The sequence below is a fragment of the Triturus cristatus genome, chromosome 6 (genome assembly GCF_964204655.1).
Source record: "Triturus cristatus chromosome 6, aTriCri1.1, whole genome shotgun sequence".
In the NCBI taxonomy this organism is placed as follows: domain Eukaryota; kingdom Metazoa; phylum Chordata; class Amphibia; order Caudata; family Salamandridae; genus Triturus; species Triturus cristatus.
Window position 1 is genome coordinate 855800325 of NC_140589.1, and position 72089 is coordinate 855872413.

The following is a 72089-nucleotide window of genomic DNA, read 5'->3' on the forward strand; positions in this document are numbered from 1 at the left end:
AATCCAAAAAAATGGTATGATGCAGCAGACAGACACAAAAAGTGATCCTTCCAGCTCCAAATCCAAATGAAAGTGAACAACACATGCACAAAGCACGTGGGAGGAGCCTGCTGGACAGGAACAGGAAGTTGTAGACTCAGGGGCACTTCCTTCCTCTTGAAAAAAAAGTGTTAAAAAAATTAAAGGACTCTTTCTTACACAAAGACTACAGCAAGATCACAATCTGAGGAGTTTTCTGAGCAAAATGATCATTTTAGAGAAGGTTTTATGAAGCTCGCGAGATATTCTTTGCCAGATTGCAGTTTTTCCATGTTCGGGATCGCGATCTTACCAAAACAGCCGCCGGAAGTCAGCTCGCGCGCACCAATGACGTGTTCGGGGTCGCACACTCTCGCGGGCTTGGGCAGCCATAGTACAAATCTCGTGGCGCTCGCAAACAGACAGAAAAGCAAGTTGGCGATCGCAGAATCAAGGTAAGACGTTACCGCGCGCGCGAGAATGAATATTGAGCGCGCGAGGAAGCAAATTTACTACGCTACGCGCTAGATTGCGTAGCGATCTGCAACTTCGCGCTCTACGCGAAGCGCGAAGTTACCTAAACTTCGCAAGCTCCGCGAACAGAGCGTAGTTAAACGCCCAGGCTTAAATAATATGTGCACTGATGTAGAATAGCATATAGGTTTAAGGGAATTGTCCAGCTGTGAAGAGGCAAACAGCATGTACTTTTTGGGGAATTTCCACCCAACACATGTTACGATCTCTGCATGTCCCACAATAGAAAGTCCCAGAATCATCCACTCATATCATTTTTTTTATTGCAACTTTTCTCACTTTTGACATCTTTAACAGCTGAAAGTTAACTCTTTGGTTTCAACTTCTCCCATTGTGCAGTTTTCCGATGCATTTCAGTGAGAAGATATGAACGTTACTTTGTTACTTTGTTACTTTATATGGCCCACGAAGGCCAGAGTAATCTCCCACGAACTGTCTCGTTTAGTTTTAAGTTGCTTTCAGAAGTCATCTCAATTTGTTCCACTTAAATAGTACATCATTGAGATAATCATGGTTTGATTTTGGTATTTTGTCATGTGTACTTTTAAAGCACAAACCCATGAACAAATGTACTAGAAAGGAAATAGATTTTTCAAACTTTTTAAGGCCTACTTCCTACACACTGTGGGGCTTATTTATGAGCCGTTTGCGCCACCGATGCATCACTTTTTGTGATGCACCAGCAGCGTGAACAATGAGCCACACTGCACCCTATTTACAAAGTGACGCATCTAAGCAGATGTGTCACTTTGTGAAGCCCTGCGCTACATTATACCTGCATCAGGTATAACGTATGCAGGGTGGGTGTTCCCCCGCAGAAAGCCTCGTAGAAGTGGTGCAGTGAAATCTATCAGAATTCACCACCCCACTTCAAGGATGCCACTGAGTCAACATCTTACGCCTTATTCACAGCAGGTGCAAGACTGATGAAGGCGCATTTAACATGGGACTTTTCCATGTGTAATGACCAATTGCTGGAGTTGCATCACTTTTGTGACACACTCCAGCAATCCATCATTACTGAGCCTACAGATATGTCAGGAATATGGATGTATCTGTAACTCCCTGAGACATGGAGCGCCGTACAGTAAATATGGTACACCCATGGTGTTGCAAGGAGGGTGCACTGAAAAGTGTTGCATCGCTATTTTCACGCATCGATGCAACACTTTCAATAAATGAGGAAGTAAGTAAGTAATTTTATTATGCATAATTAATTAAAATCATTGCATATAGTGATCATTCAAAGCAAACACAATTTCCTGGTAATATAACATCTGTACATTTGAATTAAAAGAAATACTTTCTAAAAATCAGGAAATATTATACAATATAAAAAGAGAAAAGATTAATATTCATAAAACGTGCAATATAGGAGGAATTTGCCGATCAACCGGAGGATAATTGCTGTTTCTTTAAACCATTAGCGAATCTTATTGGATATTTAATCTTTTTTCTGTGATATCCAAAAATTTTGTCAGGCAACAGTTTAATTGAGTAACAATCGGATTAAAACATAGAAGTATTGCTTGTCTGCAAGTCCTCACACCATGCTGTATAAAAAACGGTTTTAACAAGGATACCCTTATATCTTTAAATTTTTCGCATAAACAGATGATGTGGGTAATGTTCTCATCACCTAGTCCGCATAATCCACATTCACTGTTTTGACCGGTTCGTTTCCATGGCGGCAATAATGCTTTTATCGGACCAACCCCCAATCTTATCTTCAAGAATTTTTGTTTGGTATGGATCTTTATTCCTAAGTTTAGATAGGTTTGAGGGTTGCCATTTTTATAATTGTTTAAAACTGTCCATCCATGAGTTCGTCTTGACAATATTTCCTTATCTAATGTGAGGGAGATGCTTTTTGTTGCTTTTGTCGCTAGTTTTTTAAAGACATTGTGGGATACTGAAGTATTCCATAGGTTCTCTAAGCCCAATTTGAGATATTTATTAGATGGGGATTTCAATAAATGAGGCCCTCTGTATTAAACGTACTGTCTAACAGGTGCCATAAAAAAATCCCAATAAATATATAAATCAGGATTGGATGAGCTAATCATGCCTTAGATGGGACACTTTCAGATAGCTAGAGATGTATTCTATTCAATGCAGTAGTTTGTTAGGGATTGCACAATGCATTAGGATGATGTTAGCAATGCAGACACCTACCGACCTCTGTTGATAAGATAATATGTGCCCACTATTGTTGTCCTTGTATGCCCTGTCTGCTGGGCCCCTCACTTCCATCTTGACCAATCCACCCACCTCCTGCATATCTAGTAATTTTGGCCTCGGGTTAAAATTGCACAATATTTTGGGTTCTGCACTACTGCTAAGGGGTAGATTGTCAAGGAACGGGCAGGACTCCATTTGAAGGGGGTATCTCTCACTGTTAATGGTGGTGTTGGAATTCTTTTGCTTGCTAATGGTGCATAACTCTTTCACCAATCAATAAATCAATCAATCAGGGTTCTTATAGAGCACGGCTAATCACCCGTTAGGGCCTCAAGGCGCTGGGAGTGGTGGGGAGGTGTCTGCAAAACTGTCGAAGAGCCAGGTCTTGAGGTCCTTCCTGAATTGTGGCAGTGAAAGTGATTGTCTGAGATGTAGAGTTAGGGAGTTCCAGGTCTTTGCAGTGAGGTAGGAGAAGGATCTTCCTCCGGCTGAGGTCTTGTGGATACATGGTATAGTGGCCGGGGCCAGTTGGGTAGAGCGGAGATGTCTGGTGGGTGTGTAGAAGGAGAGGTGGTGGTTGAGTTACGCAGTTCAGGTGTTGTAGAGGGCTTTGTAGGCATGTGTGAGGAGCGTAAAGGTGATTCTTTTTGTTGATCAGGAGCCAATGAAGGTCTCTCAGGTGACTAGAGATGTGGCTGCAGCGGGGGTTGTCTATGACACAGCAGAGAAGGTTAGAGCATGTTTTGTCCTTTGTAATGTGTTCACTCTGCCAGAAAAGGAATACGACCCCTATGCACTACAGAGGGAGTGCAGGGTCCTGCAGTCACAGTGGACAGCTCTCTGTTTGCCTGCTGGCCAGCTTTTGAATTCAGCATACTCATGCTACCTCTGTGACTACATAGCAGTGTCCAGCTGTATTGTACTGTAGTATGCCAAAGCACTGATCTGTGTGTTAGACTTGATGTGTACCACCATCTGTTTGGAGTGGCTTGAAGCAGTTCACTGGGTGGCAGTGTAGTTGCTTAAATGCAGTCGCCAAGTGACGTCAGTTGAGAAAGATGATTTTACCTTACTTCAGAATAGGATTTTATGAATCCCTCTAGCTGTCTTTAGAAATTACCACTGCAGTGTCACATTGCTCATCACTGAAGCACAAAATATTATTTGTAAATTAAAACTACTCTGCTGGGGTTAACGGTTGGTAAAATTACCACCACTGGTACATGGATTACTTATGCTGGGGACTGTAGTCCAGAAAATAAATTCGATTGGAAATGTATTATCCCTACATCAAGTCTGATTCTGAGTTAGCTTGAGGAAGGGGCACCATGGAAAGAGATGCCTCTGTTTAAAGTAGCTTCAGTGTGGTCCAGTGTGGTCGGCAAGCACAAGCTGTGCTCTGGAGACACTATCGCTCACTGCAATTTATAACTCATGTCGCTGGTCATATCATTGATTTATCGTTATGTTATCAGTCTGCAGTGCATTTTAGTCCAAGTGATAATGTGTTTAGGTGCTAAAAATATTGGTAGCAGCATGAAATGATGTAATCAAAAAGTAGTTAAATTATTAAGAGTCGCATGGCGATTAAAGTCAGCCTGCTGTGTTTTAGGCGAGTGATAATTTACCACCTGCTGGAAATCATATATGCTAAGGCCCTAGCAAGAGAAAGTGTGGTCCTTAGCAGCTTGGATTAAAGATGTAGGACTGTAACTCTCTGGCCTTTTGCCATTTTTGTCATTGTCTTGCATTATTTTCTAGAACCGTTTTTACCTTGTCAGGCGCATCGAGCAGCTGTCCGTTATAGCAATACATATTTAACTTGTGTATGAACAATGCGATTTGTATCCTACCTGCAGCTGGCGATCCTGTTGATACTGAGAGGGCACTGGGCCCTTCTTGCCATCACTCTCCGGATGATAGACCTTTGTTGTTGCCTGAGAGGTAAAAGGAAGTTAGCATCAAATAAAATTTTGAGTTTACAGTATAACCTTTAGACTACACAATAAGAGTCCAAACTAATATGTAGGATTAAACAGGATTATTACAAATTTAACACCAGACTGATAAATGAGTCTCAGAAACATATTGTAGAAATACAAAATCACCAATGCAAATCCGAATCATCAGATTAAATTAAGCTTTAATAATTAGAAGCATACAAGAAATTTAGAAGTGGTGACGAAAAAGATAAGATAGAGAATCTGATGATTAAATTGCAGGGTTTGATTCTCCTGTCGATACATGAGGATATCTAAAAGTAATCTAATTAATACTATCTTAATCTATGGATCGGGGTAACTCTAATTAAATTAGGGGAGCAAGAAATGTGTTAGCATAGTGGAGACGTCAGTAAAAGATCTCCAAATGGAAGAAAAGAGTAGCATAAAGCCATACAATGGGAAATATAGCAAGAGGTCTGTAACTCTCTGTCCTAGGGGTATCTGCTGCCTAATGAACAATGCACACATCAATTAACACACAAAATCTACAGCCTTGCCTCCAGTACAATTCCACATTCTCACTGTGGAAATTGGCTACATCCTTCTTTTTTCCCACTTTCCAGTTGAAAAATCAGGGCGACCTTGAGCGTCTATTTCAGCCATGTGAGTCAATCTCCTACTTCATTAACACGTCTTCTTCTTGCCAAAGGTTTCCTCCTGTACCTCGCCATACTACAGCACACAATGTGCCCTTCACTAACTAACAAAGCGTTGAAACAGCACCTGCAGAGGAGAGAAAATGCGAATTGAGCAAAACTTGAAGTTCGAACATTTAAGCCCAAAAGCTGAAGGCCTTTGATCAAGCTAACTTAAGTAAAACAAAATGTGCACCTGACATATATATATATAAATTCCCCCGTTATAGTTAGTTCAGATAACTGTAACTCGCGCGACCGCAATCCACTGCTGATGACGTCACATATTACATCACTCATGACATGGTCAGTGACATCACTCATGACATCACTGATGACATCATCCTTGTGATAGAGTGGCGGTCGCGCGAGTTATAGTTATCTGAACTAACTATAAAGGAGGGAATTTCAATGGTTTTTTACGAGTGAAATGTCCAGCTAACTACAACATGTGTGAAACCTATGGTTTTTTAAGTGAATTTGCAAGGTTTTTTAAATGCTAATTCCTAACTATAACGTGTGTGAAACCTATGTTTTTTTAAGTGAATTTGTAAGGTTTTTTAAATGCTAATTTATGTATGTATTATTATATTTTTTATATATTTATTTTACAATAAACTACCTATGTATATAGTTATAGATTGACTGTATCCTGTAATATGGAATGGCTCAGCTCTTTTTTTGTGAATTTGGATAAAGTTGAACAGCATAGTTAATATCTTCCATAAACTTATAAACAGTTTTTTTTTTAGGGTATTTCACCGTGCGTGCACCGTGCGCGCACCGTGCGCGCACTGGCTCCGTGTGTGCATGTGCTCCGTGCGTGCTCCGTGCATGCTCCGTGTGCGCGTGCGTGCTCCATGCGTGCTCCGTGCATGCTCTGTGTGCGCATGCGTGCGTGCTCCGTGCACGCACGGCAAGTCATGTGATTACGAAACAACACTTTTCATTGGTTCATAGCAGTTTCAGTTCCAGAATCTTCAAACACCACACCCACTCCCCTCATTATTTCTTCTTATTTCCTGGGAGAAGGAGCTGAACAGCTTTTCCACTATGTGAGAATGGCAGAACAGCAAACTTCTACAGAGAGTGAAGAGGAGACATTTGTGCCACCAAGCCAGAGGAAACAAAAGGACTCATTCATATGGAAGTTCTTTACTTTTCCAGAGGGGCAGAAGAAGGTGTATGCCCCAAAAGTCACATGCACTGTTTGTGGAGTTGTCCTATCTAGAGGAGATCCAAAAAAAAAATACTCCTTTAGTATTTATTCTATGATGAGGCATTTCCAAAAAGTGCATCCTGTGGCTTATGCTCGTGAATCTACAAGAGCCACAAGAGACAACCCTCCAGGAGCTCAGCCGAGCACATCACCTGCGGCCGCAGATTCACCTGCTTCAAGACCTCTGGATATCCACCCTCTGTTCCAGAAGGTTCATATACGGTGCAATGTGTGCAATGTTGTTCTCTGTTATGGTGAGAGCAGCATCAACTTAATAGAGAACAAAATACAGCAGCACACATGCTCCACCCCATCATTTTTCCCATTTTTTTTTTGTTCCTGTTGAACAGTTTTTCATTCCCTGTTTTTTTTTTGCTGCTCCAAAAAAAGCAAAAAAAATACAAAATTCTTAAAAAAAAAAAAAAAAACTGCAAAACAAAAAAGACAAAAAAAACAGTTGTTTTCAGAACTCACCAACATCTGAACACTTAAACTTGATTTTTGATTCTATTTTTTTAATGATTTTTTTGCCGCCGTGCGTGCACCCTGCGAATTTTTGAAAAAAAAAAAAAATGTTTTTTTCACCCTTCGGGGTCCTTCAGGGACCCCCTGACAAAGGCTAGGGGGTCAGGAACTCTCTACCCTGCCCCCTGTCACGTTCTCCACCTTTGTTTTTCACTGCCACACACAAAATGGCGTCCGACACTTCCTGATTTCGACCGATTCGAATGTTGACTGACATCTAACCACCAATCAGAATTACGCTCGCGCACGGCACCGTGCACGCACGGTGCGCGCACCGTGCGCGCCTATAGATATTTATGTACTTTTAACTGCAATTTTCTCAGAAACTACCGAACAGATTGACACCATATATGCAAAAGGCACATCCCTGACCTGAGGACTTTGCCAAATTTCAAGTAATTCTGTTCAGCCGTTCGGGCTGTACCTTCGACTAAAGGTCCTATGGGAAAATGCATGGGGAAAACGCGTTTTGGGACCACCCTTTTTTCTCAGCCCCCGCTTGACGAATCACCCTGAGACTTTCAAGGTAGGACCTGAGCGGAGCGCCCCATTAGTTTTGAAAATGTCACGAAGATTCGTCAACCGGCGCCAAAGTTATTCAAAATAGAATTTTCAGATGTCCTATGGGAACATATATATTATATTAGTCTAAGAGGTCTGTTTACATGTAAATCTGACCATGCAGTATACGTACTTGAGTGCTCCTGCAAACTCAAATATATTGGTAGCACGAAATTACAGGTATTTATTTACTAGGATCTTGCAACATTTACGTGCTATAGTCAATTGTGACTCTAGTTACCCTGTTGCACGACACTTCAAATTAGTCCACCACAACAATTTGAACGATCTTAAATACTATGTAATAGACACAGTACCAAAACTGCCGAGAGGCGGGAACAGGGAAAAACTTCTCAGGCAGTTAGAAACCCAATATATACTGCTACTAGACACTAAGATGCCTAATGGACTAAATACAGGGGAAGACATGCACAACTGTTTATGATCTGAGCATATGAGGGGATCACTGTTATCGCTAGCCAGTCCACTTTCCTTGTAACATTTCAGACCATATATCTGTATCTTGATTTTATCTACCATTTTCCATTGAATTGTATTTTCAGTTTCCTCTATTTCCCTTATTCTACGCTGCTAAAGGGTTGCCATTTTGCACATTTTTTGGCCTTATCAGCACTGATGCACTAGCACTTTACAATATATCAATGTTTTTGTACTGTATTAAGCAGTAGCACTTCTGAGACATTTTGATCTTGTCAATATACTGTAGGTTTTAATATTTATATTTGGAATTTCTCCCAGTTTATAACTATCCCCCATTTTTTATAAACTCCCAATATTTATTGCACTTGCACTTTCATTGGAAAGCTATACATAGCTCAGTTTTGTTATTGTACTATAACGATCATTCCATTAATTGGGGATTTACCTACTATTGAAGTGCATATAACATCAGTGTATTACACACATTACATTTTAAGCTGACATATACCCTGCTTACTGCAAGAAAAATAATATATTAGATATTATTTAGGCCAAACTTTATTTGCAACCAATGACTCATACAGCATAGCGTACTGTTCTACATGACATGGATTTTATGCTTTATTATTTTCAGGGTTCTCCAAGCTATGACTTCGTAAATGAGTTATATTTCATTTAATTGTTTTTATGGGCTTCCTCCCTCTGTATTTTTTATGCATATTATAGGGGTCAATTGTAGATTTAATAACAATGATCCCCCGTTTAATCATGTATGGAACCATATGCAGTGTACTCCACAGGGTTTTCTTAAAATTCTCACACATGTTGAAACTATCAGCTTTAAAGATGTAGAATGTAATCATGTAATTTGAACGAAAGTATTTCTTTCATGTTTACCCTGTGGACAATGTGAGTTTGCTGTTTTGTCTGCTATCAGTCCATTGGTCGAGATAGGAGGAAGTCCAACATATCATAGTATATATGATATGATAGGTTTATTGGTGGTCATGTGATCAAGGCTGTGGTAACGCGGCCGAAACGCGTCATGCCATCTGATATGGAATAAACTGATTTGCACTTTATACTCACGGCGTGCTGTGGTCTGTACCCGTTTCCAATACCTGTTGGATCGTAGGGGAACCTGCTTTCTATATATATCCTCGACAAAGCACGGCGATCTTTGTCCAACGGACCCTCCCTGCAACTCCGAGGCTGACTCTTCTATGGCCGACATCGCGCTTGCGTGATTTTCAATCACCCGGAAGGGATCAACTTTGAGCCAGCCCCCCGCATCAGAGTGACTACGTGTATTGAGGATTGTGGCGGTTTCTCACAGATAGAGGAGGTCCATAAAAGCCGGAGGACGCAAGTGGACCCAGCGACATTCTTTGAGGGTAAGCCGTATCCGGATAATACCGGTCAGAAACTGTATACTTGCGGGCGTGGGGAAAACGCTGTATATATTAATCAGGAAACTTGCTTAACAACTGGCAATTTTACCTGAGTGCTATATTCCAAACAGTCCATACCATGTCTTCATTGGCAGACACACTGAGGAACCGAGAAGCCATAGCTGATACCCTATTCGACAATCTACCTAACAACAGGTCATTACCAGGGGACACTATTAACCCTACTAATATCACCGATGTAAAAACCCACTTGAAAAAACTAGAAAAACTCCTACGCACAGAACTGAACAAATGGTGGGAGAAAAAGTCACTAGAGAAGTATAAAGAGGTGGGACGAGTGCCACGAGGACTGAGAGTGCTTATTGCCCCCTCGTTTGAAAACCCAAACCCTCTTATGCTTAAGGAATGGGCTGAAAATAAACTTGAAGCCTCAATGAACATGGTACTGATACTAATAAAATATGCAACCATCGACAGAGAAGAGATTTTAAAACAGATTGATGCCCTCAATGCAATACTGGCTACCCATGAGCAACAAGACATCATTAAGAAAGGTCGAGATGAAATTGATTCACGCCTTCAAAAATATGAAGAATCCATAAAAGCGCGCAAAATATACAAATCTGCCAGAGATAAAAAGGACTACGAGTCTGGAAGAATCTTTACTTTCTCACGCAAGTTTGACAACGCCAAGAGAAAAGCTTTGATACCTAAAACAACCATATCAGCTACAACTAGTTCAAGAAACCTTGAAGAAGTTGAATCAGACCTAAGCTCAATAGCCAGTAGCACTGACTCAGAAGAGAGCGGATCAGATACAGGACTTACATCAATTCCCAACAACATATCTCCATCTGAAGAATTAGGGTTTTTTAGTGGAAGATCGCTGCCAGACCTTGCGGCAAACAACTCAATTCATGAGAGGACAAAACGAAAGAACGAATGCAGAAAACAAAGACGTAAAGCAAAAAGGAGGAAACAACAGGGGAAAATGGAGAAATACGAAAAAGAGAAACTAGACAACGACGAAACTATGGATAACACTGTGATTAATTTGACCGACATTAACCTAACCCAAGCTGAAACCAAGATACTATCTTTGGGATTATCATTCTGCCCCAAAAGCCGTTTCAAATATGTTCAAACCCGAATAGACATTTTCAAATTCATCAGGAAACTAAAATTGTTAAAACACTTCAAATTAAATAAAGCATCGAATGTAGCTGCAAGAATAGCCACTTTGGACACACCCACCATTCGATTGGCCGCGAGTGATGTAACCAATCTCAAAACTCTATATGCCCTTGACACCAACGTGGATGAGGTTGAATGTTCAACTCAGGAACAACTACTTAACCTAGGCACCAGTGGCAATTCTTCAATCATAAGCCAATTTCGACCTAATTCCACATTCATTCCAATCATACCTAAAGACGCTTTAGATGTATTTAGGGATTGTGTTATTCAAGACCTCAAAACACTCAATAAAAGGATTTTGGCTAGGAATAAACATCAATCTTACCACAACCAGCAATATTTCACCTTAATGAAAAGATTGAAAAATGAGACTGACGTTGTTATCTCCAAAGCTGACAATGGAGGTAACATAGTTCTGTGGGCCAAAAGTCTTTATTTACTTGAAGCATATCGCCACCTAAACGATGAGCAATGCTACAGAAAGGCGAACATTAACGACATAAAGAAATTGAAAGATCAAATTCATGGTGAACTTGGACAATGGAGAAGAGTCGGCCTGATCAACAAAAATGAATACAACTATTTGAAGGTAGAGTTTCTTACTATTGCGGCCTTATACTTTGTCCCAAAAGTACATAAACAACAAACTCCTATCCCTGGCAGACCTATCATCTCTGCTCAACGCAGCTTATGTGAAAACATATCCAAATATGTAGATTTTTTTCTATGTGACTTTGTAGAAGAACTGCCATCTTACATCAAAGATACGGGACACTTTCTCTCCACCATACAGACTATAACCTGGCAAGAGGGATATTTATTCATTGTCATGGATATTTGTTCGTTGTATACAAGCATACGCCATATTGATGGCCTACAGGCAGTGAAATACTATCTAGATAAGAGAAACATAATTTTCCTCCAACATAATGCCATGCTATTACATATGATAGAACTATGTCTGTATAACAACTATTTTATGTTTAACAATGAGCTATTCCAATAGCTTCAGGGCGTGGCTATGGGGGCATGCTTCTCCCCTAGTTACGCGTGTTTACACGTTGGCTGGTGGGAGGAGCATGTCCTCAATCACACATATGGTGAAATATACAGGGCCCATGTTAAACATTGGTGGAAATTCATAGATGATATATGTATCATCTGGAATGGCTCAATTGAATCAGCCAACGAATTCATTAAAATGGTTAATGTAAATGAGTTGAATTTAAAGTTCACTGCCCAGATCAATGCAGAACGAGTGGAATTTCTAGATGTAGAATTGTATATTAGGGACAACAGGATACAAACTAAATTACATTGCAAAAGCACAGCTGGAAACTCTATACTCCATGCTCAGAGTTCCCATCCACACCACCTACTCAACAGTATTCCCTACGGAGAGTTCTTGCGCATCAGACGCATATGCAGCCTAGAGTCTGACTGTAACATCTGTCTAGCTGAGTCTTTTTCAAGATTCTTAGCAAGGGGATACAAAAGAAATGAGTTAGAACGGGCTTTGGAGAAAGCCAGAACGATTAATCGCAGTGCTTACTTTGCTACAGTTAATAAAACCACTACATATACAAAGGCAGACAACACAAGCAGTGTACCCAACAAGGAAGATTCGTTGCATTTTATTACTACATTTAGCAGTCAAGACAAAGATATAAGGAAACTTATATATAAAAACTAACCCATAGTGAAAACAGATTTGACATGTCACAAATGGTACCAGACCTACCCCAAATCACATTCCGAAGAGCACCCTCTAAGAGGGATGCCTTGGTGAAAACCAGTCCGGAGATAACCACTACTAATACCTGGTTATCTAAACGCAAGGGTTTTTTCAGATGCAGCTCTTGTCGAGCTTGCAAATTCGGCATCAACACCTCTGAATTTGTAAGTGCTTTTGATCATACCCCTATTAGTCTAAGAGGTCTGTTTACATGTAAATCTGACCATGCAGTATACGTACTTGAGTGCTCCTGCAAACTCAAATATATTGGTAGCACGAAATTACAGGTATTTACCAGGATCTTACAACATTTACGTGCTATAGTCAATTCTGACTCTAGTTACCCTGTTGCACGCCACTTCAAATTAGTCCACCACAACAATTTGAACGATCTTAAATACTATGTAATAGACACAGTACCAAAACTGCCGAGAGGCGGGAACAGGGAAAAACTTCTCAGGCAGTTAGAAACCCAATATATACTGCTACTAGACACTAAGATGCCTAATGGACTAAATACAGGGGAAGACATGCACAACTTTTTATGATCTGAGCATATGAGGGGATCACTGTTATCGCTAGCCAGTCCACTTTCCTTGTAACATTTCAGACCATATATCTGTATCTTGATTTTATCTACCATTTTCCATTGAATTGTATTTCCAGTTTCCTCTATTTCCCTTATTCTATGCTGCTAAAGGGTTGCCATTTTGCACATTTTTTGGCCTTATCAGCACTGATGCACTAGCACTTTACAATATATCAATGTTTTTGTACTGTATTAAGCACTAGCACTTCTGAGACATGTTGATCTTGTCAATATACTGTAGGTTTTAATATTTATATTTGGAATTTCTACCAGTTTATAACTATCCCCCATTTTTTATAAACTCCCAATATTTATTGCACTTGCACTTTCATTGGAAAGCTATACATAGCTCAGTTTTGTTATTGTACTATAACGATAATTCCATTAATTGGGGATTTACCTACTATTGAAGTGCATATAACATCAATGTATTACACACATTACATTTTAAGCTGACATATACCCTGCCTACTGCAAGAAAAATAATATATTAGATATTATTTGGGCCAAACTTTATTTGCAACCAATGACTCATACAGCATAGCGTACTGTTCTACATGACATGATTTTACGCTTTATTATTTTCAGGGTTCTCCAAGCTATGACTTCGTAAATGAGTTATATTTCATTTAATTGTTTTTATGGGCTTCCTCCCTCTGTATTTTTTATGCATATTATAGGGGTCAATTGTAGATTTAATAACAATGATCCCCCGTTTAATCATGTATGGAACCATATGCAGTGTACTCCACAGGGTTTTCTTAAAATTCTCACACATGTTGAAACTATCAGCTTTAAAGATGTAGAATGTAATCATGTTATTTGAATAAAAGTATTTCTTTCATGTTTACCCTGTGGACAATGCGAGTTTGCTGTTTTGTCTGCTATCAGTCCATTGGTCGAGATAGGAGGAAGTCCAACATATCATAGTATATATGATATGATAGGTTCATTGGTGGTCATGTGATCAAGGCCGTGGTAACGCAGCCGAAACGCGTCATGCCATCCGATATGGAATAAACTGATTTGCACTTTATACTCACGGCGTGCTGTGGTCTGTACCCGTTTCCAATACCTGTTGGATCGTAGGGGAACCTGCTTTCTATATATAAATATATATATATATCTATATTTCCACTTAAAAAACATAGGTTTCAGGGGCGTTATAGTTAGCTGGACATTTCCCTCGTACAAAACCCTAGAAATTCCCCCATTATAGTTAGTTCAGCTAACTATAACTTGCGTCCCTGCAATGCACTGCTGATGACGTCACATATTACATCTCATGACATGGTCAGTGACATCACTGATGACATCACTGATGAGGTCATCCAGTGAGTCTGTGTTTCTGTAAAGTTTAAATATGTTTAATATATATAGGGAAAGGCCTATGGAAGAATGACGAAGTGTATAAGTGTGTGAATGGATGATTTTGTAGGTATGTGACTGACTCTATAAGTGAGTCATTAAACGTATCTTACTACAGACTAGTGCCTAACTGTGTGAATGTCTGTATCTGTCTGTCTGTTGGTGTATAAGTGAATTTCTAAGGTTTGTTAAATGCCAATTCCTAACTGTAACGTGCATGAAACCTATGGTTTTTTCAGTGAATTTCAAAGGTTTTTTAAATGCTAATTCCTATCTATAACTTATCTCTGTAGCTATGATGTTTAATGATTTTCATTGGATTTCAAAAAATTTCTATTTCAGTGCGTCAATTCCTTTAATTATGTTTTTTTAAATATATTTGTTTCACCTTTTTTTAAACTTATTTTATCAATGAATTCTTTTAAAAATTAAAAAATATTATTTGTTTTTAATGTTTTTTTAATAAACTATATTTTCAATACTTTATTATTATTTTTTCAACATTTTTCCTTGGATCCGCTCACCCAATGCGTTAGGAACCGCGCACCCTACACGTGAGAAACCGTGCACCCAACGCGTTAGGATGCGCGACTCCTAATTTTACCATAAAAAAAAAATAGCCCCAATCACTAATTTTTATTATCCCCGGGGACCCCATCCCCCGGGGCTAATAAAAAAAACGTTGGGGACCGTGGGGGGAGCCCCAACGCCCCCACGGTCCCAGCCGGCTCCCCACGTCCTTCGGGAGCCGGCATTGCTTTCCCACATGGGGAGCTGCTGACATGCAGCTCCCCGTGTGGAAAAGCAATATCGTTTGGATTTTGAAAGAGAGAGCAGGTTTCCCTGCTCTCTCTTTCAAAATCCTAATGAAGTTTGCTATGGGAGGGCGGGAGACTCCCGCCCTCTCATAGCAAACAACAGTGTCCTGGGGGTGGGCACCCCAGGACACTGTAGGCGGCGGTCCCCAGGGCCCTCGAGGGCTCCAGGAGGGGGGCCACGCAGCCCCCCTCCCCCATTAATTTATAAATATTTTGCCTAATTATTAATGAAGCGCGGAAGCCCGCGCTTCAGGTTTTTTTTTTTCCCCTGGCCGGATCCGCGCACCTTGCGTGCATTTTGCCGTTTAAAAAAAAAAGGGGGCCCCAGGGGGTCCTTCTGGAACCCCCTAAGCAACACTAGAGAGTCATAGTATTTCTAACCTGCCCCCTTTACATCTTTCACACACTTATTTCCCTTACTTAATCAGCCTTGCTTCTACCGAGGCACAAAATGGCTGCCAACAGTTCCTGGTTTCGAATATACACAGACCCTTGACAGTCAATTAGCATTCAGCGCGTGATCGGGAGAGTGTGCGCTCCGTTCGCAGAGGGTGCGCTTAGGGTGCGCATAGGGTGCGCGGATCCTCCGAGGCCATAGATATATCTATCTTTTTACTCTCATTTTCTCAGGAACTACTGAACAGATCTACACCATTTATGCAAAAGGCATGAGTCTGAACTGAGGACTACCTCTTTGCCAAATATGGTGTAATTCCGTTCAGCAGTTCGGTCTGTAGCTGCGTCAACAGGTCCTACGGGAAATTGCATGGGGAAAACGCGTTTTGGGACCCCCCTTTTTTCTCAGCCCCCGCTTGACGAATCTCCACAAAACTCTCAGGATAGGAGCGGACCGGAGCTGGCCAAAAGTTTGGAAAATTTCACGAAGATTTGTCAACCGACGCCAGACTTACTGGGAATAGAATGTTGCAGATTTGCTATGGAAAATAGGTCCTAACTATAACTACCTACTGGCCAGTAGGTAATATATATGTATATATATTACCTACTGGCGGTCGCCAGTAGGTAGTTATAGTTAGTTATAGTTAGGACCTAGTTTCCATAGGCAAAGCATTTTTTCTTTTCCCAATAACTTTGGCGCCGGTTTATGAATCTTCGTGAATTTTTTTTAAAAAGTGGCTGGCTTCAGTCAGCCTCTGTCTTGAAAGTTTCAGGGTGAATTGTCAAGTAGGGGCTGAGAAAAAAGCGGGGTCCCAAAACGCGTTTTCCCTGTGTTAATTTCCATAGGAAACTTTAGACAAAGCTACAACCCAAACTGCTGAACGGAATTACACCTAATTTGGCAAATAGGTAGGTCTTGGTTCAGAAAGAGTCCTTTTTTTTTTAAATGGTGTAAATCCGTTCAATAGTTTCTGAGAAATTAGAAAAAGAAAATGTTCGATATCTGTCCTCAATAGGAAACTTTAGATAAAGCTACAGCCCGAACTGCTGAACGGAATTACACCAAATTTGACAAAAAGGTAGGTCTTGGTTTAGAAAGAGCCCTTTTGTTAAATGGTGTAAATCTGTTCAGTAGTTCCTGAGAAATAAGAAAAAGAAAGTTTCGATATCTAAGCACCAAAGACGGTTCACGAACCCTTCCGGGCACGAGTTTCACTCTGATTGGCTGCCAACACTCCAAACCAGGAAGTGTTGGCAGCCATCTTGTGACTCAGTAGAACTGTGTCACAAGAAAACAGTAAAACAAATATAAAAAACAAGAAAAGGGGGCAGGGTAGAAACACCCGGACCCCCTAGGCCTGCTCAGGGGTCCCACAAGGACCCCCAGGGTAAAAAAAAGCATTTTTAAAAAAAATAATTTCAGCGGAATTCGCGTTGGGGTCGCGAATACCGTCGATTCAATGAAGCAAAACAGGATTGCTTTTGCACAAGGGGAGCTGCATGTCAGCAGCTCCCCTTGTGGAAAAGCAATGCCGGTTCCCGTGTTAAATTCTCCTTAACTTCCTCCAATTCTAGCTCATCAAATTCTCTCTCTTGTTTTACGTCTTTTCTCCTTAAATTTCCTCTTTTTGACTTTTTCTGGTTTTTATTCTTTTTACAACAAATACACCCTAATCTTATCATTAATACTATAAAAATCACACATGTTAATGGAAATAATATCTTACCTAAAAAGGTACTGCCTAAATTTACTAAGAAATTTTTAATAGCTGATATCTTCCTTCCAATCTTTTCCCATACACCTTCAACCTCCAGTGGTGCAATTTCGTCATGCAATTCTGTAATATTTTTAATATAAATTTTCAAATCTTTATTTTCGTCAGGAATGTAAGTGCAACAATGTTGAACTTTCAGCATTCCACAGACTCCACCCTCTTTTGCCAACAGTATATCAAGGGCAAGTCGATTTTGCGTTACCATAGCACGCAAGGCAACCATTTCAGTGTTTACCAATAAAAATCCTCCAGCGGTGCTTGTTGACAAGCGATCCACTACTGTTGAAAGTCTTCTAATTTTGTTTGCATTCAGAGATATTCCCACTGCCGGTATCAATGCTCCAAAAATATCGCCTACAATTTCTGCCCAAGTTTCTCTCTTACTACGTGCTAAATTACTACCTAAGTTATGTACACCATCTTCTTCTCTATATTTCCTTTACCTTTCCCAGGGCTAAATTTTTGTCTTGATCCTGTATTATTCGTTTGTTCTGCTAATTGAGCTTCCTGCCTCTCTGCTACCTTCACTTGTGCCCACATAGCCTTTTCTTTCAATTTTCGCTGTTTAGCTTCAATCTCATCACTGAAATATTTAGTGTGTCTCAATTCTTCGTCTATTTTCTTATTCTGCCAGTCTACAGTATGCTGTTTTATCATCTCACTAATTTCTGGAGAAAGACCATATACGAACCTGTATACAAAATGATTTGAACACAAGTTGGTCGCACACTGCTCGTCACACCAGCAAGTTGCCCCAAAGGACTGTGGTGAATGTAGTGGCGACGGCGGGTACGCCTATGCCACGATGTGTAAAAAGAAAACAGTATATGTTGCATTTAGCCATCCCTGGACACGTGTTTCGAGGTAGTTGCCTCTCGTCAGCAGGGAGCAGGACAATGTAAAGGGGTGCCGAGTGGACTGCCAAAAAGTAATTAAAACAGGTCAAATGCCTCTCATGGCGTGCAGGTGCAGAACCAGGGCTCGTCAGCCCGTTAGCTCACGGGAGCCGTAATAATTTGAACACAAGTTGGTCGCACACTGCTCGTCACACCAGCAAGTTGCCCCAAAGGACTGTGGTGAATGTAGTGGCGACGGCGGGTACGCCTATGCCACGATGTGTAAAAAGAAAACAGTATATGTTGCATTTAGCCATCCCTGGACACGTGTTTCGAGGTAGTTGCCTCTCGTCAGCAGGGAGCAGGACAATGTAAAGGGGTGCCGAGTGGACTGCCAAAAAGTAATTAAAACAGGTCAAATGCCTCTCATGGCGCGCAGGTGCAGAACCAGGGCTCGTCAGCCCGTTAGCTCACGGGAGCCGTAATAATTTGAACACAAGTTGGTCGCACACTGCTCGTCACACCAGCAAGTTGCCCCAAAGGACTGTGGTGAATGTAGTGGCGACGGCGGGTACGCCTATTCCACAATGTGTAAAAAGAAAACAGTATATGTTGCATTTAGCCATCCCTGGACACGTGTTTCGAGGTAGTTGCCTCTCGTCAGCAGGGAGCAGGACAATGTAAAGGGGTGCCGAGTGGACTGCCAAAAAGTAATTAAAACAGGTCAAATGCCTCTCATGGCGCGCAGGTGTTTTTACCGTACGAATCGTACAAGTGCCGTACGAACTGGCAATCACGATTCGCATGGGAAAAAGACCATACGAATCGCATTGGGAATAATTCCCCACACGTCCTCGGGTCGGAAAAAGTGTCCGACACGTCCTCGTACGATTTACCGTACAAACGTGAAAAGCAAAGTCCGACCGGGGAATCACGATCCGTCCCGGGCGTCCGAATGTACAACCGTATAGTTAAAAGACCGTCCGCACCGAACTCCTATCACAACCATGGAGACGTCCAAACAGGTGCCCGGTACGTGCCGTACCCCCCCCCAGCCCCCGCATGTAAGCGCCGTACCCCCCCCCAGCCCCCGCATGTACGTGTCGAACCCCCCGTGTATGTACACCCGAGTACGTGTCGAACCCCCCGTGTATGTACACCCGAGTACGTTCGAGTCGTACCCCCCCCGTGTATGTACACCCGAGTACGTGTCGAACCCCCCGTGTATGTACACCCGAGTACGTTCGAGTCGTACCCCCCCCGTGTATGTACACCCGAGTACGTGTCGAACCCCCCGTGTATGTACACCCGAGTACGTGTCGAACCCCCGTGTATGTACACCCGAGTACGTGTCGAACCCCCCGTGTATGTACACCCGAGTACGTGTCGAACCCCCCGTGTATGTACACCCGAGTACGTGTCGAACCCCCCGTGTATGTACACCCGAGTACGTGTCGAACCCCCCGTGTATGTACACCCGAGTACGTTCGAGTCGTACCCCCCCGTGTATGTACACCCGAGTACGTGTCGAACCCCCCGTGTATGTACACCCGAGTACGTGTCGAACCCCCCGTGTATGTACACCCGAGTACGTGTCGAACCCCCCCGTGTATGTACACCCGAGTACGTGTCGAACCCCCCCGTGTATGTACACCCGAGTACGTGTCGAACCCCCCCGTGTATGTACACCCGAGTACGTGTCGAACCCCCCTGTGTACATACACGGGTGGGGGTACGACTCGAACGTACTCGGGTGTACATACACGGGGGTTCGACACGTACTCGGGTGTACATACACGGGGGGGTTCGACACGTACATGCGGGGGCTGGGGGGGTACGGCGCATACATGCAGGGGCAGGGGGGGGTACGGCGCGTACATGCGGGGGCTGGGGGGGGTACGGCACGTACATGCGGGGGCTGGGGGGGGTACGGCGCTTACCGGGCCACCTACTCTGGTCGTTTCGCGCCGTACTTCGCATTTGCGGCACTTTTTGGGTGCCGTGAAAATATTGCCGTCCGGACTGCTGTCGGTTCGAATCGTAATTCCTGGGTCGTGAAACGCTGCCTAGAAGCGTCCCGACGTCACGTCGCAGCATTCCCGGATCACATTCGTATGCATATTTTCGTCGGTCGGTGTTTTTTACGATTCGTACGGAAATGGTGTTTCCGTGCGAATCGTAATTCCATGTTTGTAATGTTTTACAACCGGGTACGAGTCGGACGGAGAATACGCTCCGACCGACGGTTTGTACCCGGTTTTTACCGGATCGTAATCGGCACCTATGTCTCTTTTCTGTGCATTTTCTTCCTTCATTTTCTCCTGCAGTTCTTACAGGAAACAAACCCTCAATCATACTTGCATTCCGCCACCTTCTCATTCGATCATCATGATTTTCATGTCCATATGAACTACCAAACATGTATCTGTACCTTCCGCCACTTCTCTGTCTTTCTCGGTCATGCATCTCATCTTCCCATTCTGTCAATGCTTCAAATTGTGTCGGTCTAGGTCTTGGTTCTAAATTCATCATTTTCCTTCTTAAATTTCTCAAAACTGCCAAATGAAATGAACCATGTTCTGGAAAAGCCAAAACTCCGTCATTCTTAGTATACTTGACCCAATTGTCTAACCAAATGCAGGTGTGATATCCATATTTCGCAACCATAAAGGATACGGGGTTTTCGGTGGAGGAAGTTATTGTCCTTCCCTAGTTACAATCGGTTTGTCCTTCTTAAACCATTTTTTAATTCTACCAAACCAGGACTTCTTCTCCTTTTCTGGGGGGTCGTAATACATCTTTTCTGCCTTTTCATGTATCTCTAGTTTCTCCTCTCGACCGTACCGCTTTTCTGTCCAATTGTAGCGCGACTCACACTAACGCACCAATCCGGAACGTCTATGTCACTCTATAATTCTCCAATCGCAGCGCCACTCACACTAACGCACCAATCAGGAGCGTCTACGTCACCCTGTGATTCTCCACTCCTAGCGCGGTGTACACTAACGCGCCAATCAGGAGCGTTCTATGTTTCGGACTGACCGTCCAATACTAGCGCGGTCATTCTGACATCAGCAGCCGCTGCCGCAGCTCCTGCTCCTGTCTACCCCTCCTTTACAAAATTCACTCGGTAAGTTTTGTTTCAAATTTACAATTCTGTTAGTAACAACACAAAAACACCACCATTGTCAGCTTCGCTAACCAAGTAATAGCAATAGACCTTTCTCACGAGAATTCCGTCTTTGCCGAGAGCAGCGCTTACCTCTGCCCTACTACGGAATCGTTACTTCCGTTGATAAAGTAGCACATCCCTCTACCTTACCCTTCTAACAAGCATTAGCTAACCATTTCTCCAGATTTAAGACACTTAGTTGGAGACCCAATGCTCCTGAGAAATAAAACTAGAGTTTCACAATTAACCCGAATGCCTTCACATTCACGCACTTTCACACGAGAAAATGTAATACATTCACACAGAATCCTGTCTTTCCCGAGAACAAAGAACAGTCTGTCCCACTACAGAATTATGACATACATTGATAAAGTAGCACTTCTCTCTACTTTATCCTTCTAACAAGCTTAGGGAGCACCTATTACCTTTCTAGTGATAAGCGTTATCAGAGTGCCATCTGGACTCCTGGTACCTAAGACCAAAACTTCATAGGTGACCTTCGCTACCATACACTTCTTTCATACAGGAGATATCTCTAATGGCAACACACGACGATGTCACTGAATCAAACCCAGACAATGCATTGTGCAACTTCACTTGTTACACGGTTCCCCTGTGTACCTATAGGGCAACAACAATTCCGTCTTTCCCGAGAGCAGCGCTTACCTCTGCTCTACTACGGAACCGTTACAAACTTCCGACTTCCTACATCCCAGAAGTCATGCAAACAATATGGAACTCGACGCAACTCAACATAGAGTGTTAATACATAAACCAACACTAATCAATAATTGATAAGCAATGTACAAGCAATAATCACCAAACCAAAACAATAACAACCATCCTCTGCTACCAGAAAAACTGTTGCAGCGTGGAATTTTAAATCCTCCCTTCATCACAGATCAAATATCACACTAGCACATTCAATCAATACATTCATTGGTGGGGCCCATAACACCAACACTCACACTTCATTGATCGGTTCTCACGGGAGAGATAAATTGTCCAAACGCTGACATGAAAGGAATACCTTTTCAACTAAAGAACTTAATTTACTTGAACCTACATTAAGTACCTTTATTAAACTCTGAACCTCGAGATATTCCATTTAGTCGATGGATCAGTTAGTTGATAATGGATATTTGGTGACACAATTCTTTAATCTACATTTAAATCTTATTCTAATTTCTCTAAATAAATCACCCGACACATTTGTTCGTTAGAATAATAATTTCAGTTATCTAATGAATTTCAATTTTAATAAGTCATAAGCCAAATCACTGAACATCATATTTACCTAATCTGGCTATTAGTCGTCCTCTAAGTCAATCAAGCCGTGGAAAAGTCTTAAATTCATCAAAGTCAGGCAGCAATTCAGTCTTTCAAAGATTCAGGATAAACAGCTGTCCAGCAGTGTCACTGTCCTCTCCGTCAGCATAACGTCAGGAAAAAGAAAAGGTTCTCTTCTCAACTCACTAGTCTACCATCTTATATAATGAATTTTATGTCAAGATGTAACAAAAATCAGTTTTAGACAGTCGTGATTGGATAATTTGGGGTCATTCTGTGAAGTTCTCACATAGTCTGTTAGGTTAGGTCATCACACTTGCTGGTTCCGGTTTAAGACAGTCCTTTTTTATGACAACTTGGCAACTCTCCCAGTGCGTCCTTGATGGGTACATCTCACATGAGGTCAAGACGAGGCCACTTGTTGCTAGCTGTGGCGCAGGCGCACTTCACTCGAAACCTTGTGGAACAATGACTAGGCCATCGTGTTGGAGTCAGCCATTTTTACGAAGGTCCAAATTGGTCAACTTAAGCAAAACAAACACAAAACGTAATTAAAACATTGAAATGACTAATAAAATGTTAAACCCTCACTAATCCCCCTATGTGTAAGTAATTATCTAGCATGATAGCAACATTCAAAGCATTTATATTCACCCAACGATATCATCTCGTGCAACTTACAATTACGTCACAAAAGCAACATATATCATGCAATATTCAAATTTTCTACCATTAGTATGCGTACATATATTAGTATACAGTTAATTCAGCCATGCAAATGCAAATCCCAGGTATAATTCTTTCATTAACCCCTTCTGTGCCCATGACGAGCTGGACTCGTCATGGAGCACAGTCACGCTGTGCCCATGACGAGTCCAGCTCGTCATGGCACCCACCCACGGGGGAAGCGCTGGCGCACCCCCCGTGAGTGGTCGATCTTTTTTTTTTTACTGGGAAGGCAGGGGAAGACCTTCCCCTGCCTCCTCCCGCCCCTCGTGTCATCAATGACGTAAGCGCGAGCCACGCTGACGTCATTGGAGGTTTCCCCTTTGCTCTCCGAGGCGCAGGAAGCCATTTGCTTCCTGCGCGTCGGAGAGTAAAGGTGAGTTTTGGGGCTGGGGAGGGGGGATTTTTGCATCGGTGGGTTTGTGTTAGGGTGGGGGCACTATGGAAGGCCCAGGCATGCCAGAGGCTCGGCTTCGTTCGTGTGTGCCTGTTGTTGCTTCCTTGTGAAATGGATTCAAATTTGAAAAACGCTCGTCATTCTAGTTGCTTCCCTGTGAAATGGATCCAAAAATGCCGAGAAATGCCCTCTTTTTAATTTTTCAAATCCAAAGTGCAGCAGCATGATTTTTGCATCGGTGGGTTTGGGTTAGGGTGGGGGCACTTTGGTATGCCCAGGCATGCAACGAGGCTCGGCTTCGTTCGTGTGTGCCTGTTGTTGCTTCCCTGTGAAATGGATCCAAATTTGAAAAATGCTCGTCTTTCTAGTTGCTTCCCTGTGACATGGATCCAAAAATGCCGAGAAATGCCCTTCTTTTTAATTTTTCAAATCCAAAGTGCAGCAGCATGTAGAGAAATAGAATTTCTTATATGAGAATTAAATACCTAACTAATAGCAAGACAGAGGGGTTGCAAAGTGGCCAGATTGTTTTTTTTTTACATCCAAATACACCAGCATCACTTTACAGAGTTTGCCTTTCATTTTCTCCTCTTTCTTTGAAGAGCATTGTTGTTTCCAGGTTGGGAGAGTGTACCATTCCTGGAGGTACTGCAATACCTGGTTGATGGGTGGATTGGAAAACACAATGTGTATCATGGCTCTGTGTTTATGGATGTGGTCTTTTTATACCATACTGCTTACGTTCTGTAAGGATGTAAGCAATGGACAGTGAAACGGTTCCCTTCAGGGCCCTCTAGTCATGTCCATAACTTTTCAGGTGAAACCACTCGCTGATTTCTGAATAGTTAGTGAGAGATCGTTTAGGTAACCATGTTGTTTCTGCTTACATTTCACATGCTTTGCATTCCCTATGAGTGGTTGCTTTTTTAAAAAAAAATTTTAGGCAGCATATTACTCTTATCAAGTGCATAATTTGAATTGAGCCACATCCAAGTGTTTATAGCGGGCACAATTAGGTTATAGCTAAAGGCAGTGCGAGTTTCTCTCAGTGGGCAAGTATGGTGTTCAGTGGGGATGTGGCACTATGGCCAGAGCTGTGGAATTTGGAACTGGGGAACCGGGTTCCGCATTCATGACCAGTCCACCACACCACTGTACTGAGGGAGCACATTCCCATGCTAGACCGTAGAAGGCCCCACTAGACCTTAGAAGGCTTGATGTCTTAGCACAAGCAGGTGTACCCTAGTGGTGTCAATTGTGGGTTAACCTTGAAGGCCTGTCCACCACAATCCATACTGAAGTTCACCTCCAGTCTTGCGGGCAGGCCTACAAAGCAGCACACCCTAGAGCAACAGTGATCCAGTCGCTGTGACTGTCACTGAGGTCACATGAACCTTGAGCAGGTTAGGGCGATGCGAATGGTGTGACCTCACTGGGTACCTATTTCGGGTGGGTGTTTGCATTGCGCTGAGGGGATTACCAGGTAATTATTCACGCAGCTCTCTGATGGATGTCACATGAGGTAAAATACTGCAATAAATGGCAGACACTCTGAAAACAAGAGAAAACGTTATGTTACATGAGGCAATGGTGGTAATTGTGCATGTATCAAAAGCAAAAAAAATACAAGAGGTAGCAAACAATACGTTACAAGTGGAAAGGTGACATGTGTGCAAGTTACAAAAGAGTACAAAGTACAAGTAGAGGTATAAAAGTGCAATAAATGGCAGACACTCAAAACACAGGAACACACTGGGAAGGCACTTCTACGGGCATGGAGAACAGAATTTCCTATAATGTAAAGACTTCCTTCAGACAATAGAGAGAGTGTGAATTAAGTTTGGAAGTGTCTTTGCAGGAGGAGAACTTTGAGGCCAGTTTTAAAGGACTGGGAAGAGGGAGGGGTGGTCCGGAGCTGAGGCTGAGTTCCAGATTCTTGCCGCGTTGCTTGTAAAGGATTGAGCCATCGATCTTTCCTTCTTGAAAGTGGGAGGTTCAAGTAATACATTTTGCGCAGTACGTGATGGTCTAGAGCAATATATGCATATGTGACAATAAAGTTTTTTTCTCCTTTTTATTCTAGTCTAAAGCTTTTGATTCCTGATTCCAGTTTCAACAGTGGTTGTTCTGCAGTTTTGTGTAGTTGCATTGTTTTGGTAAGAATTTTTTTTTGTTGTATTTACTCCAAATGAGTAATATTGTAATGTCTGAATGAATTTTTTTTGTAAGTGATGTCATAATGGCGGCATATTTAGTTAGTGGTTTGAGCATGAAATTCTTTGCAATGTGTTTTGCATAGTCTTATGTGTAATTGCTTTTCTCTTTCTTTTTTAGTGGGATATTGTTGATCCATACTGTGTCTGTACAGAGTAGGTGGTGGTGAGTAGTTTAGCTGCCTCTGGCAAGTGAGTGGTATTGTTTTGGAGTATATATGAGTTTTTGATAAAGGTGCTTTTTGTATATTACTTATTTTACAAAGTGTTTGTTGTTGTTGACTTGTTTGACAAGTTACCTTTATTAGTAAGCAATATGGCTAGCCGTAGAATGACTGCTCAACAGGTGGTTGGTATGCTTCTTGAATCTTCCTCTGAGCATGATTATGAGACTTACAGTGCGTCTGAGGGAGAGGAGGGAGGGGAAGATTCTGGCAGTGAGTTTCTCTCTCAACATGGAATCATCAGATGATGAAGGTACTCTCAGTGCAGATGAAGGTACTCTTGGTGTGGATGAAGCAACTCTCAGTGCGGATGAAGTGCCTGTCTTAGAGGAGGAAACTGCTGTGCCGATGGTGCAAGAGGCATCTGGATTGCAGTCTGATGCTGCTAGGCTTCCTACTGGAAGTGCTGGACTTTGGGTTGATCCAAACATGGTGCAGCCGGTGTTGCCTGCCTTTAGCGGTGATGCAGGGTGTACAGTGGATTGTGAACACTTTTTGCCTATACAGTTTTTTCAGTTGTTTATGGATGATGTATTTTTGGGTGAGATTGTTGAGCAGACGAATTTGTATGCTGAACAGTTTTTGAGGGACAACAGCGACAAACTTAGGCCCCAGTCTAGAGCTACTACGTTTTGGGCCCTTGCCTGTCGCGGGAACTTGGGCCTCCCACACAAGTGAGGCACCATTTTTACCGGGAGACCCAGGGGAACGCTGGAAGGTGGGAAATTTGAGTGAGCCCGGTGATGCCACAACTTTCCCACACAAAAATGTGTGAAAAAAGTGATTTTTTTCAGCTAAAATTGAGGTTTGCAGGGGATTCTGGGTAAGGAAACGTTGGGGGATCCACGCAAGCCATACCTCCCTGGAAGCCCTCGGGTGTCTAGTTTTCAGAAATGTATGGGTTTGGTAGGTTTCCCTAGATGAGCACTGGGCCAAAAACCCAGGTGACCCCCCTGGGGTTTCAACCCCACAAACCCTTTTTTGATAACATTTGCAGGGAAAAACCCAGATGCTTTCATTTGCAGCCCGTTTTTCCAATTTTTCCGAAAAAACCCAAAATGTTGCTGTATTTTGGCTCATTTCTGTGACCCCTCCAGGGGAATCCACAAACCCTGAGTACCTTTAGAATCCCCATGATGTTGGAAGAAAAGGACGCAAATTTGGCGTGGATACCTAATGTGGTCAAAAAGTTACAGGGGCCTAAGCGCGCACTACTCCAAATAGCCAAAAAAAGGCTTGGCACAGGAGGGGGAAAAGGCCTGGCAGCGAAGGGGTTAATATAATTGGTTAGACGTCACTTCAAACAGATTAATAATATTATAATTAATAGATTATTCAGATTAATATAAACATGCAAAAGAAAATGGGGGGTATACAAAATTTTGTTCTACTCGCTCCAGCACCCGTAGGAGGCAGGGAGCCGGCAGGACCGTGGGGGCATTGGGGCTCCCCCCAAGGTCCCTAACAGAAATGGCTGGACCCGGTGGATGGGTTCCATCAATAGGAAAAAGAATGTTTAAAAAAGAGGCACAGCCCTGGGGCTAATAGAGGCCTCAGGAGGGGGGCCACACAGCCCCCTCCTTAAAAAATAAATAAATATATGGCCATGCCCCGGGCGATGGGGTCCCCGGGACCGAAATTGGCTTTGGGAGGGGGGCCAAATCATCCGAAATAAAATAGCACTGACATCTAAACCAGCACGCTGTGGTCTGTACCTGTGTTCCTGCATGTGTGAACTGATGGACTTGTGATTCCTTATTTATATATATATTACCTACTGGCAGTCGCCAGTAGGTAGTTAAGTTAGAACCTATTTTCCATAGGAAATCCGCAACATTCTATTTGGAATAACGTTGGCGCAGATTGACGAATCTTCATGAAATTTTCCAAACTTTTGGCCAGCTCCGGTCCACTCCTATCCTGTAAATTTCACGGTGATTCGTCAAGGGGGGGCCGAGAAAAAAGGGGGTCACAAAACGCATTTTCCCCATGCAGTTTCCCATAGGACCTGTTAACGCAGCTACAGCCCGAACTGCTGAACGGAATTACACCAAATTTGGCAAAGAGGTAGTCCTCAGTTCAGACTCGTGCCTTTTGCTTAAATAGTGTAAATACGTTCAGTAGTTCCTGAGAAAATTAGAGTTAAAAAGATAGATATATCTGGGCAGAACCTAACCACACATTTCATCGTGAGATCTGATTAGCTGTCAGTCCTTCATCCAAGAAGTGTTGGCAGCCATCTTGGGACCAATATACATGATAGCACCTCATTAAAAAGCATTGCAGTTAACAAAAGGTTTTAAGACTTTAGTTACACTATAAATCATTTGTTGATGGTACCATACTCATTTTAGGAATTGTGGTGTGTTCTAAGGTGATTTTAACATGTGAAAAAGCCTTCTGCTGTGATATCATGAATCAGGTTTTAGAGAAAGCAATTTTCTCATGCTTTTCCCACAGAGGTTTGGAAGGTGATCTATAAGCTAAACTGAGAGCTTATTTTCTGTAAATTCACATTATCTTTCTCAGTAATGTGAGAATGAAGTCTGACATTCTCAGTAAAACAAGTACATCCAACAAGGGCAGAGACTGTCAGTTGATTCCTTTGTGTTCTACTGCAGCTTCCCAGTGTGTTCTAAAGAACAACTAGAGCGCTCACAGTCTTATTTATGACAAAAGTATGGCACACCTGAAGCCATCTTGATTGGAATAAAGTGGTAACACTTAAAACATTTAATTTACAAAGGAACAAAATGAAGGGGTTCATTTTGCCATAGAAATTATGATTAGTGCAGCAGAAGAAAAATTAGGGCACATTTTGACTTCTCAAATCCTCTTCTCTTTCATAAAAAAATTCTGACATGCAGACTGAAACATGCACTTTGAATACCAGCAGCAGACTTCCCTGGTGAGCAGTAGTTTTACTACAGTGATCTAATGAGCAACTAGAGTGCTAACATTCAGAATTTATGGCAAATGTGTGACATATCTGAATGCCTTCTTGATGGAACCAAAGTAAAAAACTGAAAGTATTTCCTACTGAGGAGGCTGCAGTAAATGTGGAAATTAGGAAACTTCATAACAAATAAATCTCCCAAGATGGCCACCAGAGACAAAAGAGCCCAAATGTAGCCCAAATATCACCCAGATGTAGTCCAAGTATAGCCCCTTGACAGAATGTCCCAGAGTGTTCTTAAGAACAACTAGAGTGCTTACTGTCTTACTTATGACAAAAGTATGGCACACCTGAAGCCATCTTGATTGGAAAAAACTAGTAACACCTAAAACATTTAATTTAAAAAGGAACACAATGAGGGGGTTCATTTTGCCATAGAAATTTGGATTAGTGCTGAAGAAAGAAAAATTAGGGCACATTTTGAGTGACTTCTCAAATCCTCTTCTATTTCATTAAAAAATTCTGATATGCAGACTGAAATATGCACTTTTAAAATCCAACAGCAGCAGACTTCCGTGGTGAGCAGTAGCTTTACTACAGAGATCTAATGAGCAACTAGAGTGCTAACATTCAGAATTTATGGCAAATGTGTGACATATCTGAATACCTTCTTGATGGAATCAAAGTAAAAAAACTGAAAGCATTTCCTACTGAGGAGACTGCAGTAAATGAGGAAATTAGGAAACTTCATAACGAATAAATCTCCCAAGATGGCCACCAGAGACAAAAGAGCCCAAATGCAGCACAAATATCACCCAGATGTAGCCCACAAATGTAGCCCAATGACAGAAGTGTGCAAAACACTTTATTTTTGTGTATTTGCAGTTTTATATAGTGCAGACTTGTCAGGTATTGGAGTGCTTTACATGAGCATTGGTTACATCACACAAGATCAAATTCATTTTGGTTGTAGACATGGGGAGATTAAGTGATTTGACCAGAATCACAGAATGTTGAGCTGAAGCAGAAACTCCAACCTGGTTCCCCAGTTGCAAAGTCTGCAGCTCTGGCAGTACCACCACATCCTCTCCCCTAGGTGCAACATTTAATCAAGTGGTCAACTGGATAAAAAAACATAAAGATTACAAATAATTTAAAAGTTCTTTGTCGCTATTTGAAAACTCAGAAAATATGTCCTCATTTTAGTTTTTTAGAGCATTAACCATAATTTTGATGCAAATAAGACCCTCTCATATATGTAATTTCTAAAGGAAATGCTCTAGGTATTACAGTTTTGATTACATCAAGATGACGTCAGGCGTTCCACACTTTTGTAATAAATATAGAATGTTAGCTATCTAGTTGTTCATTGGGATACTGTTGAGAGGCAGAGGCTAGGGGCACGGACTCTGAAAATTGAAGGTAGGTAGGAGAGTGCAGAGGCAACAATTTGACCACACTGGGCAGGCAGGAAGGGCAGTGACAGCACAACAGACTATGGAGGGCAGTGGAAAGGGGGGCAGGGGCAACAAACCAACAATACAGGACTGGCAAGAGAGGCTTTAGCAATATAATAGACCATTGTGGGCAGAAGGAAGAGGCAGTGGTAGTACAGCCATACATGCCAACAGATCCGTTTCAGCCAGGAAATGTCCAATGTTTTTAAGCTCAAATGGGCTTTATTTGATCTGACTCCTGTCTACAATCTCCTCTTTTTCAATGTAACTCAAAGGGGAAAATCAATACCCCAGTTTTTTTTCAAACTCGCCCTCTTACCAAGTTCAAAATGTTCGCAAGTATGGTACATTGGATCATGGTAGGCAGGAGGATTTAGGTTAGGGACATGGACTCGGATAACAGAGGACAGGAGGGACATGGAGAGGTGCACCAAACTGTCCCTACAGGGCAGGCAGCAGGGTTTCCAGCAGCACAATACACCACACAGGGCAAGCGGGACGGGAGTGCAGCACAACAATCCATAGAAAGCAATAGGGAGGGGACAGGACCATGCACATGGACAACAGAGAACAGAGAAGAGGCAATGGTAGCTAGCTGACCATAATGGATAGACAGGAGAGAAAGCTGCAGCATAACAGACCATAAAGGGCAGGAGGGACGGATCCGGGGCATTACAATGGAACAGACAAGCCAGGAGGGAGGGAATAGGGGTCTGCACATGGAAACAGGGGGCTGGGGGCAAGGGGGCAGGCAGGAGCAGCAAGATGATCATGGAGGTCAGGCAGGATGGGCACTAGAAACAAGACACACCATGGAGAGCAACAGTGAGACTATGATGGCATGCACACAGACCATGGAGGGAAGGTGGGAGGGGGTCAGGGGCTGCTAGCTGACCACACAGGGAAGGTGGGAGGGGCCATGGCAGCACAGAAGACCATGCATGGCAAGCGGGAGGGTTAGTGGCAGCACAATGGCTATGATGGGCAAGAAGGAGGGTGCAGGGGCATGCACAAAGGACCATGAAGGCTAGAAGGGAGGGTCAGGACCTGGGCACAGACAAGAGAGTTCAGGGGAAGGGGCCTCACAACAGACTGCGTGGGGCAGGCAGGAGGAGCAGTTGCAGCACAACAGACCAGGGAGGACAGAAGGGTGTGGCAGTAAAATGGACCATGGAGGACAGGAGGAAGGGGATAGGGGCATGGCATGTGGACAGGTTACAGTCATCTGACATTGCTAGGCAGGTGGGAGGGGAGTGGCAGCTCAACAGAACACTCAGAGTAGATAAGAGTGGCAGGTCCATGGAACATGGTGGGCAAAAAGGATGGAGCAGGGGCATGCACAAACACATCGGAGGGCAGGGGGAAGGAGAATAGGGGCAGCAGGCTAAGCAGGAGGTCAATGATGGGCCATAGAATTGGGCAATGGAGGGCAGGAGGAGTGGACTGGTACATCATGCTAAATGGAGGGCAGTGGCAGCACATCAGACCATGCATGGCAGGAGTGAGGAGGCTAGTCCATGGATTCACACAACAGAGGATAGGGAGGAGGTGGATGGGGCAGCAAGCTACCTGTTCAGAAAAGGTGGGTATTAGGAACTTTATTGTTTTTAAAATGTGTGTCTGTGCGAACTACTTAAAATATGAACAAGTATGCAGCATAATCTCACTTTTATTCAGGAAGTAGAGGACATTTGTGACTGTGACTCCGAGCTCACTTGGCAGAAACACCCCCTGACCCTCCACCCCCCATCGCAAAATGTAATGCCTGTGAAAAGGGTAGGTGGATGCAGTGTTATATAGAACATAGTCCTGAGAGCACGATTGAAAATGAAAACTAGATATAGTATATGGTATAAACTATGCACCAAAAAGTGTAATATAAGAAGAACCGAGGCGTGAAATATAATATGCAATACATTGTGCGCAATGACAGATTCATTGGAGAGCACGAGATAGCACAGGCACTAGCGCATGCTATGCGATATGCGCCTTGGACTGTAATATGCACAGGGCAGTGTTGTGTAACCTAACTAGTCTCTAAAGTTGTAATATAAAATATGTGCTGGGGAGTGTAATGTTGCATATGCACTGTGACTAAGATATGGAACCCAGATTGTAATATGTATGGCATAGCGCTGTGCGTTATAACATAGGCATCGAGGAAGGCACGTTAGATGGGGCAATATAACCTGTGCAAAGGCAAGTGTGGCATGACATATTCGCGGGGTGGTGTTACAGTGCATATGGGCTAGAGAGTGTCATAGCATACGCACTAGCTGGTGGAATACAACACAGAGGTGTGTGGCACTGAGCGGGCACTGGTGGGTGTAACACAGCATTGGGCTCAGCCAGTAACACGCTGTGACTCTCAAGTGAGGTTCGTCTCCTTTCCAGAGAGTAAATTAAAAAGTATTACACATCCGGCGGTGGATGTGTGTTTTATTAACAGTGAGGGGGGTTTCTTGCATAGTTTGGTCGAATTTTTGTCGAATCCCCTTTGAATGGCTTGGTGTGCGTGTGTATTAAATGTGCCCGTCAATAGCTACCCATGTTTGTATAAATAAACGACAAGGGTGTCTACTTGGAGAGTACCCACAGGCGGGGGTGCCGGGATTAGGCACGGTAGGGCGTCAGACATGTCAGAGCTTCACTAGCGGTGTAAATACATTCCACGTGGATTCATTGTATGCATAGTCGTCTTTTAATTAATATCATGCAAATCGTCATGGTGATAGGTACATACGGTTTGTCCAGCATGTCCTAGGTGTTTCTATAAATATAAATTTTTTAAAAATAATATAAAACAAAGGCCAGCCCCGGGGATGGGGTCCCCGGGGCCATAAGTGGCCTGAGGTGGGGGGCAACGCAGTCCCCCTCCTAAAGAATTTTTAAAAAAAAGGCCATGACCCGGGGGTTGGGGTCCCCGGGGCTGATTAAGGCCTTGGGAGGGCCAAATGTATTTTTTTCAACAACAAAAAATTAGGGTGCAGGCCCTGGAGGATGGGGTCCCCAGGGCCAATTAATTTGAAAAAGAAGGAGGGCCACACAGCCCTCCTTCTTAAAAAAATAAAATAATTAAAAGACCGGCATCGCGCCGGAGGCCATGCCCCCTCCTTGCAGCACTCTGAAAACGCGCCCCCTGGCCAGTTGTAAGTTGGGGAATTAATTCCCCTTCAATACTGAGGGTCTCTGAGGGCCAACTTGTCCAACAGGTATCTCCAGTATGCGCCAGGGAGCTGCGTTGCAGACAGGTGTTCTGAGGCCATGCCCCTTTTTACACCTCTACGCAACACAGCTCTGTGGCGCTTACTGGAGGTACCTAGTGGGCTAGTTTGACCCTAGGGACCCTTAGGATTCAAGGGGACTTAATCTCTCAAAATAGAACGGCCACAGGGCGCGTTTACACAGTGGTGAAGGGAGGGGACGGGGCGTGTGAAAACACGCCCTGCGGCGCGTTTTAAGTTGGGGAAATAATGTCCCTTTCGATCCTGAGAGACCCTGTGGGCCAACTAGCCCACCAGGTGCTTCCAGTAAGCGCCACTGCTCTGCGTTGCAGAGAGGTGGTGCAGGCCGTGCCCCTTTTTACACCTCTCTGCAATGGCGCTTACTGGACGTACCTAGTGGGCTATTTTGCCCCTAGGGACCCTCAGGATTCAAGGGGACTTAATCTCCCAACTTAAAAAACGGCCACAGGGCGTGTTTACACAGTGGGGAAGGGAGGGGACGGGGCCTGAGGTGACGTGTGCAAACACGCCCTATGGCGCGTTTTAAGTTGGGGAAATAATTCCCCTTCAATCCTGAGGGCCCCTGGGGGCTAACTAGCCCACCAGGTGCTTCCAGTAAGCGCCACTGAGCTGCGTTGCAGAGAGGTGGTCCAGGCATTGCCACTTTTTACACCTCTCTGCAAGGCAGCTCTGTGGTGCTTACTGGAGGTACCTAGTGGGCTAGTTGGACCCTAGGGACCCTCAGGATTCAAATGAACTTAATCTCCCAACTAAAAACGGCCACAGGGCGTGTTTACACAGTGGTGAAGGGAGGGGATGGGGCCTGAGTTAACGTGTGCAAACAAGCCCTGTGGCTCGTTTTAAGTTGGGGAAATAATTCCCCTTCAATCCTGAGGGACCCTGGGGGCCAACTAGCCTACAGGTGCTTCCAGTAAGCGCCACTGCGCTGCGTTGCAGAGAGGTGGTCTAGGCCGTGCCCCTTTTTACATCTCTCTGCAACGCAGCTCTGTGGAGCTTATAAGAGGTACCTAGTGGTCTAGTTGGACGCTAAGGACTTAAAATGGCCACAGGGCGTGTTTACACAGTGGGGAAGGGAGGGGACGGGCCTGAGGTGACGTGTGCAAACACGCCCCGTGGCGCGTTTTAAGAGGTAGTTTTAATCCCCTGCCCTATTATATGCTAGGGGCTTACAGAGGAGGTCATGCTAATCACAGAGGGACCCCAACGCATAGTGTTCCCTAGTGTATGTAGGTGTTTTCACTGTATTCTGAGTGTCTTTTAACATATCATTGGCTCTAGGACTGGTTAGTCAGACTCAGTTACCACCAGATTCCGTCTGAAAAAGTTAAGGGTACAGGATGATTTTGCAACAAGGCTTCTTTCTGCTCTTCTGTTTGTTCTTTCTGCACGTTATCCTTCTTCCTGCACTTTTCTTCGTCTTTGAGAAATTCTGTTGCTTCTTTCTGCATTTATTTTTTTTCTTTCTGTGTGTTTTTTCTTCTTTCTTCACATGTCCTATCTCTTTAGGCATAGTTAGAAATTAGCATTTAAAAAACCTTTGAAATTCACTGAAAAAACCATAGGTTTCAGGCATGTTATAGTTAGGAATTAGCATTTAAAAAACCTTAGAAATTGACTGAAAAAACCACAGGTTTCAGGGGCGTTATAGTTAGCTGGACTTTTTACTCATACAAAACCATTGAAATTCCCCCGTTATAGTTAGTTCAGCTAACTATAACTCGCGCGCCCGCAATGCACTGCTGATGACGTCACATATTACATCACTCATGACATGGTCAGTGACATCACTGATGACATCACTGATGATATCTCAAATGACATCACTGATGACATCACTGATGACATCATTCTTGTGATAGAGTGGCAGACCTCCTCTCCCCCTAATATAACCTTTGATACACACATTCAAAAATAGAAACTAAAATTTTCAAAACAATGGACATACCAATACCAGTTACAACAACCTATTCAGTAATTCTAAGATCCACATACACATCCACTCATTCACCAACAGTCCTATACAATCACTCATACATGTAATCACTCATCATATGTACTCATACACCTATACATCCTGTTACACAACGCCACTCATCCATAGAGTTACTCACACACATAGTCACTCATGCTAATAAAGATTGAATCAAACATCCATTTACTTGCATATACAGTTATACACACACCACCAAACTTACTTCTACAGAAACTTACACATACTTACTCTTTTAAACAATCACTTATAGAAACACATATTCATACAGGAACTCTTTCAATCTCTCACTCTCACATATACTCACTTATATACACCAATAGTCACATATACTAGCTTAAAACATATGTAGTTACTCATAAAGACACTATTGAGACAGTCATTCACTCACTAACACACCCATGCACACACTCATCCACCCATACAGACCTGCACACATGCTGTCTTCAACACCTACAAACAGTGAGTCACTCATTCATGCACCTATGCACTACGTAATACCCCCCACCGAACCATACAGACACTCATACTGATACTCAAAAAACAAACTAATAGCCTATATAGACACTCATGTAGCTACTCACCAACCCATGCAGCCACTTATACACAAAGTGAGAGAATGATACAGATATTTACATATTTAAATATTACTCACTAAGCCATGTATTCACTAAGATACACTTAATCAGTCAGTTATACAATAAATTTTTCAAAAACAAATCATCCATTTAGACACTTATATACCCATTTGACCTTGAGATATACATATATAAAACATATGTAATTTTCAGAAAAACACACATTCACTGGATGATGTCATCAGTGATGTCATCAGTGATGTCATTTGAGATGTCATCAGTGATGTCATGAGTGATGTCACTGACCATGTCATGAGTGATATAATACGTGACGTCATCAGCAGTGCATTGCGGGCGCGCAAGTTATAGTTAGCTGAACTAACTGTAACGGGGGAATTTCAATGGTTTTGTATGAGTGAAAAGTCCAGCTAACTATAACGCCCCCGAAACCTATGGTTTTTTCAGTGAATTTCTAAGGTTTTTTAAATGCTAATTCCTAACTTTAACGTGCCTGAAACCTATGGTTTTTTCAGTGAATATATATATATATAATGCTCCAGTTTGCCTAAAAGACGGGGGTGCACTCAAACAACAGTGTACATCCTGACATCCATCACATCTTGGGCTGCCTGGCCTGACGCGTTTCGGAAATCACTTCCTTTATCAAAGGCTGAGAGACAAAGTTCACCGCATCGTCTGCTTTCACACATTTATTCAATAAAACACCTTCAGATAGGCTGCTGTGAAAGAGTCTTTAGCCCACTCATAGGCTGCTCAAATGAGTCTTTTGCATATTGAATTCTGGGTAATGTAGTCCCAAATTGGTGCCGTGAACCGGGGGTACCTTCTACATGCCCTCAGATGGGTCCCAAGGCGTGGATGGTTGAAATCCTCGGTGCTTTTGCATCATGGATGTGCCGGGCACAATTTACGGCTCCATGCCCTCTGTAATTGCGATGGTGCACTCCCCCACGGCATAGGTAGCCATGTATACATAATGCTCCAGTTTGCCTAAAAGACAGGGGTGCACTCAAACAACAGTGTACATCCTGACATCCATCACATCTTGGGCTGCCTGGCCTGACGTGTTTCGTAAATCACTTCCTTTATCAAAGGCTGAGACACAAAGTTCACCGCATCGTCTGCTTTCACACATTTATGCAATAAAACACCTTCAGATAGGCTGCTGTGAAAGAGTCTTTAGCCCACTCATAGGCTGCTCAAATGAGTCTTTTGCATATCGCATTCTGGGTAATGTAGTCCCAAATGGGTGCCGTGAACCTGGGGTACCTTCTACATGCCCTCAGATGGGTCCCAAGGCGTGGATGGTTGAAATCCATCAATGAAATTCCCCCGTTATAGTTAGTTCAGATAACTATAACTCGCGCGCCCGCAATCCACTGCTCATGACGTCACATATTACATCACTCATGACATGGTCAGTGGCATCACTCATGACATCACTGATGACATCATCCTTGTGATAGAGTGGCGGTCGCGTGAGTTATAGTTATCTGAACTAACTATAACGGGGGGAATTTCATTGTTTTTTTACGAGTGAAATATCCACCTAACTATAACATGTGTGAAAACCTATGGTTTTTAAGTGAATTTGCACGGTTTTTTAAATGCTAATTCCTAACTATAACGTGTGTGAAACCTATGGTTTTTTCAGTGAATATATATATATATATAAGCGTTTCATGGAGAGCTGATGCTGTGCGCGAATTTCATCAATAAAGTCACCTGGTGTATCCTGAAGCTGTGTCACGCTTTCTGTCGAGTTTGGGAGAAAGTATTGGACTGCATATTTAGCCAGCAAGCAGTCGCTGGCTTGTGACACGCCCTTTCGTTCAGGTGCGGCGTGGAGAGACTGCAACATCTTGGGAAAGCATCAAATGCAAACCACGCTGCCCCCCTCTTGCATGACTTCAGTTCCACAAGGACGGAATTTGTATCCTGCATTTGGGAGAAGGGAGGCAAACCAATTGCCTGAAAACGGGATTCGACCGTGTGACTTTGGACCTTCCTGGCACTTGAGCTGGTGTGGGGACCATGTGCCAATTTTTATTGGGGCATCACTTGATGTTTGACTGCCTTAATCACTGGATAGGCAGCCGCTCAGGACTTCAATAACCAGCATGCATCTGCCCGGTTGTGGTCAGCGCGAGTTGAGAGCACACCCTGTAATTGGAGGAGGGGCTATATAACACCTGACTGGGAGCGGTCACTAATTATCTACACTCTGCGAGACCCCCAGGGAGAATGCTGTACCCGTGGAACCGGCACTGAGGAAAGCCAATCAAGGCTGAAACGCGTCTGCCGAAAGCGTTTCATGGAGAGCTGATGCTGTGCGCGAATTTCATCAATAAAGTCACCTGGTGTATCCTGAAGCTGTGTCACGCTTTCTGTCGAGTTTGGGAGAAAGTATTGGACTGCATATATATATATATATATATATATATAATTCTATGCTTAACATGTTTATAGGTTACTGCATAATTTTCATATAAGTTATTTGATCAGATGCTTATGCATCTGGTTTAATTATCACAATATGTAAATATTATCATACATATTTTATCTCCAAGTGTTTCACTATTACAATATTGGGGAAAAGATTAAAAAAAATAGTTATAAAGATACACAAATAAATTAGCTTTAAGTACACCAACACTTGAAAGTCTTAGTTTATACAATACAACTTAAATCTCAATATATTATCTTCCTTATACATGTATACCCTTTCTATGTAGTTATGTATCTATATATTTATGCATTTGAATTTCTCTTTAATGCACTACTCTGTCTCACCTACACTACTCTCAATATATCCTCTGCCTCCACTCTCTCACTCATCCCAAACCTCATCCTACTACTATGATCTTCCAAATAACACTTCCTATACTCTTCTATCTTTCTATTGTCCCATTTAATCCAACTAACAGCCTTGCATGCCCACTTCTCAAATTAACTCATATTTCCCTATACTGATCCTTTTTGGGTTGCGAAGTAGTGTGCTACTCGCCGAAAAGCACTTGGCCACCTTTTGAGGGGAGTAAGTGCTATTTAAATACAATTACAATTACAGTGCAGGATATTGGCCTCATTGAATGCTCAGATTATTAAAGTACTCCTGTTAAAAGTTAACTGTAGTTGAGGTGTTGTCGTATAGGGATATTCATTGACAGAGAGAATGTCTCCAAATATCCTATGACGCTCAATCCCTATACAGTATTTCAAGACAAAGATTTGAGCACATTCCATGGGGGGGGAACAAGGTGGAGAAATAACTGGTTACCACTAGAGAAGCATAAAAAAGGAGCGAAGACAAGTTGGAGATCTTATGATTCTTTGGCGTGATTGATCAGGAATACTTCATAACATACACAAATGGCAAAGATGATTGCACAGGCTGCTACGTCCTCTTTGAAATATACATATGAACTAGAAACAGCAGATTACCGATCTGCTGGAAATTAGATGGGTGCAATAGGAAATGCTGAATGCATAGAAAACAGCCACAACCTTCGATTAAAGGATGAAAAACTGGAGTTTCTGATTACCTAAATAGACAAGTGAAAGATGGTCAGGTCAACCCAGCTTAGAACAGACACTGCTGATATTTATTGTAGGAATCAAAATAATCTAAACACCAAATATGGGAAGAGGGGTCTCCTAAAGAAATGGTCTTTAGGTAATCAAAGGAGACCTCCTCCAGAGCTCTCCTCAAAGTATTGGTCAAATCTCCCCTGCCTTAAAACAGTTGGAGAAGGAGGTGGCATCAACAGAACTGTTGGGGCAAACACACTATTATCATCAGGGTCCATGCCTCTATTCTATTTACTATACTATTTTCTCTATTCATAGAGCTGTTAATAATTTCAATCTATTCCCCACTGTTAGTTGGTAAAATTAAAATGTTATGCTCGCTATATGATATTGTTCTTCTGGGTATACAAGGTTAATATTGAAAATACACAAAGGTTAATTAATGGGTTTACAAGGTGGGAGCACCAATTTATTCACAGCGAAACAGAAATGATATTGTTTAACACTATTAAGGAGGTGCTTACAAAGGCTCTAAAGGATAGTTATTGGAGAGGACAGCCTGCAGCCTTATAAATAGTATGAATGCTCAGATTTGTAGTCAGATTAGAGTGGATTAGGTGGGGAGGGAGGAATTGCACACCCATATTACCAAATAGATACATTGTGTCACCTCCGAGTGAAGGGTAACAGTTTATTGCCAACCCCTTTAAGTGTTGGGATGTGGCAACAAACATGTCATGCATTGGGGGAGCCGTTATTTGTAGACTACTTGCAAGACGGAGTAGAGCCGGTCTGGGAGTTGAGGGGGTGTTATTTGTTAAGAAAAATTGCTGAAGGTCAACAGTCAGATGCACCTTTTCAGGTTCTAGGACCAGGACATGCCTCATATCTCATGCACAAGCATGGGTGATTAAAAACTATTTTCTTTATATAATATCATAGAATATCAAAAGAATGGGAAACAAGATCAAGAGGGAGATAGTCCTGAGAATGCTGTGAAGACACAATGTGGACACAGCAATCATATGAGAAGACCACTTCAAAGGTAACACATCACTTCCCTACGAGGGGCAAATAGAAGCCACAGACAATTGCTGGTTTCTCTAGCAGCTCTAGGGGCACAGGTACACTGATCTCCAATTCAAAATCCTTTGGACTATAGAAAACCTTGACTAATGGGCAGGGATGTTACTCAGCATTAACATTGGAATGAAATAGAGAAAGTGAAAATAACTGTGGTAAACACCCCCCTGGCACTCAAAAAAGTTCCACCTTATAAATTTCTGCCATTCTCCCTCAATTGCCTAGGGGATCTCTGGTTGTGGGGGCAGACTTCAACACTTTGATGCATGTGACACTTGATTATCACACCAAGGTTATTACAAAGAGGACCCGACATCCTTACAGCGGTTTGTTGACTCATATGGCTGGGCTTACCAAGGATATGCCCTACATTTTTCTTTCTTATCTGAGGTACTTTGCTCCCTCTCACACTTTGACTATATTTCCACTCTCCAGAGGGATGTCATCAGGTTTAAACATACTATCATGATGGCAAGGGACATACCTGGTCAATCCTCAATTGTCATCGCACTACAGTCACACAGACTACATCAGTGAGAAGGCTGGAAACGTAATACACACACAATGTCTCTTAGAGCGCTCCACTGACTACTTTAAAATGAAAGTGAATTCGGCTGACTCCAAAATGATATAGAAGGAGGCCTTTCAGGCGGTGCTCACAGGGCAGTCTAGCTCCAAGACAATGGGCCTCAATGACATCAAAGCCAGAAAAACTAAAATCTTACAGGGGAGCTATTGGCCCAGGAAGGGGATGGGACAAAGAGTGCCTTCTTCTCCTGGAATAGACAGCTTGAAAGAAAATACGAGGAAAATAAATACATTTAGGAAAATGAAGCCAAGAAAATATATATGTGTAAGTAAAGTAATACCGATTTAAGAAACAAGGCAAACAAACTCCTCACCTGGCTGGACAAGCAAGACAAGGTGAGCAGATAGATTCCTATGGTTTTCAACATGTGGGGTGATGATACAATTGGACATGGAGGTTGTAGAGACATGCAATTTACATGGGGAAACTGTGCCGAGCATGAATAACTATAACAGATGTAGACAATTGTGTTGCAGACCTGTAAGTTCCAACACTCAGCCATGAGCAAAGACAGGGATCGGAGCTTGCCCTGAGCAGGGCATAGATAACTGATGCAATATATCTGCTGAAGAATAGCAGAGCCCGGGAACCAGTGGGCTTGAGGTAACTGTTTAAACACCTCCTAGGAACACTAGTGGAGCACATGGAATCCATGAGGTTGGCTGATTCACATTTGATCTACACACAGCATTAATAACAAATTTCAGGAAGGCAGGAAACTGAACCTCTTACTGGCCAATATCATTGCTGAATGTCGAGACTAAGGTGAGGCCAAAGTTCTACCAATGATGTTTTGCTCTTGCATTATCACATTAGTACACCCTGATCAATCGGGCTTCATGCCCAGTAGGGAAAGTAGACACAATCTATGGAGGCTTAATAATACTGTCTGAAAACCAGTCTGAGATGGAGCTGGTGATGACACTATCCCTTGTTGCAGAAAAAGTATTTAACTCCACCAAGAGGTGCTTCCTTTTTGCCATCCTCCAGTGGATTGAGTTTGGGGGGTGATTTGTGTGCTGGATGCAGCTACTGTGCAGAAAGCCACACAGCTAGGTATCGACACAAGGCATTGACTAATTCAGAAAAACATGCCACCGCCCTACCAGGCCTCACCATCTCCTGCAGAGAAGTCTGCTTCCTTTTACCACATGTGTTTGACTCTGTCATGGCTCCTGCTGAGACTAATTTCAATATGACTGGTTCCTGTCTGTGGTGTCATGGTTGGCTACTAGTGGTTGTGATTCATTAAAGCAATCTTTTTATATTTCCTAGTGCAATGCTCTAAGTGCGACAAGTATGCCCAGACTTGGGTCCCATGCTCACTGTGCCATGGGACTCAAGCTGCACCCTACTGAAGAGTCTCAGGTAGGCCATATCTGGTTTGGGGTTACTGTTAAGACGGGACCCCGGCTGGCAGTTCTGGCCAGACTATCCCCATTAGAACGTGACCCAGACTGATTTGCATATGGTCGATTTCTACTTGCAGTGGTACTATGGCCTAAAAAACTATGGACTGAGTTGTTGCCCGTACTAATTGCCAGTGGCTAAGAGGATTTCAAGCAATCTACCCATCACTTTTTTTGTGTCACCAGATACAGCCTTAAAACATTTTTGGGACACTATCTAGTGACGTGGGTGCTGAAAAGCCTTGAACATCTGGGTATCCTGGTAATTAGAAGCAGGATAATATGGGATACAACAAGATACAGCCCCTGCTAGACCCCGCAGCCTCCATTTTCTTACAGTTGTTTGCATTTTATTTTCCTCTGAGCCTGGTTAGAAGCTGTGAAATTGACAACTACCGCAATATTCAATTATGTATTTGTCATGTCCTTGAATAAAATCCCCAAACCACTCTTCCTGCCTTTGATTTTATGTGGGGCAATGCAAAACCTCACCTGAAGAAAACCATCATGTCTTATGCCTTCCACGCATGGACACATACTATAATGTCTGTAAACTCTAATTTCTCTGCTGTCTATTTCAACAAGACAATGATAAACCCTCCTGGTTACTGATAGAGGCAGGGTTGGATTGGGATCAAAAATAGGCCCTGTTAACCTTAAAAAGAAAGTGGCCCACATTTGCGGCTTGCGCCTATTCGCAAAACACTGCTTCAGTGTTTTAAGCATTATAAAAAGGAGTTGTGGTTTCTATAAAAGAGGCATGTTTTCTTAACTTCACTGAGATGATAAAAAAATGCAAATGTTGCCAAGACTCCTTGTACATGGATTAGTTCACCTTGATGAATCACACCAAAATAAATGAGGTCCCTTCTGCTCAAGCATCCTGCCCTGTTCAATCTGCACACATTAATCGACCAGCCCAGCGAGAGACTGAGAATGACACCTCTGTGCCGTTGGTAAGGGGGGGTAGTAGAGGCCCATCTGCCTCCAGAAAGGCCGCTCCGCCCCTCACTGGGCGGTTGGCGACATCTGAACAGCACAGACATAGCCTAAATCAGCCAACACACTGGCCAAAAATGAGGCTCACAGCTGCTACTCAGATACTGGCCCAGCACTCATTGCCCAAGTGCTCACCTTGCCAATGCAACTCTGGATAGAGATGTTGAGGGAGGCTATGATGAAATGCACCTCTTGGACAGAACAAAACCAATCCAAACAAAATCAGCAAATCCAGTTTTACATTCCTACTTGTCAGTTAAGCATAAATAACTACCACCAGTGCATGTGGCACACACGAGAGCTGCATAAAAATAACCAGCCCATAAAAACGACTATGGCAGGAGGCTGGGGGGAAAAATGAACAGGGTAACAGTGTGCCTGGCAGTGCAAACAAATGTCAAGAGGACTAATAATAAAAGCATCAATACCGCCAAGAAACTTTGAAAGGTACTCCAGCCAAAGGTCATTTGAGAATGTTTGGGCACCAATTTTGACTTTTTCAAACAAATTACGAACCTGCAATTATGGAATAAAGAGGCAGACAAGGACAGCCAAAGGGTGACACGACTTGGCTGAAAAAGATGCAGGTGGTGAAGTCGGGGAGAGCCCGTAAGGGAGATGTGACCCATGTTGCAAAATACAGTAGCAATCAACAGCCTGCAGAGCAGTTAGGGACCGCCCACGAGGATGACGCAACCCAGCTATAAAAATGAGGAACTGCGGTCAGAGGGGACACCCGCAGATGTGACACAATCCGACTGCACTTGAAAGCAAAGATGGCAAGGTCAGCACAATAGCATGATGGAGGACCAGGCACAAGAGGGTTGGTGCCAGAAAGATACAGATGGGGCACATTAAGGCACCCTTACATGGTCACCAGAGCCATGGGTTTGGCTGGCCTTTTACCGCTGGCGATAAAAGAGCGTATGTGGTGCAAATAATTTATTAATGTTTTTCCACTGTTGGAGATACAGGTGGAAGGTTTGGACCTTACCACATGTGATAAGAAGGAGAAGGATAAAAGGGAAAGGAGCAAAGAGAAAAAGGAGAGGAATTGTGACAACTGGTTAGATTCTTTCAGGCTAAAACTGCAGGCCCGCTCAGTCATGGAATGGGACGAGGAGGACCTTTCTTGGTACAAGCATAAAATGATGATTGTCAGAGAAGCCAGGAGCTGGTCTGGGAAGGACGAGCAGACCTTTCACAGGAGTTCCCAAAGGGGAAGCAAGATAGGCAGAGCCCTTTTACAGGAAAATACTACACACACTGTAAAGGTACACAGACTGGGAAAAGTGTTGATCAATATATTTCAAATGCAACAAAGACGAGTGCACTTGGGGTCCAGCATGCAAATTCTGGCATGTATGTTCCATCTGCAGGGAGGGGCACCCGGCAGCAGACTGTAAAAAAGACAGGGGATCCATCCAGGGCCAGACTGGCTATTCCGGGCACCAGACAATCGCCTGGTAGGCTGGATGGGATGGGGGCCGGTTTTGTGACAGGGGGCCAGTTCTGCTGCTGGGGGCCGATTTGGTGGCGTCGGAACGACCCTGCAAACATTGCATTAACTTCCATTAAGCACAACTAGACTGGCCGCCTGAGCACAACGATTCTCTCTGCATAAAATGCTGGTGCTCCGTCCGTGTCCGTGACGTGAGCAGTGACCAGACCCGCCGGCCGATTTCAATTTCATTTAGGCAGCAGGCAGCCTACTATGATAAGGCCTTATTCATCATAATTTAAAACCCACCTGACCATGTGATCATGATGATGTAGATGCGCGCAGCACGCCGATGTCACCGCCTCCACACGCCGCGGTTTTAGGTACTTCAGCCTTAGGGTGGGGTCTGCTGCCTGGTGATGCTCTTGCGCATTGGGGCTCACGCAATTAAAAGTGCGCGTGACTCTGAGGCGAGGTCGGGAAGGCAGGCATTGCTCGCTCTCAGAGGCCAGAGTCAGGGACTGGGAAAGAGAGGCACGGCACCCCATAATTTAATTCCACCTGTCTCCCGCCCGCAGCCGCAGGTGAGACTATTTAGGACTGGACCAGACGCAGTCAGGTCCAGTCGTTTAAATTGCATGCAATCCTGATCCTTCTGCTCCAAGCCTGATCTGATTATTGATGATCTGATTCATGGGTGGTGGCCGTGGCCTAGGCCCTTGCCCCTTAGGCCCCTTTTGCTTTTAATTCTGGCCCGGTCACAACAGACAGTGCCACGGTGGCACTGTCTGTCGCTACCGCCCGGGCCAGAATTAAAAGCAAAAGAGGCCTAAGGGGCAAGGGCCTAGGCCCCGGTCCGGTTCCGCAGCACTGTAGTGAATTTTTGTTGTGAGCAGCCAGCTGGGGGGGGGAGCGAGGTGGTGGCTGGCCTCAGGCTCAGACTGGCTCTAGTCTAGGACTAGGCCAGGCTCTGATTGATGACTCGAGGAGCAGCTATCCCGGAATCCGGCCGCAGTCCGATCCTCCATGTAACTTAGCCACTAGCCAGCAATGCCATCACCCCTCCAAGGTCGAAACATGCTACATGCATCAACCTGGATTCCAGGAGGACCTCGGATTTGGACCCGGTCCAGTCCCAGACCTTTGAGGGGTGATGGTTAAGTTTGCGCTGCCGCCCATCACGCTCATGAACATTTGCACGTTCTGCCTGAATTCAGTCGTTATCCAGCCAATATGGTCAAGTGTGCCCTCAATCCAGCCAATATGGTCAGGTGTGCCCTCAACCCAGTCAATATGGTCAGGTGTGCCCTCAATCCAGCCAATATGGTCAGGTGTGCCCTCAACTCAGCCAATGTAGTCAAATGGTGCCCTCCACCCAGCCAATATGGTCAGGTGTGCCCTCAATCCAGCCAGTATGATCAGGTGTGCCCTCAATCCAACCAATATGGCCAGGTGTGCCCTCAATCCAGCCAATATGGCCAGGTGTACCCTCAACCCAGCCAATATGGTCAGGTGTGCCCTCAACCCAGCCAATGTGGTTTCACTTGCTTGCAATATTTAAAATGTTAAATAATACTTGTGAGAAAATGTATTTGGTACTTTGGCTAATGGTGCTCCAATAAATTATTGGACACGGGGGTGGGGCACAGAATTAAAAAGTGTGAAGACCATTGGTCAGATGATCAGTTGCTGAGCTTTGAAATCAACAACAAACGTATGACGCAGTTCAAATAATTCCTTCTCTCTGTGCCTACAATTGCAAATCAGTGCACCTGTGTAATGCACGTATGTGTAAAATCCAGTGTACTGTGCAGAACTCTACACATGGTCCAACCCTTCCCCCTCAGCCCTCCGCACGTGTTGCAGGCAGATGCCTTTAAGCACTGACTGCACAGCTCTTCATCTGAGTTGTTGAGCACAGGGGACATTGTGGTAAACACGGCTTATGGGTTAATGAATGTGCTGGTGAGCAGATCTCTATGTCGAGGGACAGATTAAGACATTTCAGAGGGTTAATGAAGCTGTTGTGAAGCTCACTGTGTAACCTCCAGGTTCCAATCTGGTAAAATAGCATAGAGGTTTATGCACCTGCTGCGGAGTACCAGCAGGGAACAGACTTTAACTTAGCATATATCAAAAGTTTTAGGTGGACAGTCCTTATCTGGCCCTCTGATTCTAAGGTCCTTAACTTTACAAGCAAAAACACTGGTCAGTTTCACAACAATGACTGTAAAAATCCTCAGGGTGATCTACGTCACCCATGCAGCCCCCGCTTACATTTCACCTTTTACTTCTTGTTGCATTCGTTATGAGTGTTTGCTTTTTCCATATGTGTTTCTGTAGTTTTTACACAAGGTATGATTCTTGTATAGTGCATATTGTGAACTGATAAGACTCTAGGCGTATGAGTGAGTTCAGGTTGAGGGTGGGTGTTTATGATGGAACATGATTGATAACTCTGCAGCTGAGGCTGAAGAAGGGTGAGTTTCTTTCAGTTTCTTTCAGTTCCTGTCAGTAGGTTATACTGGTATTCAGACTGCATGCACATCCCATCCTTGGCCTCTCTGCAGAGCGCACAGAGCGATGGTCTCATATGTTCCAATTATAACTGTGGGGAAGTGTGTGAAGGAAGTACACAGCTGTCAAAATATAGACAGTGCCAAAGGAATAGAAATTAAATGCTTCCAGGTGTGTGGGTTGAGTGTGGCAGGGATGGTGGAGTGGAGAAGATAAAAGCAGGTATGTGCAAAAGGCGAGAGTGAAAGGAATGGTGCAGAAGAGGAAAGACATGACACAGTTTTGCAACTACATGAAGCACAGAATGTCAGTTCCTGTGTTTACAACCATGCCCTTCCTCACATAGACCACGACTCATGGAAAATATTTCGAGTTCTACTTCTTTTGCCACATCCCTTCTAGAGACCCCGCGACGTTTTTATCCTACTTGAAGCACTCAGTATGTATATAGTACAGTAGGTAAATGCGCCTGTTGTCCATATGCGCACTTAACCCGCAGTCAGCAGGCTTGATTCCTCATCTGGCTCGTTATCACTCACGCTGCAGACATCTGCAGGCTGCAGGTTCATATCCCAAACCCACGGTCTGCAGTCTACCCTACAACAGTGGGTCATTAACTGTACCCGGTCCCTTTCCAGTCTTTTCATTACTCTCAGACTCATTATTCTCATACTGCACATAGTCAACGCTTCACCCTTCTTCACACAACTACAGTATATCTATTGTCATTTGCTTGTGCCTTTTAAAGGAAAATAAAGAAGAGAAAAAAATCAATAGCGAAAAAAGAAAGGGATAAAAAGGAGAAGGGTGTGAAAGAGAAGCTAGGATGGGAAAGAGAGTCGAAGGCAGAGGAGACAAGAGGAAGAAGTGAGAGAAGTGAGAGAAGGAATGGAATCAAGTAATGGGGTAGAAGGAAGGAGGAACAAGGGTAAGGGAGGGAGGAATGAGAGAGCATTAACAAGGATAGGAATTCAGTAAAGAATCTTAGGTGATCATGGAGACATGGTAGGGAAGAGTGAAAGGGAAATAAAAGGAACACAATGGAATGAGAGGGGAGATTATATTTAGAACATGGGTTAGAAAAAAGCAGAGACAAGGAGGATAAGAACTGAAAGGATAAGAGAGCAGGGGAAAAAGAGAGGAAAATCAAATGGCAAAAAACGTTTAAGAATTAAGAATTTGGAGGAGGAGCCTAGCGCGCAACCAAGATGGCCGCGTAGGTGCGAGGCTCCCGAGGACCTCCGCGACCTCCTACATATATCCTGACAATATCCTGTCCTAGATGAGGGGACTGTGTTGGTGAGCCCGAGCTGAGGTGGCACCCGCTTTCCGCTTCCAAATTGGACCTCGGACTCCGGCGGTAGCACCGATTGAGATTTGCGGCCTTCTCCGCGCCGGACCCTGGATTGGAGTTGTGGGGTGATCCGGAGGCAAAGTCAACAACAGCGGCGGGCTGGGCGCGGCGGCTCGCGTACCCCGCACTTTCACTTTCGCTTTTGCACCCTCCTTGCTGTCTCGGCGAGGTTGGGTCGCAGGGCACTGTGAGATGGTGTGGCCCCGTTGGGGTGCCCTGCCGGCCCGCCGGCTGTGACTTGCCCCGCGGCCCTGAGGTTACCCCCCCCGATCCCGTGAACCGGCTTGCCCGCCCTTTACGACGTGCCTGGCACAGCCGTGGGACTGGAACCATGTCCACAAAGCAAGATGGAGATCGGGCAAAGGTGAAATCGACCCGACGTGGTGCAGTCCACCAGTCTAACAGCATGGACCGCTATACCCTCCAGAAGGGATCTCCCGAGGTGCCACGTAGGTCCCCTGAGGGCCCGACTGATGCTCCTGCTCTGCCCGCGGATCTGACCCTGCGGGACGTGATGGGCGCCATCGCTGAGATGAAGGCCTCGGTGGATCAGCGTTTTGATACACTGGCGCAGAAAATTGACTCGGTCCTCGTGGATGTTGGCCTAGTAAGGGCCGATCTATCCAAGACTAATGACCGGGTCGATTCTTTGGCCCACACCACATCGGGCCTCACGACGGATGTGGCAGCCCTCCAAAAGGAGGTGCGCCGGCTTGGCCAGGCGAGCGCGCTGATGGATCGTCGCCTGGAGGATTCTGAGGGTCGGGCCCGGAGGAACAATGTCCGTATTCTCAGGGTGCCTGAGGGACGTGAGGAGGCAGCGGCGGATCTATTCGTGGAGGACTTGATTCTCACCCACCTCCAGCCCCGGGGACTGAGTAAATTCTTCGCGGTGGAGCGGGCCCACAGGGTTCCCGGGGGAAGGCCCAAGGCCGGAGCCCCCCCGAGGCCTCTCATCGCCCGGATTTTCAACTTTCGGGACAGAGACGCTATCCTGCAATCCTCCAGACTACAGGGGCCGGTCAGACTCGACAATACGGATATAAATTTTTATCCTGACTTCACCCCAGCGGTCCAAAAGCAGAGACTAAGCTTTCTCGGAGTCAAACGTCGTCTACGGGACCTAAATCTCAAGTACGCTATGCTTTTCCCGGCTAAGCTGCAGGTGGAGTTGGATGGCCGCACGCACTTTTTTGATCGTCCCGAAGCAGCCGGGGACTGGCTAGATACCTTGCCTGGGGATCGGGATCGGGGGGGTGGGGGGGGAGCGGTGGGGGGAGAGGGCCCGCCGGATCAGGACTGAGGGACTAATATTATGCCTCGCTCTGGACAAAATTGATGTCACTTTTGACTGTTTGCCTGTTCGAGTAAGTCTCCTCCTGTGGAGGTCGTGTGGGGTCTCTTGGGGGTTCTCCCTCCTCCTCTGGGGGTCTAGTTAGTTTCACCATCTATGGGGCGACAGGCACACTGCACTTTGGGGGGGCTGTTTGGGCTCATGCAGGGGTGCAGGGAGGGGGGAGTTCTGTTGGGGTGGGGGAGTTGGGGTGGGGTGTTGTTCGTTTTTACCACAAGGCAAACCCTTTTCTGTACTGTTTTTAAGGTGCTCTCCGGGGGACGACTGATGGCTCCTGTGTGTGATGGGGGGTAGGGATTTGACTTTGTTGTCTTGGAACGTTAATGGACTGGGGGATAGGATCAAACGAGGTGTGGTCCTGCAGTATTTGAAACGAATCTCACCCGATGTAGTCTTCCTGCAGGAGACACACCTTATTGGAAACTCTTTTTGTGCCATGAATCGGCGTGGCTATCGTTTGGTGGCCCACTCGGGCTTCACGTCGGGCTCACGGGGTGTGGGCATTATGGTGAAGAACTCGCTCCCGTTGGAAATTGATGAAGTGCGCCATGATGATAGGGGACGCTATGCTGTTTTAGTGGGGAGAATGGCAGGCAAAGTAGTGGTCTTTGTATCAGTATACGTCCCACCAGGGCTACAGGCGACCACTTTTGCAGACCTGGGGCGCCTCCTCCTGGGCCTTCCGGGGGGACTCCTAGTGGTTGGGGGGGACTTCAATGCGGTGGTTTCTGGGACTCTGGATCGTCACCCCCCTAGGGACCTCCCCCGGGCCCAGGCGTGGTTATCCGGCCTCTTGGATACACTGGGATTGGTGGACTGCTGGCGCTTAAAACATCCCACGCAGCGGCAGTACACTTTCCACTCGGGGGCCCATGGTAGCCTCTCACGGCTTGATCATGTCCTTGTCCCGGCGGCTTATGCTGGGAGTGTGGGGGAGGTGCGCCATCTGGCGCGGGGTATCTCAGATCATTCCCCGCTCCTGTTCCATTTTGATGTTCTTCCGAGGGGTGAGGGCAGGGTAGTTCCCATCAATGCCTGGTACCTGCGCGACCCCACCATTCGCGCTGATGTGATTAAATCCTTGCAGCGATACTTTGATGAGAATGTGGGGTCCGTCCCTTCGGCTATCTCCTTGTGGGAAGCCTTCAAGACAGTTCTCAGAGGAGAGGCCCTGTCCCTTATTTCCCGGAGGCGCGAGCGGGAGGAGGTTACCCGGGTGGAGGCCGAAATTGCTGAATTGGAGGGTGATTTAGAGGGCGGAGTGACGGATGCTGCACTACATGTCCTACAACTTAAGCAGGCGGCCTACAGGGCCCTCGTTACGGAGGCGGCCAGGGGCCTCAGTAGGGAGCAACAGGGGCGACTGTATGATGTGGGTGATAAGGCGGGCAAACTGATAGCGTGGTTGGATAAAAAGGAGAGAGTGAATCGTGTGGTCCCGCTGATTGATAGGACGGATGGTGTGAGTGTCACCGAGCCAGAAGAAATTGTCTCCTGTTTCGCGGATTATTTCCGCGAGGTGTATTCTCCGGTCTCTCCTTGCTCGGAGGAGGACTCCCATTCCCTGCTTAGGGATATCGCGCTGCCCTCCCTCTCGGAGGAGGACAGGGTGTCGCTGGATGCCGCTCCTACATCCGACGAAATTGCCCTCGCCATACGTTCGGTTGCCTCTGGCAAGGCCATGGGCCCGAATGGCATCCCTATCGAGTTATATAAGTTGCGACCAGATGTACTGGCACCCCACCTCCGCGCGATGTTCCTGGCGGCCCACTCGCTGGGCTCCCTCCCGCCGGACCAGCGTCTGGCTACTATCGTGGTGATCCACAAGGAGGGGAGGCCTCGGGACCGGGTCACATCCTATCGGCCTATCTCGCTCTTGAATGCGGAGCCCAAAATTCTCGCCAAAGTGCTGGCCAATCGGCTGGTCGGCGTGGTGGGCGACCTGGTCCACCAAGACCAGTCCGGCTTTATCCCCCATCACAACACGGCCCTTAATCTGCGGCGCTTGCACGGGGTGCTCGCACGTGTCCCATTCGTGCGGGAGCCGGCCATTTTGGCGTCCTTAGACGCCACTATGGCGTTTGACACGCTTGAGTGGCCATACATTTGGGCGATGCTGGCGAAGTTTGGATTCGGCCCGGGCTTCATCAGTTGTGTCAAATTGTTGTATTCGGGCCCATTGGCGCAGGTGGTGGTGAATGGAAGAGTTTCGGCCCCATTCGTGCTGGGTCGGGGCACGCGACAGGGCTGCCCCTTGTCGCCGCTCCTGTTTGCGCTGGCCTTGGAGCCCCTGGCGGAGTGGCTGCGGTGGCACCCCTCCATCCGTGGTCTCCGTTGGACCCCCGAGTATGAGGACCGTGTGTCCCTATACGCTGACGACATCCTTTTGTACCTAGCCTCCCCACGTAAGTCACTCATAGTCCTGGTTGATGTTTTACGTTCATTTGGCCGGAATTCAGGCCTTGTCATCAACTGGGCTAAATCATGCGTGTATGTGCTCTCTGGGGAGGCTCCTGTCCTTCCGCGGGGTTGTCCGATTCAAATTGCCTCTCAGGGGTTTCGATACCTGGGTGTCTACATTACTCTGGACCCAGAGGCCCGCTACGAGCGGAACTTGCTTCCCCCTCTCCAGCGCTTGAAGGAGGACGTCGTGCGCTGGCGGCGCCTGCCGCTTTCGCCGCTCGGCCGGGCGGCGTTGTTTAAGATGATGTCGTTGCCACGTTTCTTATACGCTCTCCAGAACACTATGGACCCAGTCCCGGCGCGCTACTTCCGTGAGGTGGAGAGTTTACAGCGCCGCCTGTTCTGGGACGGGAGGCCGCGCATTGCCCTGGCGAAGTTGACGCTCCCATGGTATGACGGGGGGATTGCCCTCCCGGATATTAAACGGTATTACTGGGCCTCCCAGCTAGCTGCAATTAACCATGGCCTCTATGGGCCCGCCTTGAACCCGGCATTTGAGATGGACACGATGCTACTGCCCGGTGGCGACTACTATTGAGCGCTCTACTCTGGCGCGCCCGACGCTCGCTTGACGGGACCTACGCGTGTCATGGTCAGAGTATGGCATGCGGCTAATGCAGCTATGGGGTGGAAGGACCGTTTGACCCGGGCGTCACCGCTGTATGCGTCTGCGAAGTTGGGCTCTCTCTGGACCTCGAAGGGCTTTGGGAGATGGGACATGATAGGCATCAGTAAAGTGGGGGATCTCTGGTCGAGGGGAGGATTTAAAACATTCGAGATGCTGCAGACGGAGTTTCAGTTGCAGGGCAGTGAATACTTTCGATACCTGCAGATCCGTCATGCACTGGGCTCTGTCTTCCCAGACGTCGCCTCCATCCCGGAGTCTTCCCCCCTGGAGGATAGAGTGCTAGATGGCCACATCCCAGACAGCACGATCTCCCTTATTTATAAAAAACTGATTAATGATCGATCGGGCTTGCTGATTGGCCTTCGCGAGGCTTGGGTTGCCGACGGTCTGGAATTGGACGATGAGGACTGGACCTCCGCGGTGGCCTCTCCGAAGGAGGTGGCTATACCGGCTCGCCTTCGCTTCGTCCAGCTTAAGATACTCCACCGGGTCTACATGACGGGGCCAAGGCTTCAGCGTATGGGCTATACTGAGGATGGATTGTGTAAGCGTGGTTGTGGTGCCGTGGCGACCTTCCTGCATATTTTATGGGAATGCCCGAAGGTGGAGCGATTCTGGCGCGGTGTGCACGAGGTCCTGCGAGTGGTTACGCGTGTTGCGCTGCTGCCGGAAGCGAGGAGATGCCTGTTGAATGTGTGGGAACCAACTGACTACTCGGCTCCGCAAACGTGGTGGGTGACTCTGGGATATATGATTGCTAAGCGTGATATTGCGCAACTGTGGGGATCCCAGAACCCCCCGGCGGTGTCGGCCTGGAAAGAGCACATGGACTGGTGCATGTTTCGAGAAAAGGTGGTGTATGTGGCGAGGGGTAAGCCTGGGACATGGGTGAAAGTGTGGGGCCCCTGGAACGCCTACCGTGGGAGTATTTGCGCGCCACCGTTGCTGCCTGCTGCCTCACCAGCCCCGTCCCCTTAGCTGACTCCTTTCCCTAGCCCCGGGCACAGGGTTCCCCCAGTCCTCGCTCTGTTTCCCTTCCCCTCCTTGGACTCCTCTGGATAGTTGGGGTTCCCCATTGGGGAGCACGTGCTGCTACTTTTGACTGTGGGTAGCCTTGTGGGTGTTGTTTTCTTGTTGTTTGTATAAAATGAAACCGTACTGTGGGGTATTATGGCTGTGGCCCATGATGTTGATAACTCCTGCTTATGCTCCTTTGTAACGCCAAGTGTTCTATAAACGTATGCCATATGTTTCTGCCATTCCTAGCGGCCGGCCGGAAGGTTGTGGGCCCATATTTGTATATTCTTGAGATTTGTAATAAACGGTTTCAAAAAAAAAAAAAAAAAAAAAAAGAATTAAGAATTTGACATCTGAGTAAAAAGCGTAGAAGGCAGGATTAGGAAAAAGAGGAGCAAGGGAAAGAAAGGTAACTGGGAGAATGCCCTTCTTTCTGGGAAAGAACACGTTTTCAAAAAAGCATGATAAACAGCTGGATGAAGATTATGGAATCTGGCTGAAAGTACTTGAACAGGAGTGAATGTGAAGAAGCCAGAAGCATCTCATAGGAAATGTGCTTAATAGCCAAAGTAGTGCAGTCAGAACATCCTATTATCTCTGAGCTAAACTTTCAGTTGCAGTTTAGGGAGATAGTGATCTTGTTCTAACTGGTACTCCTCAGTGAGACACTAGATGCCACCCCCAGTGTATTTATTAAAATGCAAACAGAAAATAAGATGTACAGTTTCTAACGCATGCAATCAGAATAATGGTAATCAGAATAATGGTAATGAAATTGTTCAAAAATGTCAAATTCATACTATGAAATTCATTTTTCTTTTTAATTTTAGTTCAGTTCGGCAACTGTTTATCCACACTGAAGTTGCGACCATAGTTATTTTAACATCTCATTGTACAAGTTCATGACATTTAAGACAACAGCCAACACATGTTTCGCAAAAGTGTAAAACCGCTTTTTCAGGGCTCTATTTCTCAATTTGGAAAAGTTACTCTTTTCATCTATTTATCACATATCGTGTTCCAAATTGAAAATATTAATGTAACTTGTTAGGATGGTTTATTCTGTTTTATTTATTCGTTAAGTGTTTTTCTTGCCCAGCATTTACTACAATACCTCTTTCGCCCCAATGCACGCACCAGATTTACCTCACTTGGTTCTGCCTGTGCATATTCTCTAACAAATAGAAGCAGTCTCTACTGTATCATACCTGTAATATAGCATGAGTTCCTTCCGACCTTCAGCATGCCTATTGTTTGGTTTACCCCACTACTTACTAGTATGCATCGTAGCTTGCTGACTGTACAGTTGTACATGACTTGTGTGGCTACCCAAGGCCATCTCAGCCTACTGCCTGTGCAAGTGCATTCTTGCCTGTCCTTGATGCGCCTCTTTCCATAGCATAACACAGAGTAAATTAAAGCTGTCTCTAGGCCTGACTTAAATAAGAAACACAGATGTGCCTGTGGTGTTGGAAGCCTGTCCACGTTTCTATCGAGCCCATAGCTTTTTCTGATATCCTTGGAAACCAGTCATCATTTTCACAAGTTGCATAATGGAGGACATGGTTTTTCCTAGACTGTAAACAAAGCAATCCCCTCTTGCCAACCGGACCTGTTCTACCATTGGTTGGTTTGATGGTCTGTGGTTAGAAGGGATTTTGCATGGCCTCAGCTCGAAACCCTCACAGTGCGAACTCAATGCAGGCCCTTTCCACATCTGATACTGAGCTCACTGATGGTGTGATGAACATGGAGGGGTTTCCTTGCTTGGCACAAATGTGTGCATAGGCCGTCGGATTATATAATATATGATGGTGCAATGTTTGTATTTTGAACCTGAGAAGGCTTTATTTTAGATATACTGTGATAAAGCTGTTGGGCCAAACTCTTACAAAGTCCTTCGCATACATCTTTGTCCTCTCATCAAAGCTCATCCATCCATCCATCCATCCATCCATTCATTCATCCATCCATCCATCCATATATCCATCGATTTAAATGGGATTACTCTCCGTAGGCCCATGCAGGTTCTTTTGACATTGATTCAAAAGGCTGCGCACATGCGATGCACATGTAAAGCACATGCCTGTCATAAAGTGTCCTACAAGTTGTCACACAAGTGAATTGTCACATAAGTGCCCATGAGAACAACCTATGCTTCATGTTCACGGTTGGGCTTAATGGTTGGTTGGGTCTTCAACAGGCCTCCCTTGTGAAGTGTTTTTAGATATATTATTGTTCATACTGACTGCTGAGACATGGTTAGATAAGTCCTTGTCGGCCTAAGATTTCTCCAAATTAATTTCGGGTTTGATCTGCTTTATTACATCAAAAGCCATTTTTGTTTTCTCTTAAGGCTCATTGCACTTTACCACCGCTAACCGGTGCTAAAGTGCTTGAGCTCTTTCCTTTAAACATGGTAAAATTGGCAAATTTAATCTACATGTAAGTCCCTAGAAATGTGGTTCTACATGTACTCAGGGACTGTAAATTAAATGCTGCTAGTGGGCCTGCAGCACTTATTGTGCCACCCACGTAAGTAGCCTATTTAAACATGTGTCAAGGCCAGGGCCTGTCATTGCAGTCTGCCTGTGCAGTTATAAAACTGCCATTTGGACCGGGAAAAAGGAACCTTTTGCCATTCCTAAAAATATTTCCTTTTACTACATATGTCAACAGGATGTCACCACTAGCACAAGCCCTTTCCATAAGGCAGGGTGCAGTATGCAGAGTGCAGTGTATTTAAATAGTTTGGCATATGCTTTTAAGTTTTATATGTCCCGGTATAGGCGAGGCTGAATTGATACCCTTGTTCTTCGTGTGATTCTTGAATTTTTCACAATCCCATGGCTTCAGTGATGTAGCACCCACACTCTGAAAAGTGTTCCAGTACCACCGGCCTGGGTGCCTTGGTGTGAATTTTTCATGCTTTCTGGCTAGGGTGCCATGTGAGAAATTTCCATGCCTTCTGACAGCCTGGGTGCTTATGAGTGATATTTCCATGCATTCTGGCCTGGGTGTTATGTGTGCTATTTCCATAGTTTCTGGCCACAGTGACCTGGAGGCTCATGTGTGACATTTCCATGCTTACTGGCCTACTGGCCTGGGTACTTATGTGTGATGTTTCCATGCTTTCTGGCCTGGTGTGACCAGGCCTAGGTCAGTGCCTAGGTGCTTATGTGTGACATTTCCACAGTTTCTGGCCTCACTGGCCTGGGTGCTCATGTGCGACATCACATGCCAGTGCTTAATATGTGACAACATGAGTGACAATGTATTGAAAATACATAAAAGAATATCAGAATGTAGTTTTTATGCTGTAAAGTTATGATGTTGAAACAGTCTTTAAACAAGAGTGGCCAGAAGGGCAGCAATTTATGCAATTTCACTCTTTTACACCTACCCAGGGAGTAATCTGTAGGTTGTGATTTCCCTCTGTACTGTGCTATCTCTGAGCATGTCCTAGGGAGTGGTCTCTTCTTCAGTTGTGATCTTATTCTGTTTCACACCATGCCTCAGTCTGACTCTGTTGAGTGAAGCAGTTTCTCTTTCTGTTGCGATTTCAACTTCTATAGAGTTTCCCTGAGTCTGTCCTGGCAAACACTCTTTTGAAGAGTTATGATCACTCAACATTGTGCAGTCTATTTGTGAAACATGATCCCACACTATAGTATGCTATTTCTTAAACTACACTGGAGAGAAGCCTCTTACTCTGTCTTGGACACCACCACTCCCATGCGATCTCACACGACCATGTGCAGTCTCTCAACAAATACTGAGAAGCGCTCTAAAAAATAATTTCAGGCTATGTTGATACTTTTGTGGGCCCTAGGCGTGTGCAGATAGACTGATAGAAAGAAGCAAATAGAAGGCACTGTCATTATTATTAATGATGGCACCAAAAAACGTAATTATAGTGTTAATGGTAATACTTCCCAATGAAAACATGCATGATTGAATGGGAGCAAATTATTGAGAATTCTTGACTTGGGATTAGTTACATGTTTGAAATTCATAACATGTGTCTGTCTGCAAGAGAATGGGTAATCCTATCTTTACCACGTTATAGCTGCCTGAATCTGTGGGACTCCCTGTTTACTAAATGAAATTGTGCAAAGCATGCTCTACACACACATGACATAACAGTTTCTGTATACCAGATAACCAAGCCCCAAGCATTAGGTGTGGGATGTCTTGTTTCAAATTTGTTATCAGTTTGCATCAACTTTGAAAACCCTCTTGTCTATCATTTTAGATTTTCACTATGTATAACAAAGGTGCTGGGAAGAGAAAATTGCACAAGAAAGGAGGAACTGAGAAAGAATGTGAAAAAAGAAAAAAATGCAAGAGAAAGATGCAAGCCACTACCAAAAAGTGACTGATACTTTTATTCCCAAAACAGATTTGATTTCTTTCACAGGCTGCAGCATGCCCACCAGCCTCAGTACTGAAGGTGCTGAACAAACTGCTGAAGGCCAAAGAACTGAAATAAGCAGTGAAGGTGATGGAGCAAGCCACTGGGTCAAAGGTACTGTAACTGAGCCAGCTCCCAAGTATATAGAAGGTTACATTGAATTAGAAAGTGATGTAGATTCCGAAGAGAAGTATCAAGAGGAGGACCCTGTAGTTGAAAAATCAGCATGTGCTGATGTGACTTTAACTCATGCAGCTTTTGGAAAGAGAAAATTGCACAGGAAAGTAGGAGCTGAGAATTAACGTGAAAAGAAGAAAGAAATACAAGAGAAAGAAGCAAGCCATTACCAAAAATTGACTGATATTTTTAGACCCAATATAGATGTGGTTTCTCTCGAAGGTGACATCACGTCTACCAGCTTCAGAAGTGAAGCTGTTAAACAAACTGCTAAATGTCAAAGGACTGAAATGAGTAGTGATTCCACAGTAAAGGAGGCAGCTCCCAAGTGTTTAGAAGGTGACATTGAAATAGAAAGTGGGGAAGATTCCAAAGAGGAGTGTCAAGAAGACCCCATAGTTGAAAAATCAGCATATGCTGATGTGACTTTCATTGATCCAGCGGAGGAACAATGGCTTTTGAGACCAACATCTGAAAATTTGAATGCCTTTTTATAGTTTCATCCCTGTCAACCTGATGATCTACGTTGGAATGCTAAAAGATTATATCAGCAAAAAAATGGGAAACCAAGGCAGTGGTTGACTTATTCAGACAAAGCCAAACCCTTTATCTGTGTGCTATGTCTAGCTTTTAGCAAACAGGCAGATAGAAGTGCTTTCATTGATGGCTGTTCTGATGAAAGGCATATGTATCAAAGAATCAATGAGCACGAAGACAGCATCCTTCATCACAGTACTTCGAAATCCTTCATGATGCAATCAAGAAACATAGATATATGTAGCTACCTTTTTAAAAAGCACGCAACTGCAAAACAAGAGGAAGTCAAGTGAAAACGTGCCATTTTAGAAAGAGTAGTGGAAACAATAAAACTGATTGTCAAAAGAGGCCTGAGATATCGCGCAACCACAGAAACTAGCTACACCGTAGAAGATGAAACATTGGATCATGGACATTTTTAGGAACTTCATCAATATCTTAAAAAATGTGATCCATTATTGAAAAGCCATCTTGAGGATGTTGTTAAAAAGAGTAAAAAACATCATAAGGTTGCAAAGAGTGGTAAAAGGCGTGGCAATTTGGTTATCCTGATTTCGAAAAGAACTGTAAACTCTCTCATAGATATTATTTTCTCATTAATAAAAGAGGGTATTGCTGAAGAAATAAGGGAAGCCAAAATGTTCTCAATACAGCTGGATACAACACAGGACATAAATGTTGTAGACCAGTGCATTATTGTAGTCAGATATGTGACCGATGTTGTCCACGAACATCTTGTGTCTGTTGTTAATTGTACAATGACAACTGGAAAGGCATTGTGTGGGCTAGTTTGCACTGCATTTGAATCCATGAACATTAGCGTTGCAAATTGGGTTGGTAACTCAACAGATGAAGCCTCCAATATGCAAGGACAGTATAATGGGTTCACAGCATGGCTGAGTAAAAAAGAACCTGATCAGATTCATGTGTGGTGCTACGCGCATGTACTTAACCTTGTTATAACTGATGTCACTAAAACCTGTATCTGCAGTATCACTGTTTGGGCTGTTAAATTCTTGTGCCGTATTTCTCAGAGATTCATACCTTTGAATGAACGTGTGGCAAGGCAAAAGTATTGAAGCATGGTTTTGGTCCATCTCTATAATTGGAGAAACAAGATGGTGGGCCAAAGATGTAGCACTAAAAAAAATCTTTGGTCTATACAATGTCCCAAGCATATCTGTGTACATTGAGGTTCTTCAAACTATGGAAGAGATATCCACATCATATAACTTCAATGATGAGATCAGATACAATGCCATTTCATTTCTAAAGGCACTAGTTACATTTGACACCATTTTGACTGCGCAGATGTATCTGTTTATTTTTCAAAATACCACTCCCTGTATCTCTGTACTTGCAATTTGCAAACACAAGGTCTTGATGTACTGCAGGCATATCGAATGGTGACTAAAACCATTGACTCCCTACAGCAACAGGGTTGGGATTTCAGAAGCAGAATGGATGCTACAAATACATTCATCAATTGGGCAAAAGAAAAATTGGTTCAGTGTGATAGCAAAATTTTGATTCAAGTTGACTTACCAGAGGTTTGAGTATGCAGGAAGAAGATGATGCCTGGCGAAACTGCGACTGATGAACCCATCAGGTCAGCTACTGATAAATACAGGATAGAAGTTTATACTGCTGCAATGGACAAAGTAGTTACCAGCCTGCAAAGTTGATTCACAACTCATGGCCAGTTGTTTGCAGATGTGGCATGCCTGGACCCCAAAAACTTTAGAGACATTCTCCAGAACTTTCCCCAAAATGCTCTTCAATGACTAAGTGGCTTGTTAACTAGATTTGACCCGGAAGCATCTGTTGAAGAACTGCAGCATGAGTTGCTTGATTTTGTAGCGGAGTGGAGCAGACTAAAACTCAGTATTGAGGAAGAGTACAGTATCATCCAAGAAGTTGAAGATGAGAAGACTTAGACACCCATTATCTCAACTTTGAGGATGAGATAGTACAGTACGCTAATGGTGGGTAAAAAAAGTATAAGTGTAAGACTTGCAAGGACTGTATTGCTTGCTGCTATAGTATATTATTGTGTTATAACCTGTACAGTAAAGCCTACTCTTCTCTCTTTAATGCCTATAAGTTGGTATTGACTCTTTCCTCCTCATAGGTGGCTTGTGAAACATCTTTTTCTAAGCTCAAGTACATCTTGAATAGGCTTCATAATTCTCTCTCTCAGTCACGTTTGGAAACCTTTATGCTTATGTCTGTGGGGTAAAAGATTCTTTTAATGCGAATAAGCAATGAGAAAATCATTGATCTTTTTGCCCCCAAAAGCAAATTGATGCAAGGGATGTTAACACTTTAAAATGTGAGCTCAAGTTACCACAATTCTAAGCTGAGCACTTTTAATAAAATATTTTCTTTGACGGTTGCACTCTGGACATGAAAAGCATTTGACTTTTGCACGTTACCGTCAACATTTTGAGGGCCATTTATAAATATCAAACAGCGCAGTGCAATAACCAGAGTTCACCTGCTTGCGTTGGCTCTCTTTGAACCTGCTTTGCACCATGCACACACCTCTGCACCATAGTGAAAGGCTGTGAGCATTATGTCTAGCATAGTTTTTGCACTGAAACAACAAGTAATATCCATCCACTACAAAATCTTATGCTTAGTCAAACTTTAAAATATTTACTGTCCTGTATTTATGCTAAACTGTAGAGCATACATGCATTCTTGGGAAACCTCAAGAAGGCGTCAGCTTTTGTCTTAAATCTAGGTCTACTTTTGTTAGTAGGTAGGGCTTTACATCAAAACCCATGGGTGGTTGCTTGGGGACTTGCTCCCACATCTCATCCATGAAGCACCCTCTTGACACAAATGAATGCAAAGTGCAATTGAATATAACACTTGTTTGAGAAGAAGTACGTTATTATGTTTTTACAGTATTTCATATTAAGGATTTGCTACAGGCAGGTCATGTTAACTATTTACAATGTCAAAATGCCCACAATCATAATGTTGTGCACTGTTGCACTTTACATAAGATGCTTTATTTTAGCACCGTTTACAAAACTCAGGATATAAAAATCACTTAATATTTGCACATTGTCTTGTACACTTTTTACTCTGAACCTTTGCACAATTGTTTGAAGTTAAGTGTGTTTTTAAATGTCTTTATGCTATTTTATATGAAGAATTCATTGGTTATATTTATATTTCGTGCTCAACATTTCATTTTGTTGTGTTCTCTGTAAGAATGTCTGTGATTTATGACTGGGTATCATGGTGCCTCATAAGGTAATCATGTACTATGCTTTGAAAGTTAATACAATCTAAAATGTAATGAAAAATTGTTGAAAAATGCTTTGTTTTGGCCTTTCTGTCTCCAAACGTTTCTTGGGGGGATAACCCCCCAAACTCCCCCTAGTAGTGGTTGCTCACTGCGCTTGCTCACTACACACCATGTGGGGGCTGGTCTCACTTTTACTTTGTTTTCTCTGATTCACTACTTGTGTCTATTTTTGGTGCTCTCTGAAAGAATGTCTATGGGTACATATGACTGGGTGGATAACCTGGTGCTCTTTAAGGTCATCATCTACTATTTACTGTGCTTTCAAAACTGATACAGTTGAATATGTAATGAAAAATGTGCTGTAAAATTCACCATTTTGGTCTGTCTTTTTCCAGAATTTTCTTGGGGGAAGAACCCCCCCGAACCCTCGTAGTAGCGGTCGGGCTCGCTCGCTGCACTCGATCGCTACGCACCGGACGGGGGCTGCTCTGGCAAAATTTGCCAGGGCTGCTTTCAGTCCCCAGTCCGGCCCTGGATCCATCCACAAGAGGGATAAAGAGAAGAAGAAATAGCCCAGCTAATTTCAAGGTCAGGGAGCCGAGATTGTCTAGGTACCACATTAATATCCACAGGCTCAGACAACTAGCTAACGAATATGAAAACAAAGACAATGGAAGGATACTGTGTGAAGGTTTTGAGCAAGGTTTTAGAATCCCATTTAAATGGGTCATCAATAACAAAGAATCAAAGAACCTTCGCTCAGCAGACGAGCACCCTGGGATAATCAGAAAGAGAATCAGGAAGAGGAAAGAGCAGGGGAGACTGGAGGGCCCCTTAGGGAACAGAGTCCCAACAGGACTGGTCATCTCGCCACTTGGTGTCATGCCCAAAAAAAGAACCAGGGAAATTCAGACTAATTCACCACCTCTTTTCCCACAGGGAGGCTCAGTGAATGATGGAATGAACCACAAGGACTATGCAGTTGTGTAAGCCTGAGTGGAGAATGCAATAGAGATTGTGCGCACAATGATGCGGGCCCCTGATGGCAAAGGAAGATAATGAGTCTGCAGTCAGACTGCTCCCAGTGCACCCAGAAAGCTACCATCTCTTGGGTTTCAAGTTTGAGGGGGACACATACTTTGATAAAGCATTACCCATGGGATGCTCAATATCGTGCACCTATTTTGAGCATGTGAGCACTTTCCTGGAATGGACCCTATCTAGAAGGCAGTCAAAAGGTGGGAAACTATCCCAACTCGATAACTCCCTGTTTGTAGGGAAGACCATGGGGGACACAGTAAAAGGAATTATTGGATAGCTTTTCCACGCCTAGCAGCAGAGTAATGTGTTCCACTGGTGGAGGACAAGACAGCGGGCCCAGATACAAAGTTGGTGTTCTTAGTCATTGAGCTGGACTCAACAGCATGCAGGTGGATAAGGTGCAGGATATGAAAAAAGACATTAAAATAATGGTAGGAAAAGAGAGGGCCATGCTAGGGGAACTCCAAGACCTCATTGGGAAACTGAACTTTGCCACCCGAGTTATACAAGAAGGGAGGGTGTTCGCAAGGAGACTCATGCACTTGACAAGAAAGTTGCCGAAAAAGCACCATCACACAATGCTAGTGTAAGGGGTGAAAAAGGACCTAAAAAATTTAACTAACATTCATGGAAGATTTAAATGGGATCCTCATCTGGAGAGAGGACTGAGTGGCTGACAAGCGGATAGAACTGCACACAGATACATCCAGCAGCATGGGCTTGAGGGCTATCCTTTAGAGCAGGTCTTGCATGAAGAAATGGTCCCTAGAGTCGGCAAGGGCCGGCCTCACCAGAAACATTAAACTCTTGGAATTTTTCCCCATAGTGATGGTGATAACAATATGGCAAGAACAGATAAAAGACATAAAGAGCACACTGTGGTCAAACAGCCAGGCCGTGGTACACGCCATTAACAAGGGGGCAGCCAAGTGCCCGCAAGTATTAAAATTAATATGGTCCTTGGAAAGAATGCAACTGGCAAGCAACCTAGACATAAAAGCATGGCACGTTCTTGGGATAAATAATTCTCAAGCAGATTCACTCTCTTTCTTCCAGATGGGCATATTCAGGAGACTGCCAACAGAAACAGAGCAGCAGATTACACCATTCCCAGACACGCTGTGGGCATTAGTGGATGTGACCTGTCCCACCTAATAGAGCATGCATTAGACCCAAAGACTGCTAAACGCAATGCAACATATGAAGGAACTGTCCAAAAGGTAATAGAGCTAGCGGCAATTGACAATCAAGAAAAAACAGACAGGGCAACTGAGAGATTCATAGAATGGGCGTTCAAACTAAGGAAGTCAAAATCATGGGCACAAGCCCACATAACGGCATTGGCGCATTTCAACAATATTGAAACAGATAGAGACCCCACAAGCTCCCCGTTATAAGGGCAGCCATGAAAGAGTGGCGGAAGCTTGTGGGACCTACAAAGGATACAAGACTCCCAATAGAATTTCACATACTAACACAGCTAGTGGGGGTGCTGGAAACAGTGTGCACAGACAGTTTGGAGGCAACACTGTTCAAAGCAGCATTCACGCTGGAGTTTTTCGAGGCATTCAGAGTAAGCAAATTAGTGGCCCCCTCAAAGCAAGGGAGGAGTGCTTACAGAAACAGGACATACAGCTAAGCATGGGGCAGATGTAAGTACAACTAAAGTGCCTCTCCACACCTTATGCCCAGTATGCAGCATCAAGAGATACTTGGCGCTGAGGACAATAGAAGATAGGGTTCTGTTCAAACACAGCAACAGGGAATGGCTGAGTGTTTTCCAGTTCAAGATGGTTCTAAGGATGGCACTGGCCAAAGCAGGGCTGCCAGTGGATCCATTTTGGCACACACTCATTCCACATAGGAGCAGCAACATCTGTGGCTCATTTCGGGCTGTCGCCACAAGGCATCTTGGCAGTGGGGGGGTGGGGGTGATCCTCCTATTGCATATATAAACTACATCAGGGGCAGCCCCCAGGGCAAAAGTAGAACCGGGCAAGCCCCCACCCCCTCAACAACAAGCACATTCCTCCTTGGGGTCGAACCAAGGGGGCAAGGAAGAGGCATGGTCCTGAAAATTCGGCAGGCATTCGTTCTTCCGCAGGATCCAATCCTAGTGGAAATGGCTGGCCAACGAGTGGCGATCACCTGCAACAGACAAACATGGAGAAGTTCAGAATGCCTCATATGATATTGGGAGCAACTGGAGGCTACCATCGAAGGGCTACAAATTCCATCCAGCAAAGGATGCCGGACATCCTGATTATACACCTGGCGGGAAATGACCTGGCCCAGCTGGGTAGGAGGGAGCTCCTGGCCCACATTTGGATAGATTTAACAGTGGTATCAATGTTTTTTGGTAATACTGCCCTGTTCTGGTCAGAGGTCATACCAAGCAGAAATGGAGGGCTTCTTGGTCAACAGGAGCCCTGGATAAATCACAAAAGAAATTGAATGTGACAGTGAAAAGATTTTGAATTGGAGACAGACTGAAGAGCATCCGACGCAGTCTCATCAATCTCCAGAGGCCAGAATACTCTCACAGTGACGGCGTAAACCTGCCCCCAGAAGGGACCCAGGTGTTCTGGTCCACTCTCTGGGCAAGTGAGGCTAGCAGGTTGCAAATAAAGGGACTGAAAGCTTGGGGGGGTGCCAGCATACAAGGGTAACCTACTGGCTGTGTGGTGGAAAGGAACACAAGGATAATGGCGAGGCCAAACCCGACACAGCGGGTGGCAGAACTACTTACCTTGGGATGCTTCACGACGGGGTAAGACAGTCAAGGGAGTGGGTATGGGAAACATGGCGGTCTCAGTCCAGGTCCGCGGAAGGGCAGGAAGCAACGAACCATCCAAGGTAGCGAGTTAAGCCTAGAAGGGACAAAATAAGTAGCCTCTCCACACAAAAGGAGAAATACCACTGCAAAGACCATAGTTCCTCATAAAACGTTAGATTAATTTATGGCAAATTGTGACAGGTGGTGACAAGGCAATGATGCAGAAAGTGATTTATGGTCTTTCAGATTTGGGACATCATAAAAATGTCCAAATGATTTATGATGATCTGTCATGAATGATATATGACCCTGGATGGATCACAGAAATGTCAAAAATGATTTATTATTAGACTGTCCAAAATTTTTTTGACCCAGAATAAATATGGGTGCGGGGCAAGTGCTGTAAATCATATTTAAAAATAAACTGCGGACAATATTTCCGACCTTCAAAAAGGTCTATGTGTATCATTGTTTGGGAGTACGCCACATGCAGGAGTTTTTATTCTAGTTACTTTTAGACAAACAATGGTCTTATTACACTCTGCTCTTCCCGCCTTTTTTCTGAATGCTAACTTTTTCTGCAGATTTTATATCAGGCCAGACTGTTTAGGGGACTTCTTTTTTTTGTTATCTAAACGGAGGGAGAAACTGGCTAGGCTCTTGGAAAAACATACAATTTCAAGCCAGGCCACCAAGAAATGATCAATCATAGTCACTACGAGCATCTAGGACCACCTCCTACATCCCACAGGTAAGCAGACTGTGAGTTTATTTCTGAATTTCATTAGGAGTGAAGTGGCATTCAGTGCATTGCAAAGTTTTTTTGCGCAGATACATTGAAAAATAGTTTCTTTTTCCTCGAAGTCTTACAATGCAGTTCTCTTTCTTCAGGTGTTCCGCAGGCCCTGTGGCCCCTGGAGCAGGAGATGGGATGATGCTTTAGAATAAATACTTCATGATGGAGTGTGTATGTGGCCTGACCTCGGGTTGCAGTGCTTATTATGTACCTTTGTGTTTTTAATCCCCTACATAGGAATTAATTGATGCATAGAATGAATTCAAGTAGATGCCTCTGGTGTGTCACAGCAGCAGTGCTGTAGGTGGATATATGACTATTTTCGATCTGTCAAACTAAGGATGGCCCTACCTTAAACTTTTTGCCTCCCTTCTACATTTTTGCCGACCTTGTTTTCATTGGCCTTAAGACTCTGCGCACTTTACTAATACTAACCATTGCTAAAGTGCATGTGCTCACTCAGTAAGACATGGTAATATTGGTTTGTCCCCAATTGGCATATTTAATTTACTTATAAGTCCCTAGTTAAGTGGCACTACCTGTACCCAGGGCCTGTAAATTAAATGCTCCTAGTGGGCAATGCAGCACTGATTGTGCCACCCACTTAAGCAGCCCTTTAAACATGCTTAAGGTATGTACAGCAGTGTGTGTGCAGTTTATAACTGCCATGTCAGCCTTGGCAAAATAAAACTTTTGCAGGCCCAAACCTTTCATTTTATTACATACAGGTCACCCCTAGGGTAGGCTAAGGACAGCCCAGAGGGCAGGGTGCAGTGTATTTAAAAAGTTGGCCATCTACTTTTCAGTTTTACATGTCCTGGTAGTGAAAATAAATGCTTACATTCGTTATTCCCTACTGCAAGACCTATCTCTCCCATTGGATAACATTGGAGTTACCTTATTACAATTTTGAAGCTGTAATTTCCAAATGGGAACAGCTAATCAGTTCATGTTTGGTGTCTTTGGACATGAAATGGAAAATCCTATCTTATGGCAAAGTCGGATTTTTAACTACAATTTTGAAAATGCCATTTTTAGATAGCTGGCCTTTTCCTTCCTTGGTGCCTGCAGCCTGTGTCTGGGTCACATGCCTGGGTGTAGCTGACAGTTGAGCTTTGTGTAATCCTCCTAGACAGCCACACACAATAGGGAGTTTAGGTGTACCTGGATGGGCCATCACTTGGAGGATAGGAGTGCGGAGCTGGACACAGATCTACTTACACTTGAATAGGCTGTGTTCTGCCTTCACACACTACTCCCTGTAGTTAGTCTGGAGCCAGGAAAGGCAGGAAGCCTGTGGACTTCAAAGGGAAACCTTTAGAAGCTTCTCCCACTTCAGATGAAAAACCAGGCATAAATATTGGACCTCAGACACTAACTCTTCGGTATGCTTCTGGACCTGCGGAAACTGTGCCATTCTGCTGGACTGCTGCCCTGCTAGTCTACTGCCTTGCTGTACTGCTGGCCTGCTGGCTTTCTGCCCTGTTGCCCTGCTGCCTTATGGCCTGTGTCACAGGGATTTGATCTTGCCCCTGAACCCAGGACTCACAGAGTGACTCCAAAATCTAATATGCTGGCCTCCTGTTCAAAGCCACAGAACATAACAGGCTCCTAAACACCTTAACCAGCTCCCAGACCCAGCTGAAACAAGCCAATGACCCTCATGTGGTGCCCCTCAGGTCCTGGACCCTTAGTGTGGCCTCGGAGAGGCTGAATTGAAGTTTTTGGGCTCTTTGCGACTGCAAACAGATCAGTTGGCACTGAAATCTTACCACTTGCACAGCCCGCCAATGCAAAGTTACGTCAGCCTGACCCTTTGTGCTACAGCATCGTCTGCTTGCGCAGAATGACATCACAAAGCATCGGCCTGACCGTTTGCGACAACAGCAAGATCTTCATACTACAGCAACACCTGTTTGCGATGCTCGGCCTGCTTTATGCACTAAATCGATTACTGTCCGTGACGCTTCTCGTGGCCCCCTCTACCGTGAATGGGACTCTTTGCACTGGACCGAGAAGGTAGGTAACTTTTCAGCAGGACAAGCATGGTCCCTGTATCTGACACGTGCTTCATCAAGGTTGGCTGGAACTTATGACTTTCTCTCAGTCTCACACGACCGGATTTCCGCGATTCGGCGCTTTGGGCTTTCTAGCGCTATTTTCCCTTAAATCTTTAAAATTGCATATCTCCAGTTCTACTGGTTGGGTGTTTGTTGTATTGGTCTTATTTTATTTATTAAAATCTATACTATTTTTGTAAATTGTTGTGGGATCCTTTTTGTGTACTGTTTTCATTTTATAACTCTTGGAAGTGCTACAAAAATACTTTAAATATTGCCTCTAAGTTAAGCCTCACTGCTCTGTGTCAAGCTACCAGAGGGTTGAGCACAGGTTAATTTGGGGATACGTGTGACTTCACCCTGACAAGAATTGTGGTTGTTGCTATAGTATGGTTTTACCCCCATCAACTAGTAACCCAATTTCTTACAGCTTCCAAAAAAACAAATCCACTTCTAGCAGTTTACCTAACAATTTGGAGTTTATCCTGGTTGCTTTTGAGTTCAAATAACCATAACGGGCGGACTTTGCTAATGTCAAAAGCAGCATATTCGTTAAACTGTGCACAAAAAAAAAGAACATCAGATTTCTTATGGACAGTGTATTTCTCCTTTCCGCTTATATATATTAAGAAAGGTATCATTCTTCCAAAAGAAAGAAATGTATAAATGAATCAAAATACTTTAACTCCCTAAACTCTCAGTTTAGGAGTAGTAAAGTTAGGACTCATAACTTCTGTGAATTCCGAAATGAGTAAGTGCCTTCTGTGAATACCAAAATGGTAGTACGTTTAGGATTTTGTCTTAAGTTAATTCTGTGAATCGGGCCCCTAGATATCTTAGGTATGATACCTCACTCGAGAGGATTGTTTTCCACCCCTCTCCTGGTTGCCAAATTTTATTTTCTTAGAAGATGGAGCAGTGACACTTTGACCTCCACTGGGTATTGGATAAAAGAGATAATATAGATGGCATTGGTGAAACCTAATTCTGTACTAGAGTGATGCAAAATATGACTCATTGCCTACGTGGCCTACCCTTCTGTTCAGTATTTTGGCCGAGAATGCATTTACCCCCTGGGGGAGATACTAAAATCTCAGTTGCTGACATCTCTTGTTAACACGGTACGTTTTCTTGGCTATTCTGGCTTCCCATTTCAATCCATATGGCCATCTGGTGAGATTTTATGACTTGATACCTTCCCTACTGTACCCTTCCTTAAACCTGGCCCCTGGGTCTACCCATTCTCAAAGAAAAGAGCCCATGCCACCACATTAATCGATGTGTGTTCCATTATACTTTAACACCCTGATACCTGCTTGCCTTGCCATATTGCTCATATTTCTATTCCTCTGTTTACTTTGCCCTTACAATTCAACATGCTGTACTCTGTCTGCCCTGATGAAACACTTTGGTCTCTTCTCAACCCTTTCGCCCTCATCTCCATCCAGTGGAGGTTTGATTTATCCCCATTACCCATCTCTATGTGCACCATGTCCTCCTGCATACATTAGATCCGTAAATTGAGTGCCAATTCTATCCTACCCTCTTCCTCCTTGTTCTGTTTGGTCTTGTTTCCATTTGATTCTCTTTGCTTTTTTGACATCAGAGTTTGACATATATATATATAGTATAAATTACTTTTGTATGTGCATTTCTGAATACTTGTCTTATCAGCTATAGTTGCTGAATATTTGTACACAAGGCAAGAAGCCTCTGGTATACTTTCTGAACCCGGGCCGGGTAGGCGAAGCTGGACCCGATGGAGGCCAGGGTAAAATGCCGTCCGGAGGCGGGAGGCCCACCCTGCCCCCATTTGCATGTCGGCTAGGCCGGCGGGTGCCAGGATTGGCCCCTTTTCAAGCAAGGCGAGCCCCTCCAATTAAGGGGCGAGCTAGATAGTGTGAAGGGGGATAAAAGGGGGAGAACGGCCTCAATAAGCACATTCATCTCTCCCATTACAACAGGAAGGAGAAGAACAGACGGACGAAGAAGAGGACGGCCGGGCTGTTTTTGCACCCTTTTACCTCCTTTATCTGGCATGTATGGCGTGAGCAGATTCCACGAACTTGAGCAGTGGATCGTCTGTCCGGTGGGTGCCAAGCCAGCCTTCGCCCCTATCCAGCGGCGGGAGCAGCGTGAGCAGAGCCTCCACCCCCGCTGTCTACGAAGTGAAGCCAACGGCGGAA